The sequence below is a fragment of the Zeus faber genome, assembly GCF_960531495.2.
Source record: "Zeus faber genome assembly, chromosome: 1".
Taxonomy (NCBI): domain Eukaryota; kingdom Metazoa; phylum Chordata; class Actinopteri; order Zeiformes; family Zeidae; genus Zeus; species Zeus faber.
The window spans coordinates 5,143,273-5,215,361 of record NC_137193.1 but is presented as its reverse complement, the minus strand read 5'-3'; the positions used below and the strand labels follow the sequence as shown (position 1 = coordinate 5,215,361).

General features: G+C 43.6%; 1 protein-coding gene and 1 pseudogene across 2 annotated transcripts in view; one reads left to right on the top strand and one right to left on the bottom strand.

Moving 5' to 3' along the window:
- Positions 1–49,025: 49,025 nt before the first annotated feature.
- LOC307229594 (uncharacterized protein) lies at positions 49,026–51,579 on the top strand (the record flags this gene model as incomplete). Its single annotated transcript, XM_079999594.1, has 4 exons — positions 49,026–49,134; positions 49,718–50,304; positions 50,374–50,494; positions 51,566–51,579. The coding sequence occupies 4 exons, from the start codon at positions 49,026–49,028 to the stop codon at positions 51,577–51,579; spliced, it is 831 nt and encodes a 276-aa protein (XP_079855720.1).
- Positions 51,580–67,862: 16,283 nt separating this feature from the next.
- Positions 67,863–72,089, bottom strand: part of LOC307229486 — a 6,799-nt pseudogene continuing 2,572 nt past the window's right edge. The window contains exons 3-9 of the transcript in view: positions 71,829–72,026; positions 69,566–69,765; positions 69,376–69,436; positions 68,945–69,286; positions 68,306–68,337; positions 68,011–68,036; positions 67,863–67,874 (exon numbers count right to left, since the gene is read on the bottom strand). The product of the transcript in view is annotated as an uncharacterized misc_RNA (transcript). The remainder of the gene's footprint in view (positions 67,875–68,010; positions 68,037–68,305; positions 68,338–68,944; positions 69,287–69,375; positions 69,437–69,565; positions 69,766–71,828; positions 72,027–72,089) is intronic.

Genomic DNA, 72,089 nt, shown 5'->3' with positions numbered 1-72,089 from the left:
ACCATGGAAACAATCCTATAGCCCATTTTTCTCCTAAAGATATCCTCCAATGATTAGACTCCAAATTGTGAAACTGTGCCAAGTCTCTTTTCTTCCTACTCTCAGCAGTCTTTGTGGACTTACCTTCATCTGGCTCTTGTCCCTTCCAGGTAACAAAAACATCATACGGAAGTTTCAACTTTGCCATAAAGCAACATCCAATCCACCCATACGGCAGAAATAAGTATCCTTTATCATCACATACCCACCAAATATCTTTAAATGTTCCTATAGTCACATTACCCGGTAAAGTTTGATTCTTTACTCTTAAAGCTTTACTGTGTCGATGCTGCGGTGCATGAAAGGTCACTGTATATGTGTCATCAACTGTCCTTTGGGTACTTTGTCCAAATTGCATCATGTAACTTTCACATGCTGATGTCCCCATAAACATACCATCTCCACCATGAGTATCATTTGAACAAAAACAAGCTCTACCTTTCGCAGGTGTAACTTCCATAGCATCAGGTATTGCTGTTCTAATATCTTCATACTTGTCGAGAAGATTTAAATATGATAGTTCTTTCAACCAGGAACACCTACTTCCAGGTCTAAATAGATTGACCGACAGAGCCATCCATATTTCATTCGCTGCTTGTTGTTTGAATAGCAGCCATGATAACGCATTACTTTGACATTCAGGCGTCAAAGGTTCCGGTACCGTGTCTAGAATTGAAGGCCATGTGTCTGGAGCTGGTACTCTCACCACACATGGACAATTCAAATTAGTAGTAATCCTAACGGAGTGAGTTATCTGTTGGAACCACAGATTTCTATTTGCCCACGGGTCTGCTACTTGCAGCACCGAGGAATCAAACCCATATGCTTTCCACCGGGTTTCTCGCTTCTGTAAAGCATGGAGAGGTTCAGTCATGTCTTTTGACGTCCATTCTGGTTCAACAAAATCATTGACCACATTTGACATAGTCGTCTGACCTATTTCACCTGAATCTCTATCAATCGCCTCTGCAATTGGCTGTCTAATTACAGAGCTCTCCTTGCTAGTGTTCAAATTATTTTTTCTACCTTCGCCATAGTCTTCTGAGTTATATTTACCAGTTTCTTAAATGATGGTGATGTAGTGATAGGTGTCAGTGCCTTATCTACAGACCTCGTAGGCACCGAAAAAGTCATCATTATTTTATTGGTGGTGGATCTCATTCTCACAACCTCACTTGTACGTTTACCAGGAGTTACAAACTTAGAAGTTGTCATCCTTGTTGTGGTAACATCCTTCTCTGCCAACGTTGTAGCCAGAGTGGTAACTGGCGATGATACGTTAATGCTACTAGTTATTCTTCGAGCTAAGGTAATAGATATCATCGGTCCAACAGTCACCCTTGGTGTGACTGATTGTATTTGAACTTCTTGAGCAATCGTACTTATTTCCTTAGCGTCCAGACCTTTTACTACAAGCATTAGTTTCCAAGTTCTATATCCTGATTCCCAATATTTTTGCCATGGGAAATGTTTAAACTCTGGATCAAAATATATGCATGTATATTCTCCTTGATCTTCCCGCCTGACATTTTCTATGACAAGGGAACAGTCATCTTGAACTTTAACCCGTCTTCTCTCATTCTGCAACATAAACTTTTGTAGACTGCGAGGCCCACTGCTATTATCAGGTCCTGTTAGCACTATGTCTTCACCATGCACATTTTTCCATTTAGGGGGAATAGTTCCACCATTGTTCCATCTACTACATTAACATGGCAACTGACCTGCCCTTCCCGAAGTCACTTCAACCCTAGTCCTCGTATCGCTTTGGTCTAACCCTTTTTCGGGTTGGCTTTGGAATCCTTGGCCCAACAGGGTCTGTGTATTCTCCTGGAGAGGTATTACAGCCCTCTGGAGTCTTTGACGACTCATAGTCTCTCGAGTTAGACTCTGTTGTTTTTGGGACATGTTGTAAATCAATGTCACCAAAGTGTCTCTCTTGCTCAGGGTCTGACAATTCGTCTCTGAAATCATCAAAAGTGTGCTCAACCCCATCATGCACACCCACATTATCGTCAATCCCTGCAGAGGTCCTCGTGAACCTCTGCTGTGTCTGCAGCTTCTGTTGGCTCTCTAGAGCTTTCAGCATCTCTGCTCTGTGATCGAGGTGCCTCTTCCTTTGGTGCCCTAACACAATGTGATAAATGGTACCATGTAGGAGAACCTTTTACCTGCCGCAGTTCCTGTCTTGCAAACAACTTCAAATGGTCCTTCGCAGCGTTCGTTAAACCACTTCCTCCTAAACACCTTCACGAATACCTTGTCTCCAGGTTGCACCGTGTTCCTCTTTTGCTCATCAAGTCTCTCTAGCACCTCCTCTTGTTTTTTGTTGTATTTTCTTATGCAGTGTAGCCATATAGTTAACGTACACTCGCATTTCATCTCCTAATAGGGCTAGACTTGGACCCTTTCCATTTGTGCGCAAACAAGGTGTTGGCATCCGTCTACCCGTAGCCAGCTCATGGGGGGTCATGCGCAAATCACGGAGCCCACTGAACAACACACCATTAATGCCAACAGGAGCGCCTCTACCCAATTCAGTCCTGGTGCTGACAGATTTTAACAATGCGATTTTTCAGTACACCATTCATTTTTTCACAAACACCTTGGTTTTGCGGATGATAAACAGCTCCTAGACGTTGTTTAATTCCCAATTTTTGCAGAATCAATTTTACTGTTTTATCCACGAACTCTTTCCCATTATCTGAATATGCGATCTGGAAGTCCCCACCTGCTTATGACCTCACGACACAAGAACTTGGCAACTGACTGGGCATCTTAACGCTAGGTTGGACATGCCTCAGGCCACCGTAAAAATCTATCCATGACGAATAACATGTATCTTTTCCCTCCTACTGGTCTTATCATGTCAACAAAATTCACGACCAACTCACGCATAGGACCTGTCGGAGTTGGAATGTGACTGGGTGGACTCAACACACCCCTCCGAACATTGTTTTTAAGACAGATTGTACATCTGCCTATGACATAATCAATTTGCTCAAGCAAGTACGGTGCCCAAAAACCATACTCTTTTGTAATTTTTCTTCTTATCTCCCCCCTTGCAACATGGGCTAGCCCATGTGCTTCCTGAATCATCAAACCTAATAGGTCGGGGGGTGCTAACATCAGTCTTTCATGCTTTCTCCACAGACCAGTAGACTCTTGTGTGGCCCCTCGGTCCAACCATAATTGTTTATCTATGGCTGACGGCGCTTCTTGCATCGAGATCACATCTCTGAGCATGATTTTATCTTCCAAGTCCACTTCATGGGTGACAAGAAGATCTTTGCCTTCTTTGTTTGCTCCTGTAACTGCTTTTGCAGCCTCATCCGCTGCTTTGTTATCTTGAGTAACTCTTGACGTGTCTATTTTGTGTGCTGCACACTTAGCTACAGCTATTTCCTATGGTTTCATCATTGCATGCAGCAATTTCATTATCTGAGCATGATGCTGTATCGGAGAACCATCGGTTTTCATAAATCCTCAATTTTTCCACACCGATCCAAATAAATGACACACATTATGTGCATATGCTGAATCTGTATATATTGTCACTCGCTTGCCTTCGACCAATAGACAAGCTTCCGTCAGGCCCACAAGTTCAGCAAGCTGTGCAGAAGTGGGTTGTGGTATTACTTCTGCTTTCTCAACAACAAATTCAGTTCCTTGGGCTTTGACCACTGCGTAACCGGTACTCAATGTGTCTCCTATTCGATAACAGGACCCATCGGTCCAATACTCCACATCTGACACATGCAGTGGTAAGGCTTGCAAGTCCGATCTGAGCTTTGCATATCTCTCTACTTCCTGAATACAATCATGTGGTTCCCCATCTTCTGGTGTTGGCAAGTTCTCTGCTGGATTTACCGTGACGCACCTTACTAAGGTGACATCTTCCTGCTCCTTGAGCCTATGATAGTCTTTTAGCCTAGACATGGTCAATGTACATTTACCAAAGTTCAAAAGATTTCTGAGACTATGATGGGTAAGAATTGTCACTGGGTAAGCCATAGTTACTGCTTTATCATACATTAGATAAACTCCCACCATTTCTCTGTAGCACCTTGGTAGCCCAATTCTACCTCTGAATAGGCAGGAGAACAATACGAAACAGGTTGAGGACTTGTCCCTGTTCTGGTGGGCTGACAAAGCACTGCGCATGCATATTGGCCCCCAGTGGACGTAGCCACATACAGCAAAAAGTTCTTGGAATAGTCTGGCAGCGCTAGCGCTGGGGCTTCTTGTAACCTCTGTTTGATTGTCTCAAATGCCATATGACCTTCCTGTGTCCAGGTGAGGTTACAATAGAGTTGTGCGTTCCAGTTTATTTTATCATGGCTCTCAAAGGCCTTTTTAGGCAGGCATACTCTTCTACCCAGGCCGAAGAATATCCCGCATGCCAAGAAATGTCATCATCTTTCTGACTGTTCTGGGTTTTGGTGCCATTCGAATGGCTTCCAAATGACTCTCAGAGATGCTATGTCCATGGGTTATTGTTTGACCCATATAAATGACTTTTTCTTGACAATACTGTAGCTTCTTCTGAGAGGCCTTGTGTCCTTTGTCTGCCAATAGCTGTAACAATAGCTGTTGTCTGGTGAACAGATGATAATGTCATCCACATACTGAATGACGGTACTTTTCAAGATCTGATCGATCTTAGCCAAGTCATCCTGCAACACTTTATTGAAAATGTGAGGGCTATGTTTGAATCCTTGAGGAAGCCTCTTGTACTTGAAGGTTTGTCCTTTGTATGTGAATCCAAACAACCCTTGGCTTTCTTCACTCAATGGAACACTAAAAAATGCTCCACACAAATCCAACACTGTGAAGTGTGTAGCCTCTGGAGGAATTTGGGCTAACAAGGTATGTGGATCTGGTACATCAGCTGGAAAGTCCTGTACCACCTAATTTACTGCCCTCAAGTCATGTACCAAGCGATAGGATTCATCTGGTTTCTTTAGAGGCAGTATAGGTGTATTATTCTGAGGATCCGAACATATTTCCACTACACCTGCTTTTAACAGTCCTTCAATTTGTGGTTCAATCCCTTTGATTTCCTCCTCCTTTAGTGGGTACTTGTTCTTCCAAGGAGGTTTGAATCCTGGTCGCAGTTCAACTCTCACCGGTTGAGATGTTTTCACAAGCACGATGTCAGTACTATGTTGTGACCACAAACATTCTGGAATTTGTTGCAGCATATCTTCTCTCATGCTGTCTAACCCTAACCCTAACCCTAACCCTAACCCTAACCCTAACCCTAACCCTAACCCAACTTAGTGCTGAGCATCAACTCATGTGTCATCTGTACCACTTGTGGTTGTCCTTGTCCTTGAGCTGAAATCATGATTTTTATGAACTTCTGTTCTTCACTCATCTAGATGGCAAGATTCTCCTTTATTGGTGCAAAAATGGCTTCCTCAGCTTCTGCCATCATTTCTCCTATATGTCATGACCTCCACCTTCATCTACCTTCCCCTCCCTCTCCTTACCTGTCTCATTAATCCAACTCTATTCACCTGCGCACACAGCTGTTCCAGATCTGTAATCTAACCATGAAATATGCCTCTCTCACCAGTCACCCATTGCTAGATTTTCTTCGATGCTTGCACCAGACTCTCCAGCGTTCTCCGGACTGATTCCCTGCTACCAACTCTGCCTCGCTCCAACCACGTATCCTGCCTGCCCTTCCACCTGTCTTCGGTCTGTACTCCTCGTTATCGAGCCTGCCTGTCCCGGATGATGTATCCTGCCTGCTCCCTGCCTGTCTTCCGTCCGCTCTACAAATAAAAGACATTACCAAATATCCCTGCCTGTCTTTGTGCTGCAATTGGGTCCTAACCACACCCGTTACACTATATGCTTCTGCTCAAATCCTTCAGCCACAATTAAAGTCACATGTGGCACACTTTTCTCAATGTCGTACTCTTTCTCAAGATACTCATCAGTGTTTATCTTCATAGCTGCTCCTTGTGGTCCCACAATTATGCAGCACGAGATCAGCTGAACATGCTTTGGTTGAATACTCAACCACTCCTCTGGATCCAATTGGCCAGCTTTCTTAAAATATTTAAGCATGCAATGATGTGGGTATTCAGGGGGCTTAGTGTCAGGTATATTTGCCACAATGAACTTTTCCCATCTCTTGGCTGGCTCTATTAGTTCTGGACTAAGATTTCCAATCCAATATACTGCCGAAGTCTCGGTCTCTGGTGCCATAAATAATTCTTGGTAGACATCAGATGGCATATCCACCAGACGGCCGTCCGGTGTACACCGTATTGTACAATTTAGTTTGCACATAGCATCTCTTCCCAAGAGTGCAATGGGCATATGTTCTGACACCAATATGGGTAATGTGATTTTCCGAATTTTATAGCGGAGCTCAATTGGTTTTGTGAGAGGAATTAGCTGTCTCACACCCTCAAACTCGATTGTCCGTACCAAGCGGTCAGACATGGGGAGATGTATAGCATCTTCAGGCCGAACACAGGTGAAAGCTGCTCCACAGTCTGCCATTACTTCCAATGGTTTATCATTTATTTTCACCTTTATTTTTGGATCTTTCTCCGGCCCTGATACTACTAGCTGACACCTCCCTTTCGAGTCTTCCGGGCACCCCTAGTATCCAGGTTCCGGACCCCTGTAAGGGTTCGCTGGTCCCTTGGGTGGCTGTGGTTGTCCTCTGAAACCTCCTCTGAAGCCTCCTCTGACGCCTCCTCTGAACCTGTAGCAGTCACGCGCAAAGTGGCCTAGTTGTCCACAGTTATAACATGCTCCTGGAGACTGTTGGAAATTTCCTCCTCTACCTCTTCCTAAATTTCCTTGACCTCTTCCTCTCCATATTTGTGGTTGATCAAAGGCTGGCTGTGGAAGGGAGACAGTGGGGACCACAGGTGGTTGAACCTGACTCTGTCCTTGCTGTGGTTGTGATGGTAATTGATTTGGTTGTGACTGGCTCTGCATAACCACAGCTTGTTTCTTTTCCTTCTTATTATCCACCAACTGTATTTGGTTGAGTTTTCTGAGAGTCTCCTGGTCCTGTTCTTTCTGGTCATGCTCTGATGTGCTATGTGATCCGTATAAACACCTTTGGTCATGCTTCCAAGACCAACCACTTCTGCCAATTTGCTCCTCACTTGAACAGGCAGCCCCTTCTGTATTTTGGCACGGAGAATTGATTTCTTCATTTGATTCAAATCTGGATCATTTCCTGTGATATTTCTCCACACTTGATGAACCCTTGACACATAAGCCCTTGGGTTTTCATGTTGATCCAATGACTCAACAAAGATGTTGTCCGGGTGTACATTTGTTGGAAATGCATCTCTCAATGCTCTCCACATCCGACCTCTACTTACAGCAAACAATTCTGAGTCATATACTGCAGTTGCCACATACAGTGGGGCAAAAAAGTATTTAGTCAGCCACCAATTGTGCAAGTTCTCCCACTTAAAAAGATGAGAGAGGCCTGTTATTTTCATCATAGGTACACTTCGACAATGAGAGACCGAATGGGGGAAAGGAATCCAGGAAATCACATTGTTTTAATGAATTAATTGGTAAATTCCTAGGGGAAAAAAGTATTTGGTCACCTACAAACAAGCAAGATTTCTGGCTTTCACAGACCTGTAACTTTTTCTTTAAGAGGCTCCTCTGTCCTCCACTCGTTACCTGTATTAATGGCACCTGTTTGAACTCGTTATCAGTATAAAAGACACCTGTCCACAACCTCAAACAGTCACACTCCAAACTCCACTATGGCCAAGACCAAAGAGCTGTCAAAGGACACCAGAAACAAAATTGTAGACCTGCACCAGGCTGGGAAGACTGAATCTGCAATAGGTAAGCAGCTTGTTGTGAAGAAATCAACTGTGGGAGCAATTTTTAGAAAATGGAAGACATACAAGACCACTGATAATCTCCCTGGATCTGGGGCTCCACGCAAGATCTTACCCCGTGTAGTCAAGATGATCACAAGAACGGTGAGAAAACATCCCAGAACCACACGGGGGGACCTAGTGAATGACCTGCAGAGAGCTGGGACCAAAGTAACAGGCTACCATCAGTAACACACTACGCCGCCAGGGACTCAAATCCTGCAGTGCCAGACGTGTCCCCCGGCTTAAGCCAGTACATGTCCAGGCCCGTCTGAAGTTTGCAAGAGAGCATTTGGATGATCCAGAAGAGGATTGGGAGAATGTCATATGGTCAGATGAAACCAAAATAGAACTTTTTGGTACTTCAACTTGTTGTGTTTGGAGGAGAAAGAAAGCTGAGTTGCATCCAAAGAACACCATACCTACTGTGAAGCATGGGGGTGGAAACATCATGCTTTGGGGCTGTTTTTCTGCAAAGGGACCAGGACGACTGATCCGGTAAAGGAAAGAATGAATGGGGCCATGTATCGTGAGATTTTGAGTGAAAACCTCCTTCCATCGGCAAGGGCATTGAAGATGAAACGTGGCTGGGTCTTTCAGCATGACAATGATCCCAAATACACCGCCCGGGCAACGAAGGAGTGGCTTCGTAAGAAGCATTTCAAGGTCCTGGAGTGGCCTAGCCAGTCTCCAGATCTCAACCCCATAGGAAATCTTTGGAGGGAGTTGAAAGTCTGTGTTGCCCAGCGACAGCCCCAAAACATCACTGCTCTAGAGGAGATCTGCATGGAGGAATGGGCCAAAATACCAACAATAGTGCGTGAAAACCTTGTGAAGACTTACAGAAAACGTTTGACCTCTGTCATTGCAAACAAAGGGTATATAACAAAGTATTGAGATGAACTTTTGTGACCAAATAATTATTTTCCACCAGAATTTGAAAATAAATTCTTTAAAAATCAGACAATGTGATTTTCTGGTTTTTTTTTCTCATTTTGTCTCTCATAGTTGAGGTATACCTATGATGAAAATTACAGGCCTCTCTCATCTTTTTAAGTGGGAGAACTTGCACAATTGGTGGCTGACTAAATACTTTTTTGCCCCACTGTATCTGTTAAGGCCTGCCGCCTGCAGGATCTCCTCCATCGCTGGGACTCCAATAAGGATAGCCAGGAGTCTTTTAATATCTCCCATGGCAGGCTGCGTTCCCACCAAAACCTCTTCCAGCTTTGAGATCCACGGATGTGCTCCATCTTGGAGAGTGGGTAACTTTTCAAGTATGTTAGACATGTCTGTATTCTGCCAAGGCTTGTAATCTAAATTTTGTCCTCGATTTATCACTGGACACATTTTGTTGGGTCTCTTTGCTTTTCTTAGCCGTAGTCCATACCTCAAAGTATCTGGCTTTTGAGGCTTTTTCTTCTGTAATTTCTTCTCCGTTATTTGCATTTCGTGTAATTGTTTTTCCAATATTTGTTGAACTTCTGGACAGGTGGTTTCACTTATGTCCTCGAGGCATCTGTCTATACTCACCTCAAACTCTCTTAGAACCATACGTCTGTCATCTCCCACCCCTGTGCTGGTTGCTAACGGTTGAAAACAGGAAGGACCTTCTTTCTCCGATTCTTCATCACTTTCAGCCTGTTCACTCTCATCCGTGTCGTCTGTTCCCGGAGCCATTTTCCCCACTGTTCGATCTCCTTTTTTCTCCGCTTTTGCCAGCATCCGTCTGACTACGGGGTCGTATCCTCCAATAGCTTCGTCCGAGTCACTCACACTCCCTTGTCCTATTTCCAGGCTTCTGACTTGTTGTCTGCTTCCCAAACGCTTCCTTCTCTTGGTATTGTTGGATTTTTATGGTTGTTGTAGCCTTGCCCATCTCTATTATTTGCTCATCCTCATCTTTGAAGAGATAGTTGCCTTCCATTGTCATCACTGGGAGCTGAGGATAAACATCAGTGAACTTCACCTCCTTCTCATAAGGCGGGGGCTTCTTTACAGATGCTGTATGTGAGAAGGGTGCGGTAATCTTCTCCATCAATTTTTCCGCTTCCTTTTCACTTTTCTTTATTTCTTGTCTACTTTGTTCTTTTTTTTTCTTTTGCAGCTTCGAACCATGTCTGTCCCTCCTTTACGAACAGCTGCAGAATGCCAAGTTCCGGTTGTCTTTTCTCCGTGCGTCTCTTTCCTCTTTTTCCTTTCTTTTGATTTACTTTATATGTGGACACGAGCACCTGCATTGTTTTAATCACATCCGGATTAAGAGTTCCTTCAGCTGGCCATGGTTGTTCAATGTCAGGCCACCGCTTGCTCCATTTTCCTGATATTTTTCCAATATCTTTAAAAAGGGGATTATTTTTTCGCACTACATCAATAGGAATGATTACTTTTGTTATTTTTGTATCCGTTTATTTTATTGTAAATCAAATTGATTTATTTAAAAATTATTTATAAAGCACCGTGTAATCACACTCAACTAAAAACAAATGAATTTACCAACCCCAAAGGAGACCAATCGCTTTCCACTCATGAAAGCAACTTCACTTGATCATGATCTGATACATGTGATCATACTTATTTATCTTAATTTATCAAAATGTCCATCAATGTTCACTCTCAAAACAGCCTCAATCAAGATAAACCTTACTCAGATAATGAAACCAATATTCACAGCACTCAACCGTATTTAAATCAAATCAGTTTTTCCGCATGTGATCAATCAAATCAATAATACTCCATTAATTAGGCGAATGCCTTGATCAGTCAGTCCGTTGCCAAGTCTCTCACTTACTCATCGCAAACGCTATATAAGAAAAATAACTACTGTAATCTTATATTTGAGAACAAGCAATCATGTACGTTATAACTAAATGTATAGGCATATAGGTAAATGCAGGTGAGGTCTGTTGAGAGACTTTGTGGATAAATCGTACTGGCCTTATTCACTCTGGATTCAGAATTCTTATGCGCTGTCATCCGCAAGCTGCCGGTGTCTGTGATGAACTGCCAGATGTCTTGTCATCTGCCCCTTGGATGATCCAATTCAGACACATTCCCTCTTCTCTGTCTTTCCCCCAGCCTGAGAGTGGTAATTTGCTGGAGCAGGCAGCATCGGCAGGTGAGGCCCAGCAGATCCTAGTTCGTGACGCCACTTTGTAGTTTCTTGATGAATTTGATGTGTTGATGAAGAAGGAGAGACCGCTGACGCTGACTTGAGTAAAATAATAGATTTATTACAAAAGAACAGCATCAGACCAGACTTGCCATGGGCCGTCTGGGAGAGAACCGAGCCGGATGGATTCTCTTTAGAATGACACTCAGGCAGGTGCTTTTATGCTAAGCCAGAGACAATGTTGACCATCTGATTCCCCTGCATAGTTCACCGTTCACGTTTTCACCTCCCTTATCACCAGGACCCCTGACAATGGGCTCTGTCTCTCTCTTGAGACACCTGGCATCGTCTGTTAATAATTATTATTTAATACAATGGGCACTGTCTTGGGATGATACTCATTCCCAGACACCTCAGTATATTTGTATTTCTTACACAGTTTGTTTTGTATTTTTTAGCTTTTTGTTTACATTTGGCAAATTTTCATTTAATTCTTTATTATTCTATTTTATTTCAATTCAGACTGATGAGCTTTATTGATGCTTCATCATCTTCATCATCATCACCATCATCATCATCATCATCATCATCATCATCATCATCATCATCATCATCATCATCATCTTCTTCGTCATCTTCGTCATCATCATCATCATCACCTGTAGAATCCTGAGTTTTCTACTGTTTGAACAACTGCTGCTGAATGAATTATTACATCTTTAATCTACTGACTTAACAGTGAAGTTCACTCTTTACAAGAGACGTTGTGCTTGAAATATGAACAAAGACGTCAGAGGTAGATGACGTAACTTCTGCCGCTAGGGGTCTATCAATCAAAACAATAACAGACAAGATGGCGTCTGATGACGTCAGGAGTAGCGTAGCCTTGTGGGAGTTGTAGTCTTACTTTGTTGCGTGTGTGCTTTCCACGACACAACGCGCAGTAAACGGCAAAAATTATAATAATAAATATTAGAGCAAAACAAACCGTAATGGAGTTGAAAATGACTCAGTTAAATTAAATGTTATCAGAAGTTTTAATTTATTTCATTTAGTTTGACTTTATTTTGTTTAATTGTATTTTATTTTATTTTATTTTATTTTATTTTATTTTATTTTATTTTATTTTATTTTACTTTATTTTATTTTATTTTATTTCATTTTATTTCATTTCATTTCATTTCATTTCATTTTATTTTATTTTATTTCATTTCATTGTATTTGATTGTATTTGATGGTATTTCCTGCATCATCTCCTGTTCACTCCAGTTCAGTTGGTGGTGGTAATGCTCCTCTAAGCTGCTTTGACAACCAACAATAAACACTAAAGAAGAAGAAGAAGAAGCAGCATCAGCTCCTCCAACGCTGCTCAGAGTAAATCAAGCTTCTCAAGCCTCCTCATGTCATTTATATTTGATATATATATATATTTTAATTGTTTACAACGTTCAGACGCTTACACACGTTTACAAAAGCTTCATTCACTTGTTGATCGTTTGGCTTTTTCATTTCATTCCCACACAACAAGCAGCGCTATATTGCTTCCGTTAGCATTAGCTGCATGCTAGCAGGCCGCCCCGGAGCCCCGACCTGTCCTGCAGAGGGAGACCGAGCAGGGCCACCGGAGAGCGGGGAGTCCCGCAGCCAGACAGCGGTGCTTTGAGCTCAGCTCAGCTCAGGTCAGTCTTGATCACTGATTTTATTTCATTTTTATTGCTCTAACACGGATTTTACGGCTCTTCTTGCAGTGGAGTGCGCTTTACTCCTTTACGTCTTTACGTTACATTCTCACCTTCGATCAACACTTTTTTATAAAGTCTCAGTTTGATCAGACACACACACACACACACACACACACACACACACACACACACACAGATATGAGAAGGGACAGTCACTCATGGAATGATCCTATAATAGTTTTACACATTGTCCATATTATTATTGAAGCACATAGTATGTAGTGTTTTGGACTTGGACTAGTTTATTACATGATGTCATTATATTTACAGTAAGGCGGTGGCAGTTTACAAACTATTCTGTCATTTATCTCAATTCTATTTCCTATTAGTTCATCTCAGTCTCACACGGTTTGGTCATTGTTGCCAAAAGCCAGAACTGAACGTTCCTTGTTGCGTCACATAATAATAATCTCAAGTGCATTGTGTCCAGTTCATGAACGGAATTTAGCTCCTCATCTGTTATTTCCTATTATTCAGAGCCTTAATCATCGATAATCAAATGTACGACATATTAGGACCAAAAAATGATCAGCTTCAGAAAATTGTGTTTGTGTGTTCAGAGACAAGACAAAAGACAAACAACACATTTAGATATTAAATTAAAAAATGTGTGTGTATATATATATATATATCTATATATATATAGATTTTTTTTTTTTTTTTTTTTTTTTTTTTTTTCATCTTCAATTGGAAATAAAGATGAAAAAAACAAGACAAAGGGGTCAGATTAAAGAAATAAATGTTCACTTAACGGAATGGATCACCTCATTAAATTGGCACAGTGTATGATTAACATCAGTTAGGGTTGCCGTGGTTATCGGTGTTACACGGTGTTCGGGCGTACACCGATTACATTACTTGCCCATCGCCCCCACAACTGCCCCCCACCCCATAGAAATAAAACCTTGTAAAAACATTTAATTTTCACTTATAAGAGCCAAAAAATTCTAATTTGTAAAATTCAAAGCATGTTATCAATACTTAGTCTAACGCTACAAAGTGAAAGTGTGCTTGTGCGGCACAGCAGAGTCTGCACAGTCTGCTTATGACGGGAGGAGAGAAGGCTGCACAGGTTCTCCTCACTTAACAACCTTCCTGTTTAACGAGCGTTCTGACTTACGAGCAGCTCTCCCACCAGTGCACATCTCATCTCATCACTGTTCTCAGTCTCAGTCACGTTCCTGCAGTCTGTCAGTATTCACTACACTAGCGTTCGCAATCACCACGCCTCCTTACCGTGAATTAAGAAGGGTCCTCGCTTATCCACCAACTGGCTTAACGACCTGGTTGTAGCAACAGAACTCGGTCGTTAAGTGAGGAGTAACTGTAGTTATAATAAACATTCCTAATATTAAGTAAGCATTTACATTTTCTTGTCATTCTAGAGCAAGGAGAAGCTCCCAGCAACGCTCTTTGACCCAGAAGTAGATCACACCGCTCACTTTGCCACCGCCTCCAACACAGACACGTGACCAGAAGCTCCACGATGACAACAACAATGGCGGAGCGGCTTCAACTCTCCACCTTTTCTGTACGAGAGCGAATATCTGCGGCGGTGGGAGAGCTTCTGTTCCTGTGCGACAAGGTGAAGGTGGGAGAAGAAGTGAGAGACGCGCTGAGCGACAAGGTGATAGCGGCAGGAGGAGACGTTTACAGAGAGTTTGAACTGTCTGTGGTGAACTGGGAGAGCAGACGGAGGCGCTCGGAGCAGGAGATCCGGAGGCTGTACAGAGTGCTGGCTTCCATCCTGAGACCCGGAGTCCAGCTGAGCAGAGCAGGTCTGGACCCTTCTAATATATTTTAAAAGGCTTATATCATATCTATCATATGGCAATTAAAAATAAATATGGAGCCATACATCATCATCAGCATCATCAGGTCTCTTGCTCGGCGACTGGGGCGACACCATGTGTAGAGCCAATCACTTTCACCAATCTCCTCCGTTTGGGTCGGTCCAGTGCTAGGGACTCGGCTTCAACAAGCGACAGGTCCATTTGGTGTAGGTCCCTAGTGACGGCATCAATCCATCGAGTGCGGGGGGCACCGCGGGGGCGTTTCCAGCCTGCAGCTTTAGGTTGGAAGTGGAGGATAGCATGAGTAGGGTGATCCGAGGGGAGTCTTTTGACATGGTCATACCAGCGCATCCGACGCTGTGCTGCCAGGTGGGACGGGGGACGGTAGCTCAGGAGGTAGAGCTGGTCGTCTAGTAATCTAAAGGTTGCTGGTTCGATCCCAGGCTCCTCCTAGCATGCTGTAGTGTCCTTGAGCAAGACACTTAATCCCTCATTGCTCCTGATGGCTGCGTCCGTCGGTGTTTGAAAAATTGTAAGTCGCTTTGGATAAAAGCGTCTGCTAAATGACTAAATGTAATGTAATGACACAGGGGGCTGTTGGGTGCGTTCCAGCAGCATGATGTTTGAAACCCTATCTTGCCATTTTATCCCCTCTATTGAGCGCAGTGCTCTGGTGTCAAAGCCATCGATTCTGGCAGCCAGGGTCTTGTTAAGAGGGCAGGTTTCTGCTCCATAGAGGAGGATGGAGAGGACTGAGGTGTTATAAATCCTTGGTTTGGTCGCTCTTGATATGGAGTGGTGTCTCCACAGCGGCTTCCAAAGTGTTTTCATGGCACTTGCTGCCAGGGCACGTCTCCGGTTTATTTCTGGTGAAATGTTGCCATCGTTGGTGATGATGGACCCGAGGTAGGTGAAGGAGGTCACAAACTCAACCTCCTCTCCACTGATATGCAGCGGAGGGGGAGCGGCACCTCCAATGTGCATTAATTTTGTTTTGGGCCAGCTGACCTTCAGACCCAATTTGTTGGCTTCCTCTTGGTAGGTTTCCACGGCTTCTTTTGGTCAAAAGTGGAGCAGAATAGTGTGGTGTCGTCCGCGTATTCCAGATCTGTGAGGGTGTAACTGCCTAGTTTAACCCCAGGAATACGTGCACATATCCGTTCCATCAGGTGGTCGATGATGCAGTTAAAAAGGTCTGGTGCAGCTACGCATCCCTGCCTCACTCCGCTGTTGATTGGGAACCAGGTAGAGTTTGTGTCATTGACACGCACACAGCTTTCAGCATAGCTGTAGAGCTTTTGGAAGAGAGAGGTAATCTTTCTTGGAGCTCCAAGGATGGTGAGGATCTTCCAGAGGGAGGAGTGGTCCACGGTGTCAAAAGCTGCCTTAAGATCAAGAAAGGCAATGTAGAGGTGTCTGTTTTGGCGGAACTCGTGTACCTTCTCAATGATGAGGCGGAGGGCAGAGATCTGGTTCGTTGTGGAGCAGTTTGGCATGAAGCCGGCCTGTTTGGGGCCCTTTCGCTTCTAGTGGCCGGAAGGGCCCGGGTGAGAAGTACGCGGGTGAAGAGCTTGCCGGGGATAGACAGGAGTGTGATGCCTCTGTGGTTGCTGCAGAGGTTGGTCAGAGCTTGCATGACCTCTACTTTTGTGACGGGGTCTATGCTGCAGTTGTCATTTGCGCTGGCATTTTCAGATGAAATGGTGAGAGTGGGGTCGGTTTGGGGTGCGGGGTGATGCAGGAGGTCACTGAAGTGCTCCTTCCAGCGGCTGATGCATTCATCCTCGGAGTTCAATATGATACCCTGTGCGTCCTTAACCTGGACCGCCTTCTGTTGGGGGCCTGATTTCACTCGGCTCAGGGTTCGATACACTTGGGAGAAGTTATTTTCGGCGGCAGACTCCAGGCATTCTGCTTCTCCTTGCCAGAATCTCTCCCTGTCTTCTTGTATCGCGGTGTTGCGTATGCAATTTAGGCGACGGTATTCAGTCATGTCGCCCCTAAGACGTGCTGCTCTATGGAGCTCTATGATTTCTAGCGTTGTTGGTGTTATCCAGGGGCGCCTAGGTGTATGGTGAGGGCGTCGTATGGAGTCCGCAGCTGCCTGGTTAATTGTGGACACGAAAAGGTTCCAGTTGGTGAGTTCTTCTTTGGCCAGGGCATTATACCGGTTGGAGATGGAGCGGGTAAACACTGAGGTGATGGTTGGATCCTGGAGATGAGAGGATCTCAGTCGAGGTGGCGCCCGTGATGATGGAACAGCCTTTAACTTCAGACTCAACTGGGCAACCAATAATCGGTGGTCCGTGTTGCCTAGCTGGGCTCCATGATACACACGGTAGTTGGTAACACTGGATTTCCAGCGACTGGAGATAATGATGTGATCTAAGGCCTTGCGGGTTTTGCCATCATTGCTATACCATGTCCATTTGTGTATGTTCTTCCTGGGGAACCACGTGTCTACAATAGATAGGGCCCGAGCACAGCATAGATGCTGGAGGTGGTCACCGTTGTTGTTGGCGATGGGATCTGGAGATTCTGGGCCAATGATGTTTTTGGTCTGCGAGTCCTGAGAAGCAGAGGAGACGGTGGCTTGAAGTCTGCTAACACAATAGTGATGTCATGAGGGTGTATCTGCTGGATGGCCAGATGTTGTTGATCAAAGAAAGTGTTCTTTGCCTGGTCGTCTGCGACCTCTGTTGGTTCATAGGCAACAATGACTGTTAACTTGCCGCGTTGGTGGTGGAAACGGGCGGTTAGCAGCCGTTCGCCGACTGGGGTCCATCCTATAAGGGATTTCCTTGGCATGGCATTGCTAGGGCGACACCATATAGCCCTCTGTTATCATTTGAGCCGCTCCAGATGTAACTGTGGTCTCCCTCTTTCTTCTCACCGCCTTCGCGCCAGCATGATTCGCAGAGTCCCGCGATAGAGATGTTGTAACGGGACAGTTCACGAGACAGAAGAGTAGCGTGTCCTGTGCGTCGAAGTGTTTGCACATTCCATGTGGCAACACAGAAGGGATGTCGGAGATTGATTGTTTGTGAGTCAGGGGCGTGCCAGGGTCGATACCAAGGGTCAGTCCGGCTATTTCTGATTGGTTTCGTAACAAGGAGAGGTTCTCTGGAGTAGGTTGTTAGCCCACTGCCAGATAGCCAGCTGGGGGGGCTGCCCCCTTTAGGGCCTGCTGGCCTGCCCTGAACCATTCTTCGTCAGGCCCCTCGCCTGAGATCAGTTTGCCATGGGAAACCCTACCAGGAGCACAAGGCTCCAGACAACATAGCTCCAAGGGTCACGGGGACACACAAACCTCTCCACCACGGTAAGGTGATGGTTCCCGGAGAGGGGAACCATCACCTTACTTTGCCATACAAACAACGTCTTTCCTCAATGGCCGCCATCTTAGTGCTATGTACACACCGCACTCTGAAAGCATGGGGGAAATTAGAGATTTATGTATGATATGTTATATATGTACAGTGATGATATAATTCCTGTGACCCACCAGAGAAAACCTCACCTCCCCTCATCTCCCGCATTTCTTAAATGGCCAGGAGCAGCCAAATAAGTTGAAAAAACCCTTATTGAAGGAAAATTCGAGTTTTCCAGATTCGTTCCTTTCTGTTTTTTTTTTTACTCAACGTATTTTCGAAACAGAGTTTGATTTATAAATAGTAGAAAGATGTTTAACCGTGTAGTTAAATATTCCCATTATATGACATGGGGAAACGCAGTTCACTTACCGAGATGAGGAACAGCGCTGAGCGATGAAGATCGATGGTTTCCTTTAAAGCGAGCCTCCAGGTGAAGATCATTCATCCATCTTCCATGTGATGTGAAGTCACAATGAGAAACCGTTTTGATAGAGTTCAGCCTATAAATATTACGTGTTTTATACACACACAGAGACAACGTTGTGGAGGGGGCGGGTCACTGACGTCACCGTCACTTCCATGAACAAGTCGAGGATCCGGTCTCACTTGTCTGTGAAACTTCCGGGTTGATTAGGAGAAGCAGGTGGAGGAAGATCTAAATCATATTACTGACCTTAATCTGACCAGTGCGATAGATCCAAGTCAGTGTAAGCAGCGCACACTAGACTTAATGTTCCACGATGATAGTCAGTTCTCTGACAGCGATGCTGAATCTGATATTTCTCCGGACTTGGAGAACATTTCAAACAGCGGATTTCAACCCGAATGAGACGATGAAACAGAATATTTTCAAGAACCACCGGAAAATAATTTACACTTTTATGAAGTTTGTATATTCTTACTGTTAAATAAAAGCTTTTTTTCAAAACAAATGTTCATTCAACATTGCCTCAGAACACAAGAACAAAGCAGTGATTGGCCCATTCAGCAGTATTAACCATGTGCATTTGCATTCTGGGAGCTGGCTGAATGAACCTGGTGTGGGTAAAACTTTGAAGGTGATTATCTCAGAAATGCAGTTTGCCACACCCTTGTCATTAACAAGTCATGGCTTTAAAAATATTTGCTTGATTTGCAAAAGTGACACCTTGTTTGGAAGCGCTGAAAAACAAACAAAAAAACGTTGAAAGCCGCCAAATGACCCTAAAGTACATGGTGGGTCACATACACTACTCACAAAAAGTTAGGGATATTTGGCTTTAGGGTGAAATTTATGGAAAATGTAAAAAGTTCACGCTACGGTGATATTATATCATGAAAGTAGGGCATTTAAGTAGAAGCATGCAATGGTGATTTCCTCATCTCAAACTATTTATTGAAACAAAAGCCAACAACAGTGGTGGGTTTACCACAACATAAAATGTCAATGTCTCAATAACTTGTCATGTGCCCTTGAGCATCAATTACAGCTTGACAACGACATCTCATGCTGTTCACAAGTTGACTTATTGTCTGCTGAGGCATGGCCCCCCACTCTTCTTGAAGGGCGGCCCTCAGGTCATTGAGGTTCTTGGGTACAGAGTTTCGAGCCTCTACACGGCGACTCAGCTGATCCCATAGGTTTTCTTTGGGATTCAGGTCTGGAGAAAGTGCAGGCCACTCCATTTGAGGTGCCCCAGTCTCCAGCAGCCGTTCCCTAATGATGCCACCTCCATGAGCTGGAGCATTATCGTCCGTGAAGATGAAATGAGGCCTGTGTTGTTCATGCAGGGGCACAATGACTGGATTAATGATATCAGGGAGTATGGGCAGGTCACTGTACTATTCACAAAGTGTAGGGCAGTTCTGTGTTGACTAGACACACCTGCCCACACTGTAACACCACCACCACCAAAGGCTCGTCTGTTGACAACAGTGACTGATGCATAGCGCTCTCCTTGACGTCTCCAACATCGTTGGCGGCCATCATTTCTGCTCAACGTGAATCGACTTTCATCAGAGAACAGCACTGAGGCCACTGGTCCCTGGTCCAGCGTTAATGCTCCCTGGCCCGTGCAAGACGATGATGCCTGTGCCTGGTGGTGTGGTCAGGTACCCTTGCAGGTCGTCGAGCACGCAGACCACGCTGATGGAAACGGTTTTGAATGGTCTGACGTGACACTTGGTGCCTCTCACCTCCCTTAAATGTGCCTGGAGCTGAGTGGCATCATCATCTGGTTCTGCAGGGCACTGTTCAAAAAGAAGCGGTCATCAGTGTGGGATGTGGCCAAAGGACGTCCACTTCTATGCCTTTCTGTGACTCTTCCAGTCTCTGTATCTCTGTTGCAACCTGCTGATGACACTCTGTAACACTCTAAGCTCAGTGGCCACTTCCCTCTGAGAACATCCTGTTTGAAGCCTCACAATGGCGAGGTACTGTTGACCAATTGTTAGGTGTCGTCTCGGTCTCATGATGTCATAATGTGAACAGCTTGATGAAGAGGACTGTTTAAATACCAATTCTAATTGAACCAGGAAATTTATTGGTCGATTCATGGATCAAACACCTGTTGTGAATTTTGCCGTTCAGCTTCTTGTTAGAGAACAGCAAGTTGTGCAAAAAGTACTGAAACATTGAACAGTTGGACATGTGCATTCAAAAGTTTAGAGAAGGTCAAATTAAGTTAACCTGTAAAGGTTATAGTGCATTTTAGGTTAATCCTGAAACTCACCCGAAAGCCGAATATCCCTAACTTTTTGTGAGTAGTGTATATTATCTGGTATGAAACAGCGCAAGTTGGAGACTTTCCCTAAAGAAGTGGGACACGGCAGCAAGATAGCAGCGCTATTGACGTGTCGTGGCTAGGCTAGGGCCCCGCCCAAATATGATGTTACATGATTTTTTAGTCGTTCCTCATTGTATCGTTGTTGACTGCTGGGGCGGTAACTGAGAAAGTGTCCCCTTTACGCACGGTTTCGTTACATATCGTTACGCTTGTTTCTTCCCATAAGTAGACGTACAATAAAATACCCACATCTAAAATAAAATCATGTTTGGCGCACTGATTGCGGGCACCCCTCGCTGACACTCACCTTCAAATTATGACAATTTTGTGTGTAATTCATTGTAAGTGTATAATTATGATTCAAATTTCATGAATTATAGTATTGTAAACTGTGAGTGAATTTAAATTTGAATTTCTGGACATTTTGATTATATTTGAGAATTAGGAAACTCAATTCAAAATGGATATAGTAGAATGCACCGATCTTGTTCACCAGACCTGCCAACCTGCATGCATTTTGTGTACCAACCACGCAATTCTTAGACAAAAACTAAATAATCAAATAAATAAATATATCTTGTAATTTAATTACAGAAATCAAGCAATACAAAACGGCGTTCAGTTATTGTGTATTTAAACGACATCCCTGGGATTGGAGCAGATGTTCCGACCTGTTGTTCGCTCACCCTTCCCCTCCCTCTCCTCTCACTCACTCAACATCCACTGATACTCATCGCACTGAGCGCAGCAGTACTTTATTATCCATCGACGCTGCATTGCTGAGGTAAAATGGGAAGTGGGGGAGTAATAAGCACAAAAATGAGACTGTAATGTTGATATATAAAATGTTGGTAATAGAGATGGACTAATTGATCGGCCGTGACTGGCAGATCAGATACATTTTCCGAATATGTGTGCGCCCGACAATATGCTCATGTATTGTAAAGATATTCCGATACTCAAACCCCTTACCAATCTTATGTAACCTAGTTGCATAATTGATGCTCAAAAAACTTCGAAAGAAAAATGTCAGATGACAAATGACGCCTGACAATATTCTAACATTGTGCAGACTGTTTATTTATCGCTGTCACTACAGCAGAGCATCTGTTCTGGTTATTCATAGTGCACAAGCGCCGATCGTGATGAAAAGTTTAAATCTTTTTGAGAGACTGTTCTGAACGGGTCATTCAGTAAAACCAGTTGTCCGAATTGATTCAGTTGGTTTTGTACAATGTGAGGGAAGGAGGACTTCCAGTGAACGAGATTGAGAAGAGTCGGTCTTTTATAATTACTATTACCTTTTTGTTGCAAGGATTGCAATTTATTTTGCAATGCAAGCGCCATATAAATATAATATGAATGTATATTTGCACTTAAAAGTGAAACAGACTTGAATTTGACGTTTTAACTGGACATTTCCATGTTAGTTATATGTTGTGTCCAGTTACAGGTTGCATTATACTGAAACTTGGTGACAGTCCCATTTTATTGGAACTCGGTGCCCGTTCCATGTAGTTATTTATTTTATTAGAACTCAGTGACCGTTTCATGTTCTATTATTGTTCCGTGGTGAATAATGTACAATAATAAACACAGTGTCCAAATGGGCAATCTCACTATTGTGGTAACTGAAAATTGCTGCAGTAGTCAGTATGTGCAGCTGTCCTGTCACGTGAGTGTTATCAGATTACACAATGTATTTGTAAGTGGGGCAAAAAAGTATTTAGTCAGCCACCAATTGTGCAAGTTCTCCCACTTAAAAAGATGAGAGAGGCCTGTTATTTTCATCATAGGTTCACTTCGACTATGAGAGACAAAATGAGAAAAAAAATCCAGAAAATCACAGTCGGATTTTTAAATCATTTATTTGCAAATTATGGTGGAAAATAAGTACTTGGTCAATCACAAAAGTTCATCACAATACTTTGTTATATACACTTTGTTTGCAATGACAGACGTCAAACGTTTTCTGTAAGTCTTCACAAGGTTTTCACACACTGTTGCTGGTATTTTGACCCATTCCTCCATGCAGATCTCCTCTAGAGCAGTGATGTTTGTGGGCGGTCGCTGGGCAACACAGACTTTCAACTCCCTCCAAAGATTTTCTATGGGGTTGAGATCTGGAGACTGGCTAGGCCACTCCAGGACCTTGAAATGCTTCTTACGAAGCCACTCCTTCGTTGCCCGGGCGGTGTGTTTGGGATCATTGTCATGCTGAAAGACCCAGCCACGTATCATCTTCAATGCCCTTGCTGATGGAAGGAGGTTTTCACTCAAAATCTCACGATACATGGCTCCATTCATTCTTTCCTTTACACGGATCAGTCGTCCTGGTCCCTTTGCAGAAACACAGCCCCAAAGCATGATGTTTCCACCCCCCTGCTTCACAGTAGGTATGGTGTTCTTTGGATGCAACTCAGCTTTCTTTCTCTTCCAAACACGACAAGTTAAGTTTTTACCAAAAAGTTCTATTTTGGTTTCATCTGACCATGTGACATTCTCCCAATCCTCTTCTGGATTATCCAAATGCTCTCTAGCAAACTTCAGACGGGCCTGGACATGTACCGGCTTAAGCAGGGGGACACGTCTGGCACTGCAGCATTTGAGTCCCTGGCGGCGTAGTGTGTTACTGATGGTAGCCTTTGTTACTTTGGTCCCAGCTCTCTGCAGGTCATTCACTAGGTCCCCCCGTGTGGTTCTGGGATGTTTGCTCACTGTTCTTGTGATAATTTTGACCCCACGGGGTGAGATCTTGCGTGGAGCCCCAGATCAAGGGAGATTATCAGTGGTCTTGTATGTCTTCCATTTTCTAATAATTGCTCCCACAGTTGATTTCTTCACACCAAGCTGCTTACCTATTGCAGATTCAGTCTTCCCAGCCTTGTGCAGGTCTACAATTTTGTTTCTGGTGTCCTTTGACAGCTCTTTGGTCTTGGCCATAGTGGAGTTTGGCGTGTGACTGTTTGAGGTTGTGGACAGGTGTCTTTTATACTGATAACGAGTTCAAACAGGTGCCATTAATACAGGTAACGAGTGGAGGACAGAGAAGCCTTTTAAAGAAAAAGTTACAGGTCTGTGAAAGCCAGAAATCTTGCTTGTTTGTAGGTGACCAAATACTTACTTTACCGAGGAATTTACCAATAAATTCATTCAAAATCTTACAATGTGATTTCCTGGATTCTTTCCCCCCATTCTGTCTCTCATCTTTTTAAGTGGGAGAACTTGCACAATTGGTGGCTGACGAAATACTTTTTTGCCCCACTATATACCCAATGAGACCAAATGAAGAATTAAGAAAATAGTTTTCTCCGATCATGGATTAAAACTCAAAATTATCATAAGACAACATAAACGTTGTTAAATTGTAAATATTTTATTCTGAACATACAATTGAATGAAAATCAGTGTCGGCATTTCAGAGCCACGGAGACTCTCTGTTACACTGTTGTCATACTCAAAATATTTTCCCAAGGTTGGCAGGTCTGTTTCACTCATCTTTCTGTGTCTGTTTGTCAGTGTTGCCTCCAGAGCTCCAGCAGCTCTCTGTCTGTAAAGAGGAGCTTCCCCCTGAGCAGCAGGAGTGGAGCCCCAGTCTGGGCCAGGAGGAGCCAGGGCCCCCACACATTAAAAAGGAAGAGGAGGAGTTCCCTGTGAAGACTGAACATGATGTAGAGTGCGCTCAGTTGTCCCAGCTTCAGCAAAACCAAACTGAGGTGAAGAGAGAGGCAGAACCTGTTGCCTGCACCTCAACTGAACAGATGGAAACAAAAGCTGATGGAGAGGACTGTGGAGTGTCAGAAGCAGCCAGTAGCTTAGATCCAGCTGCTGCTTCAGAACCAGCTGGTGCTGAGCAGCTCTTCTCTTCACACTCTTCTCAAACTGAGACTGAAGACAGTGATGAAGATTGGAAGGAGACCAGACAACCTCAGTCAGGTAAGTTTTTTTTTTTTTTTTTTTTTTTTGTTTTTTTTGTTTTTTGTTTTTTGTTTTCTACCAAGCTGTTAACCACATGAATGTCAACAGGTAATAACTCCATCAATTGTGTATTCACCATTTAATAAAAATGAACAAAATGGTATTAACACTACAGATATTCACAATACTAATTAAAACATGATTGACTTTTATAGTTTGTTCAAATCATTGAGTGTTTATTAAAACCTGGTGGTATAGAAAGAGGTTCACAGCTTTGTACTGTAACAATTCTCAAGGTGTCTGGGTTTATGCAGATTATTCCGTTTATCACATTCCTGATGTGCGATAAGAAAGAAAAAAAAAATATTTCATGGATACAGGACCTTGCTGAATGATGCAAAGTGAACACAATTGGTGAAGTTCTCAGATGATACAACCATCCTAGGTCTCAAGTTGAACTACTCTGATAGTCAACTTCATCTAAAGTCTAGGATCCAGAGCTTTGTTCAGTGGTGTGGTGAACACTTTCTCAACCTCAACGTTAATAAAACAGAAGATAGTGTTTCACCCCAAATCCATTTGTGACCACTTTACATTGGAAATCCATGACCAGAGGATAAGACAGGTGAGCTCTTACAGTACCTGGGCATTCACTTAGATGACCAACTGGGGGCAGTGTCTCGTTTGGTAGGGTCGGTCGTTGAGTAGGAAGTAGAAGGTTGCCGGTTCAATCGCTGCCTCCTTGAGAAAGACACTTAACCCCGAAGTGTCTGTCCAGCTACAAACCCAGGTTACACTCCTCCAGCAGAGAGCCATGAAGATTATGGGAGTTGGGCAACATTCAACCCATCAGGCTCTTTTTCATCAGACAGGCACTGAAAATAATTTCAGACCCTACACATGTCCTCCACTCTGAGTCGCAGCTCCTCCCTTCAGGCCGTACTTTTGCATGGCTCAGTTGGCAAGACAGAGCGGGTTCACAGGTCCCAGCACAGCATGGTGATACGGCACGACAAGAACAGTCGTCCATCTTTCTGCCATGACCTACATTCTTTGTAATCTGCTCTCGTTTCTTTCTCTCCCTCTGTTCTTCCAGCCGTAAAGCCTTGTGGGTTTTCCTGTCCTAAGCACATTAAGAGCAGTCACAGCGAGCTTTACGTCAAACAGCTGAGAAGTGGAGAGATCAGAGCAGAGAGTCTCCTCCCCTCTGCAGCCTCTCAGCCAACAGGAACCTCTGGAACCACTGGGAAACAGAAGGCCACACCAAGGCATTGTTGTAACCAGTGTGACAAAAGTTTCCTTAACTCGGGTGACCTCAAAAGACATCAACATATTCACACAGGAGAGAAACTGTACGGCTGTGAACTGTGTGGGAAGAAGTTTCATTCAAGTGATCATCTCAAAATACATCAACGTATTCACACCGGTGAGAAACCGTACCACTGTGACCAGTGTGGGAAGACGTTTCATATAAGTGGTAATCTCAAAAGACATCAACGTATTCACACAGGTGATAAACCGTACCACTGTGACCAGTGTGGGAAAATGTTTAATACAAGTGGTTCTCTCAAAATACATCAACGTATTCACACAGGTGATAAACCGTACCACTGTGACCAGTGTGGGAAGATGTTTAATACAAGTGGTTCTCTCAAAAAACATCAACGTATTCACACAGGTGATAAACCGTACCACTGTGACCAGTGTGGGAAGATGTTTATTACAAGCGGTTATCTCAAAATACATCAACGTATTCACACAGGTGATAATCCTTACCACTGTGACCAGTGTGGGAAGAAGTTTAATACAAGTGGTTATCTCAAAATACATCAACGTATTCACACCGGTGATAAACCGTACCACTGTGACCAGTGTGGGAAGATGTTTAATACAAGTGGTGATCTCAAAATACATCAACGTATTCACACAGGTGAGAAACCGTACCATTGTGACCAGTGTGGGAAGATGTTTACTAGAAGTGGTCATCTCAAAATACATCAACGTATTCACACTGGTGATAAATCGCTTCCTCATCTTACATGAAGGGACATTGTTGTATCTAAACTGTTAACGCTCAAGTGCTGGGGTCACATCAGTAGATCAGGGCCTGTACTCAAACATCTGAGAACCTCTACTAGGAATCGCATTGCAAAATTTACAAAGAGTAACAATACCACCTCAGTGTAGGGCCCGAGTTAGATGAGAAGCTTCCTGCTTTCATTTTCAGAGGTGTAGGACTTGCAGTTTAACAAGAGTCTGAGATGCAAAATGGAAACACTGTAGTCCATTTCAAAGGCTTTTTGTAATCATATTTTTTAGTATTGTGATGTAATGAATTATGTATGTAACCTAATATGCTGCCAACTGTGACATCTACAACTCCAGGGAAATTGAATTGCATCCAGTAAATTGCCTTTGTGTTTTATTTTCTGTATTACTTAAAGTTAAGTGTTAAAATACCTGTAAAGTGAAAATAATTAGTTCTGAGTGTGTCACACCACAGAAAAATGTGTTTTTAACCACTCAGCCAGATTTGAATGATTCAAAATAATAAGCAAATTGGCAGTATATAAAATAAAATTTCAAAATTGTGGAAAAAAAGGCAGTACTCACTGGTCTGGATGCTGCAGGGCGTGTCCGCTTGGCATGAGTTCACGGTCTCCCTGAAGACGCCTTTTACTTCAGGTGTTTATTCCTAAAACAGCAGTTGATCCCAAACTCTGTAAGCTGTTAGTATAGCTTATCACCACTGATGCTCCGTTTCTGACGGTCTGATCTTGTGTTTATATCATGATAGGGGGAGGGGCCATGCAGAGTATGACCCATCCAGCCCCATCAAAAAAAACAATCTTCACCCCAAAAATGGTGAGAAACAGTTTAACGGCCTCCACAACTCGGTCCTACATCGTTCAGTATTTTCACATGTTTTCAGCATTTACTTTCTAACATGCATCATGTGTTTAGAAACAAATCACTAAATTCACTTTACAGGGACTTTACAGACGTATCTAAAACTTGTCTTTTACTATGTTTTTAGATTTTCATTTCAAATTGTGTTAATCACTGTTTTCTGACGTAAAATGCAGAATGGGATGTTGAATGTGTTCAGGGTTGATCTCACCTGTTTTCTCAGTGATATTATTGTGGCTCATCTTTTTGTTTCTATTCTTTGCTTTTATATATAAAATGTTGTTCTGAGTTTTTCCATCACTGATCCTCTCACAATCTACCCTGGGGGGATAATTGAACATTTTCCAGTATCAGGGAAAACAAAGAACACACTGATAACACTGAAAAACTGATAATACCATTGAAGGTTTATGGATGTGGAGAGGGAGGACATGCAGGCGTTTGGTGTAAGGGAGGAAGATGCACAGAACAGAAGTTATTGGGGGCAGATGATCCGCTGTGGCGACCGCTAATGGGAGCAACCGAGAGAAGACGATATTGTGGGTTTTCTTATGGGGTGACTAAATTGAATCAAAACAGGTTCCTAATTATACCACAACACAGGGCCTTGGTGGATTCAGGCTCATCCTACACACTTCTGAATGAGGAGTGGTGGCGCTCCACTATAGGGGAGGACAAGAACTTAAACACCTGGGAGGGGAACACCTGTATTTGGCTGATGGCATTGGGTGGCAACATCTGGTACTGAAATTGCAGGATCATGCTTGTCCCTTGCCAGTTGTAGTGCTCTCCTCCCAAAGCCTTGCATGTCCTGCAGTCCTGGAACGGGACTTAATGAATCTCAGTGGACTACAATTGGATGGGGTGCAGAATTTGTACTGGTTCAAAAGCAACAACAGGAAAATATATTACTTTGAAAATGATACTAACAACTTTGAGGAATGGACTGGGAAGAGCCTGCTTTTCTTTTACTTTGCCATTGATTCCCGGAAGACCTCCCTCCCTACCCTCTCCAGTCGGGACACAGTTGGTTGGAGGCAGAAAGGCTCAGTTCTGTGACCTGCTACAGAGGAACACAGATGTGTGCAATTCCTCACTGGGCTGAACCAATGTTCTGAAACAAAATCTTTGTTACCCATGACGTTTCCATTAAAAAAAAATCTTACCGACTTTCTCCTGTAATTCACATGTTGATGAAGCAACTGGTGGGGGAAATACTAGCAGCAGACATAATTGAACCCTCATCTTCGGCCTGGGCATTCTCGGTAGTCCTCATTCTGAAAAAAGATGGGAAGCTCAGGTTTTTTGTGAATTACATCAAACTTAATGCAGTTCCATACACAGATGCTTACCCTCTGTCCACTACACAGGACATTCTGGATTACCTTGCTGGCTCTGTTGTTTTCTCCACCATTGACCTCAACAGTGGTTACTGGCAGTGCCTGATGGATGAGAACAGCAGGGACAAATCAGCTTTCACCTACCTGTCTCTTTGGTCTCCACCATTCAAGTTCAAGAAATTATAAGGCCGTGCCTTTGGTTCCAAAAATGCACCCGCCAAGTTTCAGAGGCTGAAAGAAATGACTTTGGGAGAGCTGTGAGACAACATCTGTTTACATTTACATTTACATTTAGTCATTTAGCAGACGCTTTTATCCAAAGCGACTTACAAGGGAGAATAACATTCAGCTACATTGCGACAGAGATTAGTGTAACAAAGTGTGTTTAGTTTACCTGGATGACATTATCATCTACTCTCAGTTGTGGGATAAGCACTTTAGGGACCTCCAGGTGGTTTTCCAAAAACTCAAAGAAGCAAGACCGACTGTCAACATGCAAGAGTGGAGGAAGGTGCACACAGGTGGACTACATCTTATGCAGGGGGTTCAATCTGGTAGAGATTAGTGACTGCAAAGTGCTGGTAGGGGAGTGTGTTGCTCGGCATCATCGGATGGTAGTCTGTAGGATGAATCTGGAGGTGAGGAAGAGAGTGAAAGAAGACCCAAAGATAAAATGGTGGAAGTTGAAAAAGGAGGTGTATTGCATGCTATTTTGGGAAGAGGTAACAGTTACCAGATGACTGGGAAACAACTGCAGAAGTGGTGAGGGAGATGTATCATGTCGGTGTATCATGTGGGAAGGGGAAGGAAAACAAGGACACTTGGTGGTGGAATGAGGTAGTACAGGAGAGCATAGAACAGAAGATTTTGGCGAAGAAGAAATGGGACTGTCAGAGACATGAAGAAAGTAAACAGGAGTACACGCTGATGTGGCGCAAGGTGAAGAGAGAAGTGGTAAAGGACAAGGCATATAATGAGTTGTATGAGAAGTTGGACAGTATGGAAGGAGAAAAGAACTTGTACCGATTTGCAAGACAAAGGGACCAAGCTGGGAAGGATGTACAGCAGGTTCGGGTGATGAAGGATAATGATGGGAATGTGCTGACTAGTGAGGAGAGTGTGTTGAGAAGGTGGAAGGAGTACTTTTAGGAGTTGATGAATGAAGAAAATGAGAGGGAGACAATAGTGGATGATGTGGGGATAGTGGATCAAGAAGTGCAGAAAATTAGCAAGGATGAGGTGAGAACAGTATTAAAGAAGATGAAGAGTGAAAAGGCAGTTGGCCCAGATGACAAACCTGGGGAAGCATGGAAATGTTTAGGTAAGATGGCAGTGGTGTTCCTCACAAGACTGTTTAACACCATCCTGGAAAGGGAGAGGATGCCAGAAGAGTGGAGGAGAAGTGTACTGGTACCCATCTTCAAGAATAAGGGAGACGTACAGAGCTGTGGGACCTCCAGGGGAATAAAGTTGATAAGCCACAGCATGAAGCTCTGGGAAAGGGAGTGGAGGCTAATGTTAAGAGGAGAGGTGGGGATCAGCGAGCAGCAGTGTGGTTTCATGGCAGGAAAGAGTACTACAGATCCAATGTTCGCTTTAAGAATGCTGATGGAAATGTACAGGGAAGTCCAGAGACAGTTGAGGAGACCCTGGAGAAGTGGAGGCATGCATTAGAGAGAAGAGGAATGAAAATCAACAGGAGGGAGGGAGGGCGGGGAAATGCTGAGAATTCAAGGAGTGGAGGTGGAGAAGGCGGATGAGTTCAAGTAGTCTGGGTCGACCATCCAAAGCAGCAGAGAGTGTGGGAGAGAGGTGAAGAAGAGAGTACAGGCAGGATGGAGTGGGTGGAGAAGAGTGTCCTGAGTGATCTGTGACAGAAGGGTTCCAGCAAGAGTGAAGAGGAAGGTGTACAGGACGGTAGTGAGAGCAACCATGTTGTACGGTTTAGAGGCGGTGGCACCGACTAAAAGGCAAGTGGCTGAACTGGAGGTGGCAGAGTTGAGGATGTTGAGATTTTCATTGGGAGTGACAAGGATGGAGAGGATTAAGAATGAGTACATTAGAGGGACAGCTCAGGTTGGACAGCTTGGTGGAAAAGTGTGAGAGGCCAGATTGAGATGGTTTGGACCCTTTGAGAAGAGATGAGAGTTACATTGGTAGAAGGAGGCTGAGGATGGAGCTGCCAGGCAGAGGAAAAGAGGAAGCCAAAGAAAAGGTTGATGGATGTGGTGAGGGAGGACATGCAGGCGGTTGGTGTAAGGGAGGAAGATGCGCAGAACAGAAGGTATTGGAGGCAGATGATCGCTGTGGCGACCCCTAATGGGAGAAGCCGAAAGTAGAAGATGATTCTAGATTTCTTTCTATATATTATATTAAAAAAGGATTGTGTAGAAGTACGTCTATGTACATTGGATACTTTGTAGGACTATTCATATTGAATGTGTACACACAAACTCTACAGGAATTCTCATTTCTGTGCATTGTGCAAGTCACTTGAATACATTCTGCCACTCGTACTCCATGGGGGTTGGCTTTTTGTTGTTGTACCATGAACGATAACCCGCCCTGCTCTGTCGCTCCACTCTGTCCCTATACATCCATCTAGGGTCCTTCACCACCGTCAGAATGTACGACGCCGCTTTGTAACTGTCCATATTTCCGGATACAAGACCGTTGTATGGCTGTGCTAGGAATCAAAATAAAGAATTTGTTTGTGGGGTCGGGCGTTTCATTTGAAATTGGCTCCATTTGAGTTGTAGTTGAAGTTTGTGTCCAGCAGAGACCAGGTTATTGTGATTGTTCAGCGTTTTGATTGTTTTTCTTCTCTGCATCTTTCGGGGCAAAAGTATCTGAAACAGGACAACGGCACAACGCACAGACATGGTTGAGGTCTTGTTAGAACCAGGGCTTTTCAGACGTCTTGTCCTTTGAGTTTGATCGATTTCGATCTATACCTGGAGCAGAATTATTGACTTTTCTTTCAGTGGAGGAAGTTGTTGCATTTAGTTTCCTATTTTAAATTGTCGTGAGCACCTTCCTGTAAAGTCAACAACACTTACGCCTGGACTCCAACAGGCTGGTTGATATTTTATATTTGATAAATCAGTATTTTATGGAAATGTATTGATCACGTTTGTTTTTATACAAAAACAAAATTTAAAAAGAAATGGTTTGGTTGATTTCAACATCAACCTTTTTCACTCTGCATTGTGGTAGGCAAAAATAAAGTTTATGTCTTTGTTCAGGGTAATATAGATGTTATATTTCCCAGAAAAGACATGAGAAATGATTGCCTGTGCAGAGCTTTAATTTGTGTAATTAATCAAAACAGTGTATTTAGTATTTTGGGAGGAATGATGCGCATTGCACCATGAAATGCAATACAATCACCACTGAAGGATTTACAGATACATTATGTTATACTGTATATGTGCTGTATCATATTTGATAAACACATTTTCACATCATAGTCTTGTGAAACAAAACAATTGAATATCAATGAATTATAATTTGCCTCAAACCAGTAAATATTTTTCTTGAAATACAAGTAACAATATAATTGTTATTCTGGCCGTAATATTTTCAAAAATAGAAAAGCTTCCCTCGCAAAACAAATCTTTCAATAAAGTCAAGACATCATGGTTTTAGAATTGAAAGCCCCTCTAGTGTCTGCAGTGCACAGATCATCCACCAGAGGGCAGAAGACAAGTCTCTGATCTGGGTTTTTCAAGCACTGCAGCACAGAAGGGGATATTTTCAAGGTATTACAGTACTTACATCTCTGAGGACGACATGTACACACCCCAAGGAACATCATCAGACAGGCATTAAATTGAAGGCCTCTTCCCAATCATATTTACCCGACACATGACATGATTCATTCCCTTCTCTATGTTGAGGATTCATCTTTTTGAGTTTCTATCGAGAGTAAAATGGAAAATATGAATACTTTGCTCTTCATTGAATATGATAATTGTCAGGCTTCTCTTGGAGGCTGACGTTGCCCTTGATCGCAGCAGGTTTGTGTTTGTGTGGGATGATTCAAGATTCAAGAGGTTTATTCGTCACATACATATACATACTTTCATACATATATGCAGTGAAATGTAATGCAACGCACCCGGTGATAACACACAATATGTCCTAGGAAAAATTTCTTTCTAATAGACCAACTAACTGAATCCTAAAACGTAATACAGTAAGTCGAATACTTATAGAATAGAATACAAATATATAGAATAAAATGAAATAAAATTGAATAGATAGAAGGAATATGCTAATGTATATGGAATAGGCAATTATGTATATACAGATATGTGCATTAAAGTGGAATGTGAATGAGGTGAGGTAGTGTTTGGGATAATACAGCACAGTATACAACAGTACGGTGCAGCAATACGGCATCACGAACAACCCTGAACAGTGATACAGTATGCGGTACAGTATGCTACATACAGTACAGTAGGTAGTGGAGCCTAGTGTATGGCTCAGTGAGGACCCCTGGTGAGGTCAGCATTGACAGTTCTAATGGCGTGCGGGAAAAAACTCAGTCTCAGTCTCTCTGTTCTCGCTGTGTGACTGCGGAGGCGCTTGCCTGACCGCAGCAGCTGGAACAGTCAGTTGTTGGGGTGATGAGGATCCTTCATGATCCTGCGGGCTCTGCTACTACACCTCCTGGTGTATAAGTCCTGCAAGGAGGGGAGTGTAGCTCCAGTGGTACGTTCATCTGAACGCACCACCCTCTGCAGGGCCCGCCTGTCCTGAGCAGTACAGTTCCCAAAGCAGGCAGTGATGTTGCCTGAAACGGAATATCCTGAGCAGCCTGAGGTAGTAAAGACGCTGCCTCGCCTTTCTCACCAGAGTGTCTGTTTGTAAAGTCCATGTTAAATCCTCTGTGATGTGGACTCCCAGGTACTTGAAGCTGCTCACCCTGTCAACAGAAGTCCCATTAATCCACAAGGGCGCGTGCGTCCTCGATTGTGATCCTCTCCTAAAGCCCACAATCAGCTCCTTAGTTTTGCTGACGTTCAGGTGGAGGCTGTTGTCCTGGCACCAGAGTGACAGGTCAGGCACCTCCTCGCGGTAGGCCTTGTCGTTGCAGTCGGTGATCAGGCCCACAACAATGGTGTTGTCAGCAAACTTGATTATAGTGTTGGAGATGGACCTGGCCACACAGTCATGTGTGTACAGGGAGCACAGTAGGGGGCTGAGGACGCATCCCTGGGGGGATCCTGTATTCAGGGTGAGGGAGCTTGACATGTACTTCCCCACCATTACCACCTGGGGGCGGGCTGTGAGGAAGTCCAGGATCCAGGCACACAGTGGAGCATTCAGTCCGAGCTCCTTCAGCTTGACAGCCAGTCTGGTGGGGACTATGGTGTTGAAAGCTGAACTGTAATCAATGAACAGCATTCTCACATAGGCCCCCTTCTGGCCATCCAGATGCGTGAGCATGGTGTGCAGTACCTGGGAGACCGCGTCATCCGTGGATCTGTTTGCCGGTCATGGGGATGGTATCTCAGGAGGTAGAGCTGGTCGTCTAGTAATCTAAAGGTTGCTGGTTTGATCCCAGGCTCGTCCTGCTAGCATGCTGTAGTGTCCTTAAGCAAGACACTTAACCCCTAATAGCTCCTGATGGTTGCGTCCGTCGGTGTTTGAATAACTGTAAGTTGCTTTGGATAAAAGCGTCTGCTAAATGTAAAGTCATGGTACGCAAACTGCAATGGGTCCAAGGTGCGGGGGAGGGAGCGCAGATATAACCCTTGATCAGCCTCTCGAAACACTTCATGACCACTGAGGTGAGGGCCACCGGATGGTAGTCATTCAGGCAGGCAGGAGAGGCGATCTTCGGGACAGGAATGATGGCGGACCTCTCGAAGCAGGACGGGACCACTGATTCAGCCAGGGAGATGTTGAATATTGTTGTGAATGATGATGTGGTCTTTAAACATTTCAAGGCTGCTGTGGGGAGGCAGTGGAAGGACAGGGCTGCAGGTGTTTGCCTCTGGGTACAATCGTTTTGTTCCCCCAAACACTGAATGTAAAAATTCAATGGTTAAGGTCCCAGTGAACCCAACCGGGGGGGTCCCTGCTGACTCAGAGGCCAACACCAGCACATTCATCTTGACAGAAATGGGCTCCTGCTCTTCCAACTCAAAGGCTGCATCTCCATCTCTAACACAAATACACACACAAGGTGCCTACAAGCAGGGATTACACCGTGTGGAGCTTGGAGCAAATAGTGATCATTTCTGGGCAATTCCCTGTGAATTGTAAAATAAATAAAAAGAAACATCTCTACGTGGGGTGTGCACGTGTTTAATCTACGGCCAGTATATTTTGGCATTTGTAGAGTTATAAAAAACACTTAAAGGAGATTGGTTGTGGGGCTGCTGCATTGTCAGCCCACTCAGTCTACTATCTATACCATGACCTCTACGCCCATTTGTTGTGACACTAGGAAGGGCCATTCGCTTAGATTTATATCATGGGTTGTTAAGTCTATGAATGCTCCAATGTTAAGCGCTCCAAGAGTTTTACTAATTTGAAGAACTTGAAAGCTGATATCATGTTTTTACAAGAAACCCACTTAAAGGCAGTGGACCATGGGAGACTCAGCAAACCTTGGATCCTCCAGGTATTTCGCTCCATTTTAACACAAGGGCTGGGGGGGGGGGGGGGCATACTGATGAATAAAAAAAAACAATTCACCACCTCAAATACAACGTGTGATCCAAATGGCAGACATGTCATTGTCACAGGCATTCTATTTCAAAGCCCAGTTCTCTTAGTGAATGTCTCTGCCCCAAACTGGGACGATGCCAACTTTCTAAATAAGTTGCTCTCCTCTCTCCCTCATTTGAACACACATCAGCTCATCTTTGGAGGTGCTTTGAATTGTGTTATAGATGCAGTTTTGGACGCTCCAGGACTCAACCCTGAGCACTCTCTAAAGTTTCTCAGTGTTTAACCACTTTTTATGAGAGAAATGGATGTGTGCACCTGTAGAGGCTGTCAAACCCACCTTCAAAAGCATTTTCTTTTTCCACATGTTCACACTTTCTCCTGCATAGACTATTTTTTTATTTATAGTACTCTCGTAGACTCTGTCCACTCCGTTGAAAATATATTTGAATCTCTAATTTCTGACAAGTTTCTTTGACAAACTTTCAAAGGCTATTGATACATTTAGAATTACCAATAGATCGGACTCAATTTCTCACCCTCTGTTCTGGGATTACTTCACATTAACAAAAGCGAGTAAAAACAACATTTACACGACCTTGCAGATGCTGTGCAGTACTTCAGCTGAACACCCAATGTGCCCTTTGTGGCAGTTCTGCCGACCACACGCCATCCAAGTGGTGTTTTCAGGGCCCTCCAGCACAGAGACACAGAGGACGACGGGTGGTAGACATCAGTTTATTGCAGAGGGGAGGCTGGGTGGAACAAGCCAGGAGCAGGTGGAACACGTCATGACAGGACTCCTATCCTGAGGGTGTGTGGATGTGGTTTTTATACTGCCGCTCATTCGCCCAAATAACGAGCGTCAGGTGTGGCTGCTCAAACCATCCCATCCACACACCACCCCTTCATTAGAGCTACACAAACAGAGACTAGATTTACAGTTACAGGTCAATCTGCTGTCAACAACAGCAGAAGCCTTGCTGCTGCACTCCCATGCTCTGTTCTGTCGATATGGTGACAAGAACAGTCAATTATTTGCTCATCGGCGCCAAGCAGCCTCTTGTCTGATTCCAAAGATAATGGATAGCAGTAACAACATTATCTCCAAGCCTTAAAACATCAATAAATTTATTTTATTTATAAATTAATTCAATTTATTTATTTCTCTCTTTATAAATCTGAACCGCCCTCCAATAGAAAATGGATGGACAGTTTCTTAAAGAGCCTGGAATTCCCCAGTATTGATCCAGAGATAGCTGACAGGCTTAGCAGCCTCTAGACATCAATGACGTCACAGAGGCCATTCAATCCATGCAAGGCAGCAAGGAGCCAGGTCCAGATGGGAATGGGACAGGGTTCTATAAATTGTTCAGTGGTCAACTCACTCCAAGTCTTTAATTAAGTTTTCCATTGTAACTACAGATCCTATGAGGATAAGCTCCGCCCTTTAAGGCCACGGTGCCACAAATTAATGGCGCCCAACGTGGGGCTCGAACCTGGGATTAAGGGTCTCATGCTTTACCGACTGAGCGAGCCGGGCGATATAAAAAGTGCCCAGAAAAACATCCGTCACCAATCACTGTGACAAAAGTCAGTCATAGAGAAACAGGAGACATCCCATAAATAACATCGATGAAAGAACAGGAGGAAGAAGCTGCAGTGCAAAGCTCTCCACTTCCACCGCCACTTCCACCTCGACCTCCACTCAGCCTCACACCGCAGGCGCTGCGCCGACAGGGCAGAGCCCTTGAGATCGCTCTCTGCACATGAACAGACTCTGGGAAAGGCGCACGGCCGCTGCGTGCGTGTTGTAGCAGAACAGTGCGTGAGAGACGAGACGCGGCTTCCTCCTCCGAGTTGTGAGGGCGGAAGACGCTTCATCCAGAGCCATGACTCCATCTGAAGGAGCTTGTGACGCTTTGAGGCTGAAGAAGAAGCGCTGAGCTGCCGCCTCCAGTAAAAGCTGAATGAACAACATTTGATACTCCAAGCGCTGGAGACATAAAAGCAGCTGAGGCAGGGGTCATGCCGTGGGGTCAATGTCTTTCCCCAAACACCAGCGTTGAAAAATTGCCCATTTGTCAGAATATGAGGCTGTGGTGGAAGCGGCTCTCGTGCCCTGGATGGTGCTGATGTGGGAACCATGACGTCCACGCGGCGCTGCCGGCAAAGCTCCTCTGCTCGTCTGGGCAGGAGTTGAGGTTCCGCGGCCTCCGTCATCATGGAACATGGCAGCAGCTCGATTTTGTTCGCTGGTAGGGCCGTCCACCTTGGTGATGCGCACATAGGTGGAGACTGGAGCACAGCCCACGACTAGTAGGGGCATTGGAGCCAGAGAGCGTGACGCCGAGGCTAAGCCGCCTGTGATGTGCAGCGCCGAAGGAACAGAGAGTTTCTTCTACTCAAGCCTTTGTGTATTATTCCAGGAAGCTTCAGGAGGAGGACGTGTGAGAAAAAATATATATAAATATATACATATACTATAACTATAACAAAAAGTTGACCTGTATTAACGTATACGACCACTAGTGGCGTAGCTGCACCAGAAACGCATTGAGATCCGAACATTTGAGGTTTCCCCCTCCCCCTTCTTCCCATGTCTTTCATTCTCCTGCCATTCAAAAACATCATGGAAAAGCCATCGCACACGCCCCACGGAAAACCGACCACATTACTTTCTACCACCCCACCATCGTGCATACCACTCATGGAGTCAAATCCTACCTCGATCTAACGGATTTGACCTTAACCAAAACGCGAGATGCGCTTGCATGACACCCTGGAAGAAACAATGTCTCGTACACAGCCGATGGAATCAACATGGCCGACGGACTACAGTATGCAGATGGCACCCATGACTGCGTACAGCTCATGAAACCGGAAGCAAAGTGCCGCACAGACTTGGATGCAACACCTGACCCCGATGCAGAAATGGTCCTGATTATAGATGGTTGTTGTTTCAAAGGAGAAGAGGGAAATAGAGCATCATACGCAGTCGTTCAACAAATCAATGAACACCACGTCACCCTAAGAAGTGTGATGATAGAACAACCAGCATCAGCACAAAAAGCAGAACTCCACACCCCGGTGGAAGCATTAAAAATCGCAAAAAACAAAAATGCAAACATATTCACCCACTCAGCATAAGCCCACGCTGCAGCTCACGTGGATGCAGCCATATGGATGAAAAGAGGACTCCAAACGTCAGCAGGAGCCCCGGTAAAACACACAGACCTCGTACTCGCCCTCCTGGAAGCTGTACATCTCCCCCGAAAAATCCAGATCATCAAATGCAAAGGACACTCCAAAGGAAATTCAAAACGTCACCGCTGGCAACAACGCAGCCAACACAGCAGCAAAAGAAGCAGGAGGGTACCTAAAAGAAAGCGCAGCAATGATGATCGTATTAACTGAATACAACGCCCTCGATTTGTAAAAGGAACATCTGAAAGAAGTGCAGAAAGAAGCGAAAGGGTACGAACACTCACAGCCGCAGGAGAAAGGAGCCACATGCACCAGCGGCCTATGGAGAAGCCACGATGGAGGCCCAGTAGCACCAGCCGCACTCCTGGTCTACCTCATCAAGGATGCACATGGACAGACTCATGAAGGACGCAAAAGAACCACCAACAAGCTCCAACAGGACTGGTGCAAAAAACACACGGATCCAGTGAGTTGTGGCGCTTTACGTGTAACGGACACAAAGACAACTTGTTGGCGTTCAATACAAATGTACATTTAGTGCCAGGGATCTAAGCCTTGTGACGGACACTGGGAAGCTGCATTTTGCATCATGGAAAGCTTGACGTTATATCTCCACTTGTTTGTCTTTTGTCTTTTTAAACAATTTCAAGTGAAAAGTAGAACAAAAACAAATGTCGCCCATTTAGTAGAGATGTTGGACAAGGGACAGGAGTTCAAATGAGTCCTCCAGTCCCATGTGTCATCTATTAAACACACACTTTCTCCTCGTCTTTAAACAAACATGCAGCGGCGCTGATGGAGAGAACCTTCATTTTCTACATTTATTACGTTGCATTTTCAAATCAAATAGTGATGACGACACAACTTTAATTCAAAACAAATGAGTGATGAAGAGGATGAGGAACATGGAGGTGTTTGTTGTCTAATGTTACTTTATCAGCTGATATCAATTCAGTTCATACTGTCTGTGGACAATCAAGCCAGAGGGAGGAAATAGTGACAGATTTATGGAAGATTAGAGCCTCGTCATAGAACTGTGTCATGTGGAAAAACATGTTTTCAAAAAAGAATCTCAGAATTTTGAGAATTAAAACAAAATGTTCAATTCGATCTAATGAATTGAAGTTTGGTCGAGTGGCGCTGGGGCCACAGGCTGTGTTGAAATTAAATACAATGCAAAGTGGTGTTATTCTATATTAATTAATAATAGTTTGTATATAAAATATACAAACCAATTCACGATAGTGTAAATCATGATTATTGGTTTTTCAAATCAAAATAAAACGAATGAATTATTATTATTATTATTGTATATATTGTAGAATGACGGTGGAGATCTGAGATTGAAGGGACAAAGCTCCATTAAAATATTCAATGTATTCAACATATTTACACATTGTTTGCAGAGTCAAATAGAATTCTACACAAATGTACAGGTGATGTCATCATTCAAATAAATACATATATATAAATACATATATATATATATACAACATATACAGTCATTGTGGTATTTAACATATGTATTAAAATAAACAGAGAGAGACATTTTCTTTACGGCTGGTTTCACAGCGTCTTGATAAAAGAATGAGATAAAATAACTCAGTTAATTGTTTAATTTGACCCAAAATACATGAACTCATGTCATTCATCCATGAGTGAGCACCTGCAGCCCTCTAGTGGCGGAGACATGTCACTGCACCAAGAGCTTTGTCTTGGCCTCGGTTCGAGTCCCACCAGGATCCTTATTTCTGACAACATTTGACAAGTTCTGCCCATGATCACAGCAGTTCCCTCTCAATTGCTGATATGAAAATATTTGAAGAGATAAATATTACATTTTATATAAATTATAAAATATACACAACAACTATCACACAGTACTATTGATTAATACATTTTAAATGTTTAATCAATGTTTGCAATATCATAATAATATAGGACTACTATGAACATTTTAGTAACCAGTACCAAATGTACTACACAATAAATGTAGTACTTTAAAATATATCATTTAACAACTATCGTGTATAAATGCATGTTCTAACAATAACTTCTAGTCTAACTTGTTACTTCTAGCTGCTCCGTTCCATTCTGACCAGGAGGATGAAGACGACCTCATCGTCCATGATGAGGACATCTTCTCCACCCACTGCCTCCACCCAGGTCCTGCATCCTCTCCAGCCACCGGGCCTCCATCACGCCTGCCAGCACCACCTACGGGGACCGCTGGTCCCTTCTCTCCGGTTGTCATGGTCTCGCGTATGCGCGTCAGGAGAGGGCGGTGGAACCCGTGGTTCCTGCCACGCCCTCTTTGGGCCGCTACTACCATGGCTCCTGGGCTGCCCCCGCCGGGGCCCGTGCTCCGGTGTCCTCATACAGCCCCTTCACACGGGTTGTGACAGCAGCACGGAGAGCCCCTCCACCCGCCTGTTTCATTTATTCTCACACATACTTGAAGTGCAAATAGAACCAGAATCAAAATTCACGACATGAAGAACATCTCAAGACTTGTTGAGGTTTGGGTTGGCTCAGCAACCGTTCACCTCTTATGGGATAATCATTGATAAACAACATATTGTTCTGTCCTGGAAGAAGGCAGAGGCACCATCAGTGAAACAGTGACTTACAGGACTGACCAGCACATTACACCTGGAGAGGATAAGGTATGTTCTGGGGGATGGGATTGGGGGATTATAAAAGATCTGGCGCCACAATCTTGACAGGGGTAAGGTTTCTCTCCTGTGTGTGTACGCTGATGTGGTTTGACGTGTCCTCATTGACTGGATCTCTTCCCACAAAGATTCACTTGATTCTCTCACACATTGAAAGTTGAGAAACTTGACAATTTCAAGTTCAAAGTCTGGAGAATGCTGTTCACACAGCACATTGTAGACGCAACGAAGACGGATGTGGAAGTAACTGAGGAATCGTCAAATGACGTGACGCTTTGGTGTTGCTGACAATGTCACTTCTGGTGTGGCCCAGGGGTAAGTCCTTGATTCTTTTTGGGGGAAGCATATCAAGTACCTGTGTTGGATGTGACACCGAAAAGCTCAGTTTGTCTCCATCGGTTTTCTGACTCCACCGTGTCATGGAGCTGCCTCCTTCTCTCTGCAAGTTTCTTTTCAAGTACAAACATGTGTTGTCTCCCAGCACAGCAGCACCTTACAGTGCTCCGGACTCGCCCTCCTTCTAACACCTGAACATTTGTAGCCTGCAAGGCATTGCAACGACACAGGATCCTAAAAATACTCCGGCTGCTTGTCCACAACATTGGTCCAGCTGCTGTGTATGTCCTGAAGCCTCCTGTTGCGGCTTCGCTACATCCCATAATGACCTACAACAGGATGAAGGGGGGGGGGGCTAATGTCACATTTGTATATTTGTTTTTCTTACACAGTTTGTTTTGTATTTTTCAGCTTTTTGTTTACGTTTGGTAATTTTTCATATAATTCTTTATTATTCTATTTGATTTCAATTCAGACTGATGAGCTTTATTGATGCTTCATCATCTTCATCATCATCATCATCATCATCATCTTCATCATCATCATCATCATCATCGTCATATTCATCATCATCTTCGTCATCATCTTCATCTTCATCATCAGCTGTAGAATCCTGATCTTTCTACTGTTTGAACAACTGCTGCTGAATGAATTATTACATCTTAAATCTACTGACTTCACAGTGAAGTTCACTCTTAACAAGAGACGTTGTGCTTGAAATATGAACAAAGACGTCAGAGGTAGATGACGTAACTTCTGCCGCTCGGGATCTCAATCAAAACAATAACAGACAAGATGGCGTCTGATGACGTCAGGAGTAGCGTGGCCTCATGGGAGTTGTAGTCTTACTTTGTTGCGTGTGTGCTTTCCACGACACAACGCGCAGCAAACGGTAATAATTAATAATTAATAATAAACATTAGAGCAAAACAAACCGTAATGGAGTTTTGAAATAAGTGTAACGTTGAGATTTCTGGCGTCACATCCGGTGATTCCCTCGTTGCCCCGGAAGTTGTAGCAGTAGAGGCGGTAAAGGTCATAGATGCCACTTTTCATTGTCAGGTCTCAAGATTCAAGATTCAAGATTCAAGATTTTTATTTGTCACATACATATACATACTTCCATACATATATGCAGTGAAATGTAATGCAACGCACCCGGTGATAGCACACAATAAGTCCTAGGAAAAAGTACAAAAATAAAATAAAATAAAAAGTAGAAAATTCCTTTCTAATAGACCGACTAACTGACTCCTAAAACGTAATACAGTAAGTGGAATACTTATAGAATAAGATAAAAAATATATAGAATAAAATACAATAAAAAATAAATTGAAATAAAATGGAATAGGTTGAAGGAATATGGCTATGTATATACAGATATGTGCATTTAAAGTGGCATGTGAATTAAAGTGGCATGTGAATGTGAATAGTGTGAGGTAGTGCTTGGATAATACAGCACAGTATACAACAGTACAGCGCAGCAATACGGCATCACAAACAACCCTGAACAGTGACACAGTATGCGGTACAGTATGCTACATACAGTACAGTAGGTAGTGGAGCCTAGTGTATGGCTCAGTTAGGACCCCTGGTGAGGTCAGCGTTGACAGTTCTAATGGCGTGCGGGAAAAAACTCTGTCTCAGTCTCTCTGTTCTCGCTGTGTGACTGCGGAGGCGCTTGCCTGACCGCAGCAGCTGAAACAGTCCGTTGTTGGGGTGATGAGGATCCTTCATGATCCTGCGGGCTCTGCTACTACACCTCCTGGTGTATAGCTCCTGCAAGGGGGGGAGGGTAGTTCCAGTGGTACGTTCAGCTGAACGCACCACCCTCTGCAGGGCCCGCCTGTCCTGAACAGTACAGTTCCCAAACCAGGCAGTGATGTTGCCTGACAGGATGCTCTCCACTGCTCCAGAGTAGAAGGACTTGAGGATCCTCACCGAGACCCAGAATTTCCTCAGCTGCCTGAGGTGGTAGAGACGCTGCCTCGCCTTTCTCACCAGAGTGTCTGTGTGTACAGTCCATGTTAAGTCCTCTGTGATGTGGACTCCCAGATATCTGAAGCTGCTCACCCTATCGACAGAAGTCCCATTAATCCACAAGGGCGCGTGCGTCCTCGACTGTGATCCACGCCTAAAGTCCACAATCAGCTCCTTGGTTTTGCTGACGTTCAGGTGTAGGCTGTTGTCCTGGCACCAGAGTGACAGGTCAGCCACCTCCTCGCGGTAGACCTTCTCATCGCAGTCGGTGATCAGGCCCACGACAACGGTGTTGTCAGCAAACCTGATAATGGTGTTGGAGCTGGACCTGGCCACACAGTCATGTGTGTACAGGGAGTACAGTAGGCGGCTGAGGACGCAGCCCTGGGGGGATCCTGTATTCAGGGTGAGCGAGCTTGACATGTACTTCCCCACCTTGACCACCTGGGGGCGGCCTGTGAGGAAGTCCAGGATCCAGGCACACAGTGGAACATTCAGTCCGAGCTCCTTCAGCTTGACAGCCAGTCTGGTGGGAACTATGGTGTTGAAAGCTGAACTATAATCAATGAACAGCATTCTCACATAGGCCCCCTTCTGGCCATCCAGGTGCGTGAGCGTGGTGTGCAGTACCTGGGAGACCGCGTCATCCGTGGATCTGTTCTGCCGGTACGCGAACTGCAACGGGTCCAAGGTGCGGGGGAGGGAGGCGCAGATGTGATCCTTAATCAGCCTCTCGAAACACTTCATGACCACCGAGGTGAGGGCCACCGGACGGTAGTCATTCAGGCAGGCAGGAGAGGCGATCTTCGGGACAGGAACGACGGTGGACCTCTTGAAGCAGGACGGGACCACTGATTCAGCCAGGGAGATGTTGAATATTGTGGTGAACACCGGAGCTAGCTGGTTAGCACAGGTCTTCAGTACTCGCCCAGATATGCCATCTGGGCCGCAGCTTTCCTGGTGTTCACCCGCATCAAAGCCCTCCTGACGTCGTGCACGGACACTGAGAGTGCGCGCTCATCCCCAGCGGTGTAACTCCAATTAGCCGGCGAGCTAGCGGTGCTGCTGCCAGACTCGAACCGCGCATAAAAGGAGTTCAGTTGGTTGGCCAGGGAGGCGTCCGCACTCGTGGCTGGGGAGGAGCTGCTCTTGTAGTTTGTTATTGTTCGCAGCCCCTCCCACAAGAGTCTTGTGTCCCCCTGCTCCATCTTTAGCTCCACGGTCTCTCTGTACGTCCTCATCTGTTATTTCCTATGATTCAGAGCCTTATTCATCGATAATCAAATTGTCATAGTTATCTTTGTGACAAGGTGTTTGGGCGTACACCGATTACATTACTTGCCCACCGCCCCCACAGTCGTTTTTCCTTTTTTTTTTTTAAACGAATATAAAACTTAAATAAAAACAGTTAATTTTCACGTTTAAGAGCCTATAAATTCTAATTTGTAAAATTCAAAGCGTGTTATCAATATTTAGTCTTACGCTACAAAGTGAAAGTGTGCTTGTGTGCGGCACAGCAGAGTCTGCACAGTCTGCAGAGTCTGCTTATGACGGGAGGAGAGAAGGCTGCACAGGTTCTCCTCACTTAACAACCTTCCTGTTTAACGAGCGTTCTGACTTACGAGCAGCTCTCGCACCAGTACACATCTCATCTCATCACCGTTCTCAGTCTCAGTCTCGTTCCTGCAGTCTGTCAGTATTCACTACACTAGCGTTCACAATCACCGCGCCTCCTTACCGTGAAGTAAGGCGGGTCCTCGCTTATCCACCAACTGGCTTAACGACCTGATTGTAGCAACGGTACTCGTCGTTAAGTGAGGAGTAACTGTAGTTATAATAAACATTCCTAATATTAAGTAAGCATTTACATTTTCTTGTCATTCTAGAGCAAGGAGAAGCTCCCAGCAGCGCTCTTTGACCCGGAAGTAGATCACACCGCTCACTTTGCCACCGCCTCCAACACAGACACGTGACCAGAAGCTCCACGACGACAACAACAATGGCGGAGCGGCTTCAGCTCTTCACCTTTTCTGTACGAGAGCGAATATCTGCGGCGGTGGGAGAGCTTCTGTTCCTGTGCGACAAGGTGAAGGTGGGAGAAGAAGTGAGAGACGCGCTGAGCGACAAGGTGATAGCGGCAGGAGGAGACGTTTACAGAGAGTTTGAACGCTCTGTGGTGAACTGGGAGAGCAGACGGAGGCGCTCGGAGCAGGAGATCCGGAGGCTGTACAGAGTGCTGGCTTCCATCCTGAGACCCGGAGTCCAGCTGAGCAGAGCAGGTCTGGACCCTTCTGATATCTTAAAAGGCTTATAACATATCTATCATATGGCACTTAAAAATAAATATGGAGCTATATAAACGTATTTTCTCAATGGCTGCCATCTTAGTGCTATGTACACTCGGCGCTCTGAAAGCATGAGGGAAATTGGAGATTTATGAATATGTTATATATGTACATTGATGTTATATTTGCTATATATTATTATTATTATTATCTGGTATGAAACAGCGCAAGTTGCAGTCTTTTCCTAAAGCAGTGGGACACTGCAGCAAAATGGCAGTGCTATTGACGTGTCGTGGCTAGGCTTGGGCCCCGTCCAAATATTACGATACATGATTTTATCATCGTTCCGCATTGTATCCTTGTATCGTTGACCGGGGGGGGGTCAGTGACGGACAAAGTGTCCGCATTACACAGTTTCGTTCCATACCATTTAGCTTGTTTCTTTCCAGAAGTAGAAGTACAATAAAATAATCACATCTAAAATAAAAACACTGTTTTGGCGCACCGATTGTGTGCACCCCTCGCTAGCGTGGGTCCTCTTTATTAATTAATGTTTTATTTTTTTTATTTGATTTTAATTGTTCGAAATAAAATGGATACTTAGGTGGTATTTGCACAGGCTTTACCCTTTCTACCTTTGCAATATGTAATAAACAAGAAGTTGTTTTGAATCTCACCTTCAAATTATGACAATTTTGAGTGTAATTCATTGTAAGTGTAAGTAATTATTACTCCAATTTCATGTATTATATTATTGTAAACTGTGATTGAATTTAAATTTAAATTTTTGGGCATTTTGATTAGATTAGAGGATTAGGAAACTAAGGTTAAGGTTTCACCAGACCTGCCAACCTGCGCTCATGTTGTATACCAACCATGCAGTTCTTGGTCAAACAAATAAAAATAAATAAAACAAACCAATTCAAACCAGTTCAATTATTGTGAATTTAAACTACATCCCTGGGATTGGACCAGATGCGACCTGTTGTTCTCTCACCCTTCCCCTCCCTTTCCTGTCACTCACTCAACATCGACTGATACTCAGCACACTGAGCGCAGCGGTACTTTATTATCCATCCACGCTGCATTGCTGAGGTAAAATGGGAAGTGGGGGAGTAATGAGCACAAAAATTAGACTGTAATGTTGACATATAAAATGTTGGTAATAGAGATGCACCAATTGATCGTCTGCTTTTCAGCTTGATCGGCCGTGACCGGTGACCGGCCGATCAGATATATTTTCAGATTTTGTGCGCGCCCAACAATGTGCTCATGTAGTCGTAAAAATGTTCTGGTTATTCATAGTGCACAAGTTATGATCTTGATTAAAAGTTTGACTCTTTTTAAGACTCTGTTCTGAACGGGTGACTCAGTAAAACCAGTCGTCCAAATTGATTCAGTTGGTTTTGTACAACGTGAGGGAAGGAGGACTTCCAGTGAACGAGATTGAGAAGAGTCGGTCATTTATTATTACTATTACCTTTTTGAACTTGAAGTTGAACTTGTTGCAAGGATTGCAATTTATTTTGCAATGTAAGAACCATATAAATATAATATAAATGTATTTTTGCACTTAAAAGTGAAACAGACTTGAATTTGAAGTTTGAACTGGACATTTCCATGTTAGTTATATGTTGTGTCCAGTTACAGATTGCATTATACTGAAACTTGGTGACAGTTCCATTTTATTGGAGCTCAGTGCCCGTTCCATGTAGTTATTTATTTTATTAGAAGTCAGTGAAAGTTTCATGTTCTATTATTGTTCCGTGGTGAATAATGTACAATAATAAACACAGTGTCCAAATGGGCAATCTCACTATTGTGGTAACTGAAAATTGCTGCAGTAGTCAGTATGTGCAGCTGTCCTGTCACGTGAGTGTGATCAGATCACGCAATGTATTTGTAATTGAAGTGTAACGGATATAACCAATGAGACCAAATGAAGAATTAAGAAAATTGATTTCTCCGATCACGGATGCAAACTCAAAATGATCGTAAGACAATGTAAACGTTGTTAAATAGTCAATGCGTTATGATGAACATACAATTGAATAAAAATCAGTACTGTCCAAAATCTGAGTCGGCATTCCAGTGCCACAGAGACTAAACTATTGTAGTACTCAAAATATTTTCCCAAGGTTGGCAGGTCTGTTTTACTCATCTTTCTGTGTCTGTTTGTCAGTGTTGCCTCCAGAGCTCCAGCAGCTCTCTGTCTGTAAAGAGGAGCTTCTCCCTGAGCAGCAGGAGTGGAGCCCCAGTCTGGGCCAGGAGGAGCCAGGGCCCCCACACATTAAAAAGGAAGAGGAGGAGTTCCCTGTGAAGACTGAACATGATGTAGAGTGCGCTCAGTGGTCCCAGCTTCATCAAAACCAAACTGAGGTGAAGAGAGAGGCAGAAACTGTTGCCTGCCCCTCAACTGAACAGGTGGAAACAGAAGATGATGGAGAGGACTGTGGAGTGTCTGAAGCAGCCAGTAGCTTAGATCCAGCTGCTGCTTTAGAACCAGCTGGTGCTGAGCAGCTCTTCTCTTCACACTCGCGTCAAACTGAGACTGAAGACAGTGATGAAGATTGGAAGGAGACCAGACAACCTCAGTCAGGTAAGGGTTTTTATTTTTGTTGTTTTTTTTTTTGTTTTTTTTTCCTCTATAAGCTGTTAACCGTTTGAATGTCAACAGGTAATAACTTCATCAATTGTTTATTCACCATTTAATAAAAATAAGCAAAATAGTATGACTACAGATATTCTCAATACTAATTAAGCTTTATTGACATTTATTGTTTGTTCAAATCATTGAGTGTTTATTAAAACCTTGTGGTATAGAAAGAGGTTTACCACTTTCTGCTATAACAATTCTCAAGGTATCTGGGTTCATGAAGATTATTCAGTTCATCACATCGCTGATGTGCGATTTGAAAAAATACAATTAAACATTTCATGGGTACAGGACCTTGCTGAATGATGCAAAGCGAACACAATTACATGGTGAAGTTCTCAGATCATACAACCGTCGTCCTAGGTCTCAAGTTGAACTACTCTGATAGTCAGCTTCCTCTCAAGTCTATGATCCAGAGCTTTGTTCAGTGGTGTGGTGAACACTTTCTCAACCTCAACGTTAATAAAACAGAAGATAGTGTTTGACCTCAAATCCATTAGTTGACCACTTTCCATTGGAAATCCATGACCAGAGGATAAGACAGGTGAGCTCTAACAGATACCTGGGCATTCACGGAGATGACCAACTGGGGGCAGTGCCTCGATTGTTAGGGTGAGTCGTTGAGTAGGAAGTAGAATGTTGCTGGTTTCCATCGCTGCCTCCTCCTTGAGCAAGACACTTAACCCCGAAGTGTCTGTCCAGCTACAAACCCAGGTTACACTCCTCACGCAGAGACCCATGAAGATTAGGGAGTTGTGCAACATTCCACCCTTCAGGCTCTTTTTATCAGACAGGCACAATAAATAATTTTAGACCCTACACATGTCCTTCACTCTGACTAGTAGCTCCTCCCTTCAGGCCGTGCTTTTGCATGGCTCAGTTGGCAAGACAAAGCGGGTTCACAGGTCCCAACACAGCATGGTGATACGGCACGACAAGAACAGTCGGCCATCTTTCTGCCATGACCTACATTCTTTGTAATCTGCTCTCTTTTCTTTCTCTCCCTCTGTTCTTCCAGCAGTAAAGCCTCGTGGGTTTTCCTGTCCTAAGCACATCAAGAGCAGTCACAGCCAGCTTGTTGTCAGACAGCTGAGAAGTGGAGAGATCAGAGCAGAGAGTCTCCTCCCCTCTGCAGCCTCTCAGCCAATTGGAACCTCTGGAACCACCAGGAAACAGAAGGACACATCAAGGCATTGTTGGAACCAGTGTGACAAAGGTTTCCTTAACTCGGGTGACCTCAAAAGACATCAACATATTCACACGGGTGAGAAACTGTACCACTGTGACCAGTGTGGGAAGAAGTTTAATAGAAGTGGTTATCTCAAAGTACATGAACGTATTCACACGGGTGAGAAACCGTACCACTGTGACCAGTGTGGGAAGATGTTTAACACAAGTGGTCATCTCAAAAAACATCAACGTATTCACACAGGTGATAAACCGTACCACTGTGACCAGTGTGGGAAGATGTTTAATACAAGTGGTCATCTCAAAAGACATCAAAGTATTCACACGGGTGATAAACCGTACCACTGTGACCATTGTGGGAAGAAGTTTAATAGAAGTGGTGATCTCCAAATACATCAACGTATTCACACGGGTGATAAACCGTACCACTGTGACCAGTGTGGGAAGAAGTTTAATACAAGTGGTTATCTCAAAATACATCAACATATTCACACGGGTGAGAAACCGTACCACTGTGACCAGTGTGGGAAGAAGTTTACTAGAAGTGGTTATCTCAAAATACATCAACGTATTCACACAGGTGATAAACCGTACCACTGTGACCAGTGTGGGAAGAATTTTAATAGAAGTGGTGATCTCCAAATACATCAACGTATGCACACGGGTGATAAACCGTACCACTGTGACCAGTGTGGGAAGAAGTACAATAGAAGTGGTTATCTCCAAATACATCAACGTATTCACACGGGTGAGAAACCGTACCACTGTGACCAGTGTGGGAAGAAGTTTAATAGAAGTGGTCATCTCAAAAGACATCAACGTATTCACACAGGTGATAAACCGTACCACTGTGACCAGTGTGGGAAGAAGTTTAATAGAAGTGGTCATCTCAAAATACATCAACGTATTCATACAGGTGAGAAACCGTACCACTGTGACCAGTGTGGGAAGAAGTTTAATAGAAGTGGTCATCTCAAAAACCATCAACGTATTCACACAGGTGATAAATCGCTTCCTCGTCTTTCATGAAGGGACATTGTTGTATCCAAACTATTAACTCTCAAGTGCTTGGGTCTCATCAGTAGATCAGGGCCTGTTCTCAAACAGCTGAGAACCTCTCCTAGGAATGCCATTGCAAAATTTACAAAGAGTAACAATACTACTTCAGTGTAGAGTCCGTTTTAGTTGAGAAGTTTCCTGCTCTCATTTTTTAGTGGTGTAGGACTTGCAGTTTTACAACAGTCTGAGATGCAAAATGGAAACACTGTCGTCCATTTTAAAGGCTTTTTGTAATCTTTTTTTTAATGTATTCTGATGTAATGCATTATGTATGTATGTATGTAACCTAATATGCTGCCAACTATGACATCTACAACTCCAGGGAAATTGAATTGCATCCAGCGAATTGTCTTAATGTGTTTTATTTTTTGTATTACTTAACGTTAAGTGTTAAAATACCTGTAAAGTGAAAATACATTTAGTTCTAAGTTTATCACACCACAGAAAAATGTGTGAATAACCACTCAGCCCGATTTGAATGATTCAAAATAATTAGCCAAGTACATAAAATTAGGTTTCAGAATCGTCAAAAAAAGGCAGTACTCACTGCTCTGGATGCTGGGGCGCGTGTCCGCTTGGCATGAGTTAACGGTCTCCCTGAAGACGCTTTTTGCTCCAGGTGTTTATTCCTAAAACAGCGTTTGATCCCAAACTCTGTAAGCTGTTAGTATAGCTTATCACCACTGATGCTCTGTTGACGGTCCGACCTGGTGTTGATGTCATGATGGGGGGAGGGGCCTTGCAGAGTATGGCCCCTCCAACCCCTTCATCGGGACAGATTTAGCCCCGTCTATAAAAGAAATCCGTACCACAAAAATGGTGAAAAACAGTTTAACTGCCTCCACAACTCAGTCCTATATCGTTCGGTATTTTCACATGTTTTCAGCATTTACTTTCTAACATGCATCATGTGTTTAGAAACAAACACCTAAATTCACTTTACAGACTAATCTTAAAATTGTCTTTTGGTCTGTTTTTAGATTTTCATTTCAAATTGGGTTAATCACTGTTTTCTGATGGAAAATGCAGAATGGGATGTTGAATGTGTTCAGGGTTGATCTTACCTGTTTTCTCAGTGATATTATTGTGCCTCATCTTTTTGTTTCTATTCTTTGTGTTTATATATAAAATATTGTTCTGAGTTCTTCTTCCGTCACTGATCCTCTTAAAATCTACCCTGGGGGCTACTGAACAAGACCCATTGAAGAGAATTTCCCCTTTGTCAGTTCATTTTCCAGTATCAGGGAAATTATAAGACACTGTTAACGCTGAAACACTGATAACACTGATGAAGGCCAAAGAGGAGGTTTATGGATGTGGTGAGGGAGGATATGCAGGCGATTGGTGTAAGAAGAAGAAGAAGAAGAATCTTTATTTGTCACATGACACACCGCACTACAACACATGCATTTATATACAGTGGGGCAAAAAAGTATTTAGTCAGCCACCAATTGTGCAAGTTCTCCCACTTAAAAAGATGAGAGAGGCCTGTTATTTTCATCATAGGTTCACTTCAACTATGAGAGACAAAATGAGAAAAAAAAAATCCAGAAAATCACTGTCTGATTTTTAAATAATTTATTTGCCAATTATGGTGGGAAATAAGTATTTGGTCAATAACAAAAGTTCATCTCAATACCTTGTTATATACCCTTTGTTTGCAATGACAGAGGTCAAACCTTTTCTGTAAGTCTTCACAAGGTTTTCACACACTGTTGCTGGTATTTTGGCCCATTCCTCCATGCAGATCTCCTCTAGAGCAGTGATGTTTTGGGGCTGTCGCTGGGCAACACAGACTTTCAACTCACTCCAAAGATTTTCTATGGGGTTGAGATCTGGAGACTGGCTAAGCCACTCCAGGACCTTGAAATGCTTCTTACGAAGCCACTCCTTCATTGCCCGGGCGTTGTGTTTGGGATCATTGTCATGCTGAAAGACCCAGCCATGTTTCATCTTCAATGCCCTTGCTGATGGAAGGAGGTTTTCACTCAAAATCTCACGATACATGGCCCCATTCATTCTTTCCTTTACACGGATCAGTCGTCCTGGTCCCTTTGCAGAAACAGCCCCAAAGCATGATGTTTCCACCCCCATGCTTCACAGTAGGTATGGTGTTCTTTGGATGCAACTCAGCTTTCCTTCTCCTCCAAACACGAGAAGTTGAGTTTTTACGAAAAAGTTCTATTTCTGGTTTCATCTGACCATATAACATTCTCCCAATCCTCTTCTGGATCATACAAATGCTCTCTAGCAAACTTCAGACGGGCCTGGACATGAACTGGCTTAAGCAGGGGGACACGTCTGGCACTGCAGCATTTGAGTCCCTGGCGGCGTAGTGTGTTACTGATGGAAGCCTTTGTTACTTTGGTCCCAGCTCTCTGCAGGTCATTCACTAGGTCCCCCCGTGTGGTTCTGGGATGTTTGCTCACCGTTCTTGTGATCATTTTGACCCCACGGGGTGAGATCTTGCGTGGAGCCCCAGATCGAGGGAGATTATCAGTGGTCTTGCATGTCTTCCATTTTCTAATAATTGCTCCCACAGTTGATTTCTTCACAACAAGCTGCTGAACTATTGCAGATTCAGTCTTCCCAGCCTGGTGCAGGTCTACAATTTTGTTTCTGGTGTCCTTTGACAGCTCTTTGGTCTTGGCCATAGTGGAGTTTGGAGTGTGACTGTTTGAGGTTGTGGACAGGTGTCTTTTATACTGATAACGAGTTCAAACAGGTGCCATTAATACAGGTAACGAGTGGAGGACAGAGGAGCCTCTTAAAGAAAAAGTTCCAGGTCTGTGAAAGCCCGAAATCTTGCTTGTTTGTAGGTGACCAAATACTTATTTTACCAAGGAATTTACCAATGAATTCATTAAAAATCCTTCAATGTCATTTCCTGGATTCTTTCCCCCCCATTCTGTCTCTCATAGTCGAAGTGTACCTATAATGAAAATTACAGGCCTCTCTCATCTTTTTAAGTGGGAGAACTTGCACAATTGGCTGACTAAATACTTTTTTGCCCCACTGTATATATATATATATATATATATATATATATATATATATATATATATACACACACACACACAGGCACATGCTTTTTGGGTGGTGGCCAGTGAAATGTGGCCTCTGCATGTTTCTCATCCTGGCTTGTCCTTCCTCCGGGGGGGCAGCCAGGCGCAGTGGGCAGCGTTCCTGGACGCGCCCGGGGTCCTGGTACCAGGTGTCCATCGCTGGTCAGACGATAGTGATGTGTGCATGTTTTTGGTGGGGGTCCTTACTGATGGTAGGTGGAGGAAACCCCATGTGAGCACGGGGTGAACATGCAAACTCCACACAGAAAGGCTCCTATTTGGGAGATAACCCGCCGGAGCACGGCGCCAACAGCGCCCCAGGCAGGAGTCGAACCCAGTACCTTCTTGCTGTGAGGCAAAAGGGAGGAAGATGTGCAGAACAGAAGGTATTGGAGGCAGAGTTAGAGCATAGAGCAGAAGAGGTTGGCGAAGAAGAAATGCGACTGTCAGAGAGATGAAGAAAGTAGACAGGAGTACAAGTTGATGAGGCGCACGGCGAAGAGAAATGGCAAAGGCAAAGGGCAAGGCATACGACAAGTTGTATGAGAGGTTGGAAAGTATAGAAGGAGAAAAGAACTTGTACCGATTGACAAGACAATGGGACCAAGCTGGGAAGGATGTACAGCAGATTAGGGTGATGAAGGATAATGATGGGAATGTGCTGACTAGTGAGGAGAGTATGTTGAGAAGGTGGAGGGAGTACTTTTAGGAGTTGATGGAATGAAGAAAATGAGAGGGAGAGAAGAGTGGATGATGTGGGGAGAGTGGATCGAGAAGTGCAGAAAATTAGCAAGGATGAGGTGAGAACAGTATTAAAGAAGTTGAAGAGTGAAAAGGCAGTTGGCCCAGGTGACAAACCTGGGGAAGCATGGAAATGTTTAGGTGAGATGGCAGTGGCGTTCCTCACAAGACTGTTTAACACCATCCTGGAAAGGGAGAGGATGCCAGAGGAGTGGAGAAGAATTGTACTGGTACCCATCTTCAATAATAAGGGAGACGTACAGAGCTGTAGTAAGTAAAGTTGATGAGCCACATCATGAAGCTCTGGGAAAGGATAGTGGAGGCTAATGTTAAGGGGAGAGGTGGGGATCAGCGAGCAGCAGTATGGTTTCATGCCAGGAAAGATTGGTGATGGAAAAGTACAGGGAAGGCCAGAGACAGTTGAGGAGAGCCTGGAGAAGTGGAGGCAGCATTAGAGAGAAGAGGAATGAAAGTCAACAGGAGGGAGGGAAGGAGGGCGGGGAAATGCTGAGAATTCAAGGAGTGGAGGTGGAGAAGGCGGATGAGTTCAAGTACTTGGGGTCGACCATCCAAAGCAGCTGAGAGTGCGGGAGAGAGGTGATGTAGAGAGTGCAGGCAGGATGGAGTGGGTGGAGAGGAGTGTCCAGAGTGATCTGTGACAGAAGGGCTCCAGCAAGAGTGAAGAGGAAGGTGTACAGGACGGTAGTGAGAGCAGCCATGTTGTACGGTTTAGAGGCGGTGGCACCGACAAAAAGGCAGGTGGCTGAACTGGAGGTGGCAGAGTTAAGGATGTTGAGGTTTTCATTGGGAGTGACAAGGATGGACAGGATTAAGAATGAGTGCTTTAGAGGGACAGCTCAGGTTGGACAGTTTGGTGTAAAAGTGAGAGAGGCCAGATTGAGATGGTTTGGACACGTGTGTAGGAGAGATGAGAGTTACGTTGGGAGAAGGAGGCTGAGGATGGAGCTGCCAGGCAAGAGGAAAAGAGGAAGCCAAAGAAAAGGTTGATGGATGTGGTGAGGGAGGACATGCAGGCGGTTGGTGTAAGGGAGGAAAATGCGCAGAACAGAAGGTATGTGGCGACCCCTAACCGGAGCAGCCGGAAGAGGAACAGGAAGAAGATTCTAGATTTCTTTCTACATATTATATTAAAAAAGGATTGTGAAGGAGTACATCTATGGCCTTTTGAAACATTGTAGTACTATTCATATTGAATGTGTACACACAAACTCTACAGGAATTCTCATTTCTGTGCATTGTGCAAGTCACTTGAATACATTCTTCCGCTCGTACTCCATGGGGGTTGGCTTTTTATTGTTGTACCATGAACGATAACCCGCCCTGCTCTGTCGCTCCACTCTTTCCCTCTGACCATTGTTATACGCGGCTGTGCGAGCATTCAGAGCGCTGCGGATTAATTTTTCGACCCACGGTTTCCTGAAATATCCAAACATATTGGAATTGGTCCTTGTGTTACTGTCAGCGGATTTCGGTGCGTCCTGGCCGTCTTGGCAAAGTTATCTGAATGTGGTGGTTTTCAATGCCATCTAGTGCATTAAACTAAGAAGCCTGTTTATTTTTTAATTAAATATTATTTTATTTTATTTTATTACTATATTATTATTGTATTTTTATTCTTGTATATTTTAAAATGATTTTATTATTATTATTATTATTATTGTTATTATTATTATACTGTTTTGTTATTAATACTGCTATTATAATACTTCTTATTACAACTGTTGAGAAAATGTTCATTATTATTCTATTATTATGATTATGATTTTATTGTTATAATGATTGATTATTATTATTATTATTATTATTATTATTATTGTTAAACTGTATCATTAATACTACTACTGAGAACTGTTGAGAAAATGTTTATTATTATTATTATTATTATTATTATAATTTCCAGAAAAGAAAAAATTATCTTGGCTTTTTTTGGGGCCAAAAGTGTCTGGAACACGACAACCACAGCACGCACAGAAATGTCTGGGTTCTCGTTAGAACCGATACATTTTAGACGTCTTGTCCTTCAGGTTTGATAAATATCGATCTACATTTGGAGCAGAAATTTGTAAAAAAAACTGTTCAGCTTTGTCATTTGGAACTCATTCCCCTCCTGCCACTCACAAGTACGAAATCTAGACGGACAGCTTGAGCCGGGGCTGCGTTTCAAGGAAACTTGGAAAACTGTAACCCGTGCTACATTTTACAAAACCTGCTACCTGCGGCTATATTTATTATATTATTATTTTTTTTTTACAAATTATTATTACTATTATTATTATGTTATAATATAACCTAAATACGACATAATTAAATGTTTTGTTAATGTGATGTCTAGGGTTGTAATATAGATTTTTCTTCACTCCATGACACGTATTTGACATGTACATCATCAGTGTTTATATCAAATTATAAACCCTGCTGCGCTCAGCACCAGCGCAGCAGGGACTATAAATAGCTGAGCTCCAGTGCTGCGGATCATTCATGTTTCCAAACGACTCTAGAGAAGCATGAGCGACGTCCACAGCCGAGCAGACCGCCCGTACATCCACCGGAGGGAAGGCTCCCAGGCCGAGCCGCGCTGCCAGAGCTCCGCTGTCACGGCTCTTCAGGAGGCCAGCGAGGCTTCCCTGCTCGCTCCGTTCGAGGACACCGACCTGTGCGCCGTCCACGCCCAGAGAGTCACCGTCATGCCCGAGGACATCCAGCTGGCCCGCCGCGTCCACACACAGCGACTACACTGCAACACAAGCTGCTCTTTTAAGAGCCACCACACTTTGCACCAAAGCCTTTATTCCACTCATGTCGTCATATCGTTATATAGTCATCACTTATCATTGGCTATTACACCCAACCACGTCACGCTCCTATCTTGACTCATTGATCAAGCACTATGGCTGTTTCCATCTTTTGTTCTATATTCCTGCCACAATCAAACTTTACCTTCACGAGCCTTTCAGTGTATTATTAGATGAGTCATTTATACTACTAGTACTTGCTGCTCAATACTTTCATTTGATATTAGTAAACAATCCTTTGTTTGCAAAGCACATTGAACACGAATATTGTAATTCATTACCAAGACACATCCCTTGTATATGTAAAAACAATATGCTTTGACATCCATATCTAATTATTATACATTGGTTTTTTTTATTATTATAAACTTAGATTCTCAAACGTGCCAAGTGGATCTGAACCTTCTGCAGAACGTCACGAAGGGAAACGTCACTCAAACAGGCCCTGGTCTATTGAACATGAAATGCTCGACCTCAATAACAAGTTCATTCGTAACAGAATGAACCGTAACACTGCAAATCCAAAGCAGTAGTTTGTGGTTGTGATCGAGTGATTTTTCTTTTTGTGTTTTCGTTCTGACATGAAATTGTTCAAATCCATGTTGTGCTTTTTAATTCATTGTTTATAGTATTTATAAATACACAGCTTGTTTTTCTAGGGATACAATCCGGTTTAATTATTAATTATAAAGAAATATATTTCAATTAATCTTTTAATTGCATTATTTAATTGTAATTATTCTCTACACCACAGCTGTGAGTTGATATTCACATTTTGAACAAATATTGTCTCGTCGCAAACTCCTGTGCTGTGCGGCGCTGAGCTCTCTCTCTCGGTAGGGCCAATCTTATAAGCAAATCATCAATAGTTTCATTTCATTCAAATGAGGGCCTACATGACACTTACATCAAGAAAACACAACATGTATTCTATAAAAGTAGTCGTTCTTGAAAAGGAACCGGTAAGGAGCACGAGGTGGTGGGAATGAACGAATCAAATGAAGAATTCGTTTGTGGAGCTCTGCCTCGGCCCAGACGACCCGTCGCGGCCCCGTCTGGACCCGTTTTCCCGGCTTCGTACCAATCGGGGGCAGCGGCTGAGCCCGGGAAGCTGAGAGCTCCAGTCTCCACCTTCTCCTCCACAGAAGGCGGTGTTACCACGAGGCACCGGGAGGCAGCTGCTCGGGGCCTCGTGAATGAGTGTTTCCTGGTAAAACATGGAGGGGGGCTGTGGGAAGGCTGTCTATATAGGAGCTTCCCAGATGCCACTGATCAGTCCTCCAATCTGTCTTGTTGCTTTTCGGTGTCGCGTTTCTGTTTTCTGCGCCAGCACCGAGCGAGCGTTCCGCCAGGTTGCGCGTCTGCCGCACTGAGACGTCGGTCTCCAGTCCGGACTGCGCGCCCCGTGCACGCCCCCGGCATGGGCTGCAAAAGGGAATTACTGAGAGAAGTCCACGCAGGGGGATGCTCCAAAATAATACTTTAATGCTTCAAGATCGAGGCTTTAACCTGCATGCCAACACGTAACACCCCGTGTCCAGGAGCCCCCCCCCCCCACACACACACACACACATGACGTCATGAAAGGTCCGCTTGCTTGACGTCACTCAGGTCGGTCAACTCCGTCGTTGGACACGGACAATGGAGGCTCCTGTGAAACCAGGTGTGTCCTGTCCTGCACCGAGGCCGCCGAGAACTACAGGGAGGACGCACACACACACACACACACACACACACACACACACACACACACTTGTATATGATTATGATGAATATGTTTTCCAGAATGAATGATCTGGAACAAGGTGTCATTCTCTAATAGATTTGATCAATATTTTTTTTGGCTTGTGGCCAAAATGTCTTGTTTTCTTGTTTTCACTCAGCTTCAATAACACAGTTGAAATGTCTATGATTCCTAAAAAACATCCCAAAACACAAACACGTGTGATGTTTTCAATGTGCAGAATTGATCAATGATCAATGTTTGAATTGATCGCTGCCAAATGCAACAAGATGTGGCAACAAGAGAGGACGGTCGACAGGTGAGTCCACTCAGCAGCAAGACATGAAATGACAAACGTTGATGTGCAGGACAATTCATATTTGACAGCAACACAGAATGCCTGAGCGCTAAACTGCACTGTATTCCAAGATGTTTTGAGTTTGTCACCTGGTGCCTGGATTTGGGGTTTTCCTTGACTTCAACAAAGACATTTCCACCGTCAACTGATGCAGAAAAGACACAAATTGGTGCCGAAAAGTTCACCACAATGCAGGAAATGACCCTCACCCCCCAACCATGTAACGAAACCTAACACACACACACACTTCAGACTCTTACCTCTACAGGTAGTGGACGTTGAAATGCTTCATCAAACATCATGTTCTATACTTTTGTCTTGACAGAATTCAGGATTTTATACTTAGAATCTTTTTCTTGCAATATTCTCTTCTTCTAACTCACTGAAGCTCATTTGAAGTTCTTCAGTTAGAACAGTTAGAATCCTCCTTTGGCTCCGTCCGTTAGTTCTGTTGCTTTGTTCACCGACAAGAGCCGCCTTCAAAAAGTTGCTGTTGACGAGCTGTGATTGTGTTGAGCAAAATGGAGAGGGGGCCCACGTTGGTCTTTGCCAGGGCCTCCAAATCACTGGAACCGCCCCTGTGCTTCCATTACAAAGGTGGAAGTTTTCCTCCCGCTCCACCCTTGGATCCACGGTGTCGGTGCTCAGAGTCCAACCCAGCATGATCGGTGGATGGTGAGCGCCCCCCCCTCCAGCAGAGACCAGGCTTTACTTGTCTTTTGTGTTTTTATATTTTAATTCTTATAGTCACCACAGGTGTCAGTTGATATTCACATTTTGGAGAAAAGATGATCTAGTGGCAAAGTCTCGTGCTCTGCGGCCGCTGAGCTCTCTCTCTCCTACGAGGTAGGACCTATTTTATAACCAAATAATGAAGAGTTGAATTGATTTCCAATTAGGGCCTTGATGAAACTTTGATATAGAAAACAACTATTTATCTTAGTAAATAATGGTTCTTGAGAAGGAACTTCAAAATGGCAGGAGGGTGAGGGGAATCAAAATAAAGAATTTGTTTGTGGGGTCGGACGTTTCATTTGAAATTGGCTCCATTTGAGTTGTAGTTGAAGTTTGTGTCCAGCAGAGACCAGGTTATTGTGATTGTTCAGCGTTTTGATTGTTTTTCTTCTCTGCATCTTTCGGGGCAAAAGTATCTGAAACAGGACAACGGCACAACGCACAGACATGGTTGAGGTCTCGTTAGAACCAGGGCGTTTCAGACGTCTTGTCCTTTGAGTTTGATCGATGTCCATCGACATGTGGAGCAGAAATATTGACTTTTCTTTCAGTGGAGGAAGTTGTCGCATTTAGTTTCCTATTTTAAATTGTCGTGAGCACCTTCCTGTAAAGTCAACGACCCTCACGCCCGGACTCCACCAGGCTGCTTGCTGCAGCGTACGGGCGTGGGGCGCAGCGTGGCTTTTCACCTCTGGGGGGACGTCGTCGTACAAACTGGATCTGCTACGTCTCGCCGCCGCCGTGAGTCGTCAGAGAAGGATTTTTTATTTTTCCATCATTCTGGAAATGATGTAGTAACCCTGTTAATGCAGAGCCAGCCTGAATGGATCATATTTGATAAATCAGTAATTTATGGCAATGTATTGATCACATGTTTGTTTTTAAATAAAAACATAATTTTAGAATTTTTTTTCTCCAGGCAAAATTGAAATAGAAATGGTTTGGTTCATTTCAACATCAACCTTTTTCACTCTGCGTTGTGGTTGACAAAAATAAAGTTTATGTCTTTGTTCAGGGTAATATAGATGTTATATTTCCAGAAAAGACGTGAGAAATGATTGCCTGTGATGCACCCTCAAGCAGACATGACTCCGTCTCTTCCACGTGGCAACTTTTATTCACCTCAGTTCTTGGTTGTAACAGTTTAACACAAAGAAGACTGTCGTGACCTTCAGTACCATGAATGTAAATACAAGGTGACTCCATTCTCTCCCTCGCTCTACTGCGCATATCGATGATGTCACTCGCTCACGTTAATACTGAACTCTGACCTCTACTAAGTTACATTAATCAGAATCATATTTGGCACATTAACAATATCAAAATACAATGAAAAGGAAGAATATCTTCTGCGTAAACAAATTAAATCTATTTCAGCTTATTTTAGTTTAAATAATCAATATGCAAATTCCCAAATAATTAGAGGTCGCAACACCTGTGCAGAGCTTTAATTTGTGTAATTAATCAAAACAGTGTATTTAGTATTTTGGGAGACATGATGCACATTGCACCATGAAATGCAATACAATCACCACTGAAGTATTTACAGATACATTATGTTATACTGTATATGTGCTGTATCATATTTGATAAACACATTTTCACATCATAGCCTTGTAAAAAAACTATTGAATATTAATGACTTATAAGTTGCCCCAAACAAGTAAATATTTTTCTTGAAATACAAGTAACAATATAATTGTTATTCTGGCCGTAACATTTTCAAAAATAGAAAAGCTTCCCTCACAAAACAAATCTTTCAATAAAGTCAAGACATCATGGTTTTAGAAATGAAAGGCCCTCTAGTGTCTGCAGTGCACAGATCATCCACCAGAGGGCAGAAGACAAGTCTCTGATCTGGGTTTTTCAAGCACTGCAGCACAGAAGGGGAAATTTTCAAGGTATTACAGTACTTACATCTCTGAGGACGACATGTACACACCCCAAGGAACATCATCAGACAGGCATTAAATTGAAGGCCTCTTCCCAATCATATTTACCCGACACATGACATGATTCATTCCCTTCTCTATGTTGAGGATTCATCTTTTTGAGTTTCTATCGAGAGTAAAATGTCAAATATAAATACTTTGCTCTTCATTGAATATGATAATTGTCAGACTTTCTTGGAGGTTGACGTTGCCATTGATCGCAGATATGATTTGATAATGACGGTGGAGATCTGAGATTGAAGGGACAAAGCTCCATTAAAATATTCAATGTATTCAACATATTTACACATTGTTTGCAGAGTCAAATGGAATTCTACACAAATGTACAGGTGATGTCATCATTCAAATAAATACATATATATATAAACACATATATATATATATATATACAACATATACAGTCATTGTGGTATTTAACATATGTATTAAAATAAACAGAGAGAGACATTTTCTTTACGGCTGGTTTCACAGCGTCTTGATAAAAGAATGAGATAAAATAACTCAGTTAATTGTTTAATTTGACCCAAAATACATGAACTCATGTCATTCATCCATGAGTGAGCACCTGCAGCCCTCTAGTGGCGGAGACATGTCACTGCACCACGAGCTTTGTCTTGGCCTCGGTTCGAGTCCCACCAGGATCCTTATTTCTGACAACATTTGACAAGTTCTGCCCATGATCACAGCAGTTCCCTCTCAATTGCTGATATGAAAATATTTGAAGAGATAAATATTACATTTTATATAAATTATAAAATATACACAACAACTATCACACAGTACTATTGATTAATACATTTGAAATGTTTAATCAATGTTTGCAATATCATAATAATATAGGACTAATATGAACATTTTAGTAACCAGTACCAAATGTACTACACAATAAATGTAGTACTTTAAAATGTACCATTTAACAATACTTCAGCCATCAGCAAGGGTGTGAGCCAAGCAACTCCCTCTAATCAGTAAACCCTTTGTCTAACTTTCTGGGCGTGTCCTCCTTCCGCTGGACAGGGATAAATACCCTGCACTACAACCTAACTCTGAGTCGAGCTCTAGTGCTGAGGTTGCTGTGTAGTGTATCACTGCTCGTATTGTAATATTGCAACTTGGACTACTGGATTGACTCTGTACATTTCACTGCTATTTGCTGATCTGCCAACAAGCTTGTGTTCCAGACACACCCCCTATTCAGGTAAGTCCTCTCTTATGTGGGCGTGCTCTTAGCCAGGTGCAACCCTAATCACACGAGCAGCTGTATTCTATCACCTATTTATGGTCCTGCCCTTCAAGCGTTAGCTTCAAGCGTTGGCCCATTTGTAGTCGCTCTCGTGTGAAGACGCACGTCTACCTCTGCACGTCAACCGAAGCAAGGACACCGAACAAGGCAAACCTGCCTTCTTTCTCTCACTCCATACAAAATGTGCTACTACCGCATCCCTACAACTTCAAGGTCACCCAGAAAGCCTCGTTATACCATACGCCGATGCAATCCGGGTAACCTCAGGTCCCTGCAGCAAACATCTTCTGCAAAGACCTCCTTCTCTGTTGGCTTGTGGAATTGTCGATCTGCAGTTAACAAGGCAGACTTCATTTCTGGTCATGCCAACCAACTCTCCTTAGAGCTCCTTGACTCTAAGGATCCCAGATCCCGACTCCACCGACTCACAAGGCTGGCAAAGAGCTTGATCTCATTCTTGCTCGGAGCTGTACCACCGACAACCTATGGGTCACTCCTCTTCATCTCTCTGACCACTTCTTCATCCACTTCAATGTCCAGCTACCAAAACAACCCCCCACCTCCCCACCCATGGTTACTATCCGCAGCAATCTCCGCAGCCTGTCTCCCACCCACTTCTCCTCTGTGCTCTCCTTTTCTCTTCCACCCCACGGCACTTTCTCCTCTCTGCAGGTTAATGATGCCACTGACTCCCTCTGCTCCACCTTGAGCTCATGTCTGGAGCCTGTGTCCACTATCCACCAGACCTGCTCGTTCAACCCAGTCGCACCCTTGGCTGACTGACACCCTCCGGACAACGCGCACCGACCTCAGAGCAGCCGAGAGGAAATGGCACAAATCCAAAACAACTGAGGATCTTGCAAGCTACCAGACACTGCTGTCCTCCTTCTCTTCCAGCATCACTGCTGCCAAGAAGGCCTTCTTCAACGATAGGATCAACGGTGCCACAGACACACGTAAGTTATTCACCACCTTCAAGTCTCTGCTTTACCCTCCACCACCTCCCCCAGCTACTAACCTCACTGCTGACTGCCTTGCCTCCTTTTTTACTAACAAAGTGGCAGCCATCAGCAGCCAATTCACTAAACAACTTACTCACAACCTGTCTTCTCCAGCCCTAGGCTCATCGTTCCCTGGTTTCACCCCCCTGAAAGTGAAAGTGAGGTATCTAAACTACTACCATGTAGCCGTCCTACTACCTGTCCGCTAGATCCGATCCCATCCAACCTCCTTCAAGCCATATCACCGACTATCACCCCGGCAATCACACATGTGATTAATTCTTCCCTAACTTCCGGCACTTTCCCTTCCGCTTTCAAAGAGGCTCGGGTCGCACCACTGCTCAAAAAACCCTCACTCGATCCCAATCAAGTAGGAAACTATCGGCCGGTCTCTCTCCTCCCATTCCTTTCCAAAACCTTAGAGAGGGCGGTCTCTAGACAGGTTACAGAGTACCTGTCAAGAAACAACCTTCTTGATACACTTCAATCTGGCTTTAAAAGTGGTCACTCCACCGAAACAGCCCTGTTGTCTGTGACAGAGGCCTTAAAAACTGCTAGAGCTGCTGCCAAATCCTCGGTCCTCATTCTGCTTGACTTATCAGCTGCTTTTGACACTGTCAATCACAGCATACTCCTGTCCATACTCTCAAGTATGGGCATAACGGGCAGTGCACTTTCCTGGTTCGAATCTTACCTTACTGGGCGCTCGTTCAGTGTGACATGGCGAGGCCAGCTGTCTGTGCCACACAACCTCACCACAGGGGTGCCCCAAGGCTCGGTGCTAGGACCCCTCCTCTTTGCCATATACACCACCTCACTGGGCCCGATCATCCGCTCACCTGGCTTTTCATATCACTGCTATGCGGATGATACTCAACTCTATCTGTCCTTCCCGCCAGACGACCCCACAGTCTCGACGCGGATCTCGGATTGTCTCGCTGACATATCCACATGGATGAAGGATTATCATCTTCAACTAAATCTGGCGAAAACGGAACTGCTGGTCTTCCCGGCCAAACAAGGTATTTATCACAACATTGATATTAAAATCGACTCTCTATCTCTTGTTCCTACCAAGGCTGCAAGGAATCTTGGTGTCATTATTGATGACCAACTGACATTCTCGGACCATGTTGCCGCAGTCTCCCGGTCCTGCCGCTTCGCACTACTCAACATCCGAAAAGTCAGGCCGTACCTGACCCAATATGCCACTCAACTGCTGGTACAAACCTTGGTGATGTCCCGTCTCGACTACTGCAACGCCCTCTTAACAGGCTTGAGGCCTGTGCGGTGAAGCCACTACAGATGATACAGAATGCGGCGGCGCGACTGGTGTTCAACCAGCCAAAGAGGGCACATGTCACTCCGCTGCTCATCGAGCTCCACTGGTTACCTGTAGCCGCCCGCATCAAGTTCAAGTCTCTTATGCTGGCCTACAGAGTGATTGTTGGGAATGCTCCCGCCTACTTAAATGCTCTTGTAAGAGCACATGTTGTCCCCCGGATGCTGCGCTCTGGCCATACAGCCACGGCAATCCAGGCTTTTCTCATTTGTAGTTCCACGTTGGTGGAACGAGCTGCCAAAAATGACCAGAGCGGGGACCTCCCTCTCTGTCTTTAAGAAGCACCTGAAGACCCAGCTCTTCAGTGAGTACCTCCTGTCCTAATCTACAATTACTTAGCACCACCTTGCAGTATTTATTGTTACACCAATGTTGTTGTTACACTAATCTCTGTCGCAATGTAGCTGAATGTTATTCTCCCTTGTAAGTCGCTTTGGATAAAAGCGTCTGCCAAATGACTAAATGTAATGTAATGTAATACTTGTATCGCTGATGTGCGGTCCGTACATTGTCCTCCACAACAAACTAAACCTCACGTATGTAAATCAAATATTATTATTCCAGCAGGAAAACAAATATCACGCCCAGGAATAGAGTTGGTATTTTAACTGATAGAAAGTACTTTTATAAACTTTATTGGTCTGCTACACCGTACCGCTCGGCAACACGGAACGGAGTCACTACGTGTGGGCTCCAGTCAAACTGACTCAAGCAGTAGATTTGTGCGGTGGAGAAATGTGTCCATTTATTTATCATGTGATATGAAGCTGTTCTTATGTTTGATCAAACCTACGAGAACATTTCCATCCCGCCTGTGATAGAGTGCAGCTACATGACTTTGCCAGCAGAGGGACTCTCTCTTAAGTAAACGCTCCTTCTGACGACCCATCATTATTATTATTATTATTATTATTATTGTTGTTATTATTGTTATTATTATGATTATTATTGTTATTATTATTATTGTTATTATTGTTTTTGTTATTATTATTATTGTTATTATTATTATTGTTGTTATTATTATTATTGTTATTATTATTATTATTGTTATTATTATTATTGTTATTATTGTTATTGTTATTATTATTATTATTATTATTGTTGTTATTATTATTGTTATTATTGTTATTGTTATTATTATTATTATTGTTATTGTTATTATTATTATTATTATTATTATTATTATTGTTATTATTATTATTATTGTTATTATTGTTGTTATTATTATTATTATTATTATTGCAAACAACTGCATCATTTTACATCACCACATAAAACCGGGTATATTTTGAAATTGACTGTACTTATACCCGTAGAACCTGGACTACATTATAATAACAAACCTATGTTGCATTTTAAAGCTCATTTCTGATTTGTGAAACATTTATTATATTTGTGAAAACAGAGAAATGGTGGTTTTCACAATTTTTTTTTCTGTGAATGAGCAAATTGAGGGAAAACTGTTTTCCATCAGTTCATTTCAAACCTTCTATATGATACAGTTGATGCTCTATGTTTTGTTTATGGGGAGGAATTGTTGAACAATGCACTATTATATATTTTTAACCCCCTTGTCGAGTATTATGCTGAATTTATTCTGACCTGGCGGTTTTGTTGACTGCTTGTGTGCTCATGGAACTTTAACTGTGAACATTCAAAGCTACTTTGATGCCTTTCATAGAAACATGAGACTTTTCTTTAACAAACAAACTATTTATTGTTCAATAAACTGACTTGTAACAAAAACCAACCAACCCATCACACTTCTTTTACATACGCTGAACTCATCCACACGTCAAGGCATCTTTCCATCAAGTACACGCTCCATCACAAAATAATATCATTTCAAATGTTTTCAGCTCCAGATGAAACAAACATGAAATCACCACGACGACAGGGGAAGAACAGAGGTTTCCACGGTGGAGGGCTCCCTCTGGTCATTCTCACTTCTCTTTCTGTAAATGGAAGATGTTGACAGCAAGTTACAAGAGGAGTGAGAGCTCCTCGTCAACACAAACAAGACGCTACAAAAACACTGCACCACCACTGGATATTCACACCACAGGACCAGCACAGATACGATGAAATTACCTTCTGTTGTTTGACGCCGTCCGAGCCTGAATCAAAGCAAACACACACACAAAGTTAGATCCAGGACGGCTTGAGAAAGAAGCTTCTCATCCACTGCAGACAGCGCTCACCGCGACATCCCATCGGCTTCAAAACGCCTTTATTTGGTAACTGAGCTGGTGCACTTCCAAAAGGCAAGTTTGAGAAATGCACACAGCAGCAGCGCTACTGCAACCATCGCCATGGAGTCCTCCATAGAAGGTGCACTGAGCCCTGAAAGGGTTAAAAACACATTCAATCAATTATCTTTTCTTACCTGAACCAATGTCTTCGTTGTGGTACTGCCACCTAGTGGACATTTAATGTAACATCCTCTGATTCAGACCAGATGCTGCTCTAAAGTGAGATAACAAAGTTGTTTAAGCTTGCATGAGGTATTATTATGATAAACCACCACCTTTAAAACGTTATTGTTTAAATACATTTGACAACGGGAATATATTATACAATATATTAGGTTATGTCATTATATTTACAGTGAGGCGGTGGAGGTTTAAAAACAATTCTATTTCCTTTTAGCTCATCTCAGTCTCACACGGTTTGTTCATTGTTGCCAAAAGCCAGAACTGAACGTTCCTTGTTGTGTCAAGTTATAATAATAATCTCAAGTTCATTGTGTCAAGTTCATGATCTGAATTTTACTCCTTGTCTTTTATTTCCTATTATTCAGAGCCTTGTTCATCAATAATCAAATGTAGGACATATTAGGATTAAACAATTATCAGCTTCAGGTCCCTTTCTGTAGCTGTGTTTCACATGGGGCTGCGTGTGTGTGTGTGTGTGTGTGTGTGTGTGTGTGTGTGTGTGTGTGTGTGTGTGTGTGTGTGTGTGTGTGTGTGTGTGTGTGTGTGTTGCCTACACACAAAACGCTCCGTCCCATTTTGCCCAACCACACCCTGAATCACGTGTCTTCCCCATGACATTGAAGGTGACCCCAGCTCGCCTGCTGCCTCCAGGATGAGCAGCGATGCAGCTGAGCTCCCCTCCTCCTCCCAGGTTGGTTGGCTCCAGCTCCAGCCTGGTGCTCTGGCTGTAGGTGCCGTCCCCAGCCTGCCGGGGGCCCGTCACGCCGCCCCGACCCCGGCGACCGGGCGCTCCCGTCGGCCCCTCGGAACTCCCGGCTCGGCTCCGGGGAGAGGGGGGGGGGCGAAGCCGGACGCCTCACACCGGACGGTGATGACCTGACCTGGGACGGTCAGCGGCAGAGGGGAGGGGTAGATGGAGAGAGATGGAGGCTCTGGAGAAGTGGAGAGATGAGGGAAAAAGCAAGCGTCTGATGTCTGAACCGTCTCAACACTTTCACATACATCTTCTGCTGTATCCCACCAATGAGCAGTGAATATGATGGACATGTACTAGTGGCTGGAAGGACCGGGCTGAGTGTGCTCTGAAATGAGTAATATGTCACATGACCCGTGTGCCAAAGATCATTGTTTTTCTAAATTCCGGCGCGAGGAAAAGCGTCACCATTGGGCTCCTTCGTTCCCGTGGGAGCACGCGTGACACCGGATCAGACCAGCTTCCTGTCGAGCCCTCGCACGGCGGAGGACAGCCAGGTAGCCCCCAGGTGGATGGGGCTGAGGGCGGAGTCTGTGAGCGAAGCCGCCCATCGGACGGTGGAGGGGTGAGGCTGGAAGGGGTTGATCTCACACTGCGGCTTCCTGAGGGAACCTCTGGGAGGGTGAAGAGAGGGGTGGCACAGGGAGCCGGAGAGGTCTGGAGGGAAAAAGCACAACGTGTGAAAATGAGAATGTTGTGAACGTTGATGATGGATTTCAATGACCACTTGAATATTTGAGCTGCAACACACTTTTAAGTACTCCAGAGCTAATAAAATGGAAATAAAAACACAAATACTACACGACACAATCTCTAAACCAGCTGTACATGTAGCAGAGAAATATAGTCTTAATTTTAGGAAAACCAACCTATGAAAAAAGGCTGAAATCTGCCTGAAGGAAGGTTGTTTTCAAAAGCAGCGATAACAAAATACACTTCTCTCACCTTTCATGACATGAAATCCCCTTTTTGAGTCGTCCCATGAGACGGGCGCCATTTGGCCTATTTTTCATTTTGACAATCCATCGTTTAATATACATGTTGAACTTAACAGAAAACACCTCAGACACAAAAGCATTATGTTTATCCTACATTACGCATGCGTCACTACTTTAAATGTCGCCACACAAAAAATATACTCTATTATAGTTAATAATTAGAACTAAATAACATTATTTTTCAAAAATATCACAAAGAATTTATTTTAAAACTCTTTCCTCTATTTTCAGTGACGACGTGGAAAGGTTATGCTTGACAGACCTCATCAAATATTATAAAACATTAAATTATGGGTAATAAATAATATCTTAATTGGCTTCTCAGTTATTTTCTCTTACACCCCCCCTCGGAAGAAGTAAACATTTCGCGCCCCCCAACTCTCCACCGCGACTGTAAATAGTATCATTTGTCTATAAAATGGTTATAAGTCACCTCTGCATAACATTGTACCCTTATTAACATGAAAGAAAACAAAAAAGAAAAAAGAAAGAAATATGGATCAACTGACAACAAAAAATAACTTTATTAACATTGTTTTTTAGTCTGTAACAGAAAAGACTTAAAGTGCATCAATTTGCCTAAAATTAAAAAAAAAAATTCAATCCTTATTTAAACTGTAAACATTTTTTGACCATTTGATACTGAAAAATAAAATGAAATATAATCAATAAATAATTATTAATTCAAATTGATCAGCAACATTAGCTCAGGAGCACAATATATAAAACACTTTGACCTATAAAACAAAAATGAATAAAACAATTTGTGCAGATTTTTTTTTTTTCAAAATGAGGAAGTCAGGATTAATGGCTCCAATGAGCACGTTTTGCAGTGCACAGCTTTTGGAAGCGGGTTTGAAGCATGATACTGCAACTCTCAGCTCCGGCTCAATGTTTGGCTGGGACCTGTACTTGGTCTTCAGTGCAGCAACAGCAGAGAAGCCAGTCTCACAAAGATAAGATGTTGCAAAAGGAAGAAGAATGCCCACGGCCCTCTGCCCTGAGAGTGGATACTGCCTCTCTACACTCAGTGTCTGTGACGTGAACCTCAGTCTCAATGTAGAGCCAGACGTCATGTCGATGAACTGGTCCTCCTCTGCAGAGCTGAAACCAGTTGGAGCTGGTGCATTGAAAGGCTCTCTCACCCAGTCATATTGGGAACTGTTTTCAGGGAAGTACTTTTTAAAGAATCCCATCAGTGATGAAATATGCTCCTCAATATATGGAATCACTGAGGTGGCATCATGGTCAGTAGTGTCAACAAATTCAAGCAGGTTCTGGAATGAATCAGTATTTCCTTCATCAAGTCGCCTGCCCCACACTGCAAGCTTTCCAGTGAAAGAGCTGATCTTGCCTGTGACCTGAGGGAGGTGTTTATCTTTCCCTTGAAGCTGTAGATTTAGTTCATTTAGCTTTCCAGATATGTCACTCAGGTAGTGTCACTTTTGCCAGGAAGTTCTCGTCACTAGATTTTTCTGTGAGCTCTTACTTGTGCTCCTGCTCCAAAAACATTCTTATCTGCTCTCTGAGCTCAGAAACCCGGGACAAGACTTTTCCTGGTGACAGCCGCCTCGCTTCACTGTGAAACAGCACAGCTTGATGTTCAGCTCCATCTCCTCACAGATCGCAGAGAAGACTCTTGTTTTTAGTGGCCTGGTCTTTACAAAATTGACTACACCTACAATGTCAGTCATAACCTCACTTCATTCAGAGGAAAGGTGCCTTGATGCCAGTGCTTCTCCGTGTATAACACAGCGTTAGGTGAGGCCTTCTTGATGAGCGCCCCGAGTGCTTTTCTCATCCCTGCCATGGTCTGTGCACCATCACTGCAAACACCGACGCAGTTCTCCCACTTCAGCCCGTTCTCTGTCAGGAAGCAGGTCCAGCATTTTGAACAGCTCTTCAGCTGTGGCTCCATCTCTGACATATTGACAAAAAAGTAGATCCTCACACAGAGAGTTTGTCACGTCAAAACGTACATAA